The 61,812-nt window shown below is 37.8% G+C and overlaps 2 protein-coding genes across 4 annotated transcripts in view; both read left to right on the top strand.

The window, feature by feature from the left end:
* Positions 1-1,149: 1,149 nt before the first annotated feature.
* Positions 1,150-24,095, top strand: LOC110462373 (mitotic checkpoint serine/threonine-protein kinase BUB1 beta-like). Of its 2 annotated transcripts, none has more exons than XM_021516311.1 (15): positions 1,150-1,382; positions 4,038-4,097; positions 4,820-4,964; positions 8,236-8,432; positions 10,133-10,290; positions 12,319-12,509; positions 13,294-13,391; positions 15,357-15,398; positions 16,213-16,421; positions 17,755-17,911; positions 18,444-18,833; positions 20,868-21,000; positions 21,346-21,508; positions 22,669-22,776; positions 23,282-24,095. In XM_021516311.1, the coding sequence occupies exons 1-14, from the start codon at positions 1,258-1,260 to the stop codon at positions 22,761-22,763; spliced, it is 2,163 nt and encodes a 720-aa protein (XP_021371986.1). In that variant the 5' UTR covers positions 1,150-1,257; the 3' UTR covers positions 22,764-22,776; positions 23,282-24,095. The 2 variants fall into 2 exon arrangements, with proteins under 2 accessions (XP_021371986.1, XP_021371994.1); XM_021516319.1 differs by having other exon boundaries at positions 1,152-1,299.
* A 13,681-nt stretch (positions 24,096-37,776) lies between these two features.
* The window catches only part of LOC110462347 (cationic amino acid transporter 4-like), a 36,604-nt gene continuing 12,568 nt past the window's right edge, over positions 37,777-61,812 (top strand). The window contains exons 1-3 of one of the 2 annotated variants that reach the window (XM_021516293.1): positions 37,777-37,923; positions 50,708-52,341; positions 52,990-53,098. In XM_021516293.1, coding sequence (XP_021371968.1) covers positions 50,716-52,341; positions 52,990-53,098 — 1,735 coding nt within the window. In that variant the 5' untranslated portion in view covers positions 37,777-37,923; positions 50,708-50,715. Of the gene's footprint in view, positions 37,924-41,019; positions 41,265-50,707; positions 52,342-52,989; positions 53,099-61,812 lie in introns of those variants that run through there. The other variant, XM_021516289.1, reaches the window with a different exon arrangement.

Raw genomic sequence — 61,812 nt, 5'->3', positions numbered from 1 at the left:
CCCCCCAATAAAATAATGGTCAGAGCCAACAATGGCAATTTTTAGAATGAAAATTTGTTTTTAAAACCGAATATTGTTTCCATATATGCGAAACTAGATTATACTACGTGTCGAGTGACTTAACTTTTCCGGTCCCCACTTTTTAATCTGATCAAGAAATATTTTTCAAATTGCATTGACATTTTTGTGTATACAGACTATACACATAATATGTAGCTAGGCAACACACATACTTGACTGAAACAATCCTCAGAACACGGGAAATCGCTTCTAAGACGTTCTAGAAAACACTTTTTTNGCTTCTAAGACGTTCTAGAAAACCCTTTTTTTGGGGGGGGGGGGAGTTCCCCCAAACCCCCCTTACGGGAGGGGGAAGACCCCCTTCCCTACCCTCCCCCTCCGAGCGCTACGCGCTTAGGGTGATGCCTTCGGCAGCACACCGTTGACTATTGAGAAAAAATTCTCGCCCCCCCCCCCACCCCTTTTTAGGAAATCCTGGATCCGCCCCTGTCTGGTAAGTCTCATAATATATTTTACTCATAGTGTTTATTCATGTAAGGATATAATAATACCTGTGATAATATATATGTAGTCGTGTCCATCGTATTCGTATATATACACTATACAACGAATAACTAATTTAGATATCCCAGTGGGATATTGACGCCAATCGTACTTAAGAACTCTTATCTTATTATTTCATAATTACCTGTTGCATTGTAAGGCAGGCTACACTTAAACTTTTTATAAAAACTTCATACTGCTGTGTATGCCTCATGATATTGTTTTGTCAAGGTGAGGTTGTCATTAGAAGTGTTTACCAAGTAGAGTTAAAGTACTTATAATGCGTAACAAAGGGAACCTAAGTTAGCATTCGACATAAATGAGAAAGAGCTCTCAAGTACTTCTCGGAAAATTGCGATCGTGATAAACGACTGTCAATGACTAGATTAGATAGAATCTAGTTCCGTCCATTTATGATGTGTTTGTGCGTTATTTCGTGCAAAACAAAATGGGATTTTAAGTATTTTAAAATCTTGGTTGTTTTGACCACGGAATTAGATTATCTAAGTCCGTGGTTTGACAGTTTCTTGAATCGGTGGTATATTTTAAGATTCCGGAAACGCTATGCACTCTGGCTTTATTATTAGAATATCGTCATTCACTAGGCATGCGCAAGGCGGACATTTTAAAGTTATTTACACTCGGGGAGATCCTGCAGGCTTTGTGGAAGAAATTTCATTAGCATTTTTCATTATGGCTTCTGAAACTGATGATTGGGAGCTGAGCAAGGAAAATGTACAACCACTTCGGCAAGGCAGAAAATTTTCAAGTTTAATGGCTGCCTTACAGCCAGAAACTGATATACGGCAGCAAAAACAGTGAGCTCAAAACCGGACCCTCAAAACTGTTGACAAGAAACGGCGGCTAACAACAGTACACTACAGTAGCCCGATAAATACAGGGATATTCCGGGAGGGGGTTATGACCCATCAATACCGACATTGACCTCTCCATATTCCAATTTTCTTTTAATCTTGCATAGAATGGCCCTCTTAATTTTGATATTGACTATAAATTGCTGAAAATGGCCCACTGCTCTCAAATTTCAGGATTTCCCCTGTAAATACTGTTGTCCGCCAAAATTAATCACGATGCTTTGATATTACCCTTGCATAATCATCGTTTAAAACAAAGCACAAAAAGCTGCTGTATCACAGGGGGGCGTTTGTTACTTCGAAGTTAAAATAAAGAGGGGTTTAGATCGACTTTCGGTAAAAGACATCCCAATGATTAAAGTATAATTAAAAGGAGGCAGGACACAAATCGGATCACTTTTGCAAAAAAATACTTGTAAATCATTAAATGTGTCAACAGATCAGTTATAACAATGATGTAAAATTACAGTAACCTTAGAAAAGATAACCATGCACCATTTTTCGTCTACAGCTGATCAGTTTTAAGTTCAAATAGCACCAGAAAACGCATATTCAAACTCAAAAGTCGGTGTTTTGTTTACGTTTTTAGAAAATTGTGCATGCAACGACTTTGCATTCTGTTTTGGGCTTTAGGAATAAATTCACCCATAGAAATACTAGTTTTCATATAATTTCCAAAAGTCATCATAAAATGTTAAATTGCTGACAAAAAAATATCCATTTGAAGATACTGCAAAATTCAAGCCTTGATCCGATTTGGGTACTGATATTCACAAAATCCGAAACCACTGATAGGTGATGTCAAGAGTGTGCTAAAAATATTTCAGTGATTTTCACATGAGCCGCAGGTGTTAATTTCTTTTGTTTGAACAGCCATTGATATTCTTCCTTTGTTACAACCATAAATGATGGTCAGGTGGTGCAGTGGATATGAATTCATAAAATTAATGATGGTATGGTGATCCGATTTGGGAACCGTACTGTCACCTTATATATAAGAGCATAATCATTGGGGTGTCCTTTTTACTGAAAGTTTATCTAAACCCCTAAAACATATAAAATTACTCTGAACCCACAAACTTATCTTAAATGTGCCAGTCCTGTCACAGGTGAAATTGTCGCACATTGCAGAAGCATCAACCTGTTGATGGAGGCAATTATTGGAAGAACATCTTAGTTTAGGTCCAAATATAGCTGTAACAAATTATCAGGTCCCTGTGCTTCATACGTACTGTAGTGTAGACAATTTGGCCCCAATGAGCCAATCATTTTTTAGCTCACCTGATACTGCAGCATCCATCCGTCAACTTTTTCTTTAAAACGCTACTTGTCCTGAACGGCCAAGTAGATTTTGACTAAATTTGGTCTGGAGCATCCTTGGGCCAAGGCGACTCAATTTTGTATAAATGGTGGGAGGGGCAAAGGGGCCTGGCCCATTGGGGTAAGTAGAGGTTAAACCTTTAAAATCCTTCTATTACCGTACTGATTAAGTGATTTTATCCTAATTTAGTCTGGAGCATCCTTGGGCCAAGGGGACTCAATTTTGTATAAATGGTGGGTGTGATTTATATAATAGAGTTGACAGAAGAGGAAATGTAAACATTCCTATAGTCAGAATAAAATCTGACATTGATCATGTAATTAACATGAACAATTGTAAACAATTATGATATGCATGTTACTTTGTATATATTATATATATACAGTATATGTATGCACCGTTGTCCAATTCCTCTAGTATTGGTTGGAAATGAAATGTACCTGAGTACATAGCTATCTGTTGATAATCAACTCCAGATGTGAAAATGAATGATAATATCCCTTTACCCTGTGTTAATACTCTTCCTCTCACAAAACAGGGGCTTGGAACTATATGGACACTGTACATGTGATTTCAAGACGCTTCTGTATCTTAAGTAAGATAGTTTGGTAATTTTGTAGAGGTATTTTTACATTATTAAGAATGCAGGAGTTAATTTTGTTTTTTCATCATGGCCTGAATTATATTTATATATGCAAACAAACTGACTGATCGTTTAATGTATACATGGTTTTATTTATGCAGGTAAGTGTCCATATGTACAAGCCTCGGACTCTGTCCATATGTACAAGCCTCGGACTCTGTTCATATGTACAAGTCTCGGACTCTGTCCATATGTACAAGCCTCGGACTCTGTCCATGTGTACAAGCCTCAGACTCTGTCCATGTGTACAAGCCTCTGACTCTGTCCATGTGTACAAGCCTCGGACTCTGTCCATATGTACAAGCCCCGGACTCTGTCCATATGTACAAGCAGGGGTAAATCAGTGATTTTATTGTGGACTAATGCTGAGTACTCCTACTATGAAATTGTCCCCTCCTACCTGTGAAATGTGTGCTGTATATTTATACTTGTGAAGCAACACTTGCAAAGTTCCTTAAAAATAACATGATTTAATTAGAATTTGACAAGAAAAAGTGAGTTGTACATTCCACATACAAACATATATAATATTATAATGATTAGTTAACTTTTATTTTTTTTAGCAAGATTTTATAAACACGTATTGAAATATTACATTATTATATGGTACTACTTGCAATATTTCTATTTACAGAGAATTTGAAGCAGAGTTGAGGACATACAGCAGTGATGATCCTTTAGATGTATGGCACAGGTAATTAGCATAATTTACTCTGACGTGTATTGTAAAGAAAGACACTGAGACTTTCCATAAACAGAAAAAAAAACATATTCAATCTCCAAGGGTTCTCTTCTTGATACACATTTCTTCTCTACACAATTAGACAATGTCATGACAGAAAAAGAAAGATGCATGTTTAGCTATTTGATTGGTTTCAGGGAAAATACTAAGACAAATTGCTTGGCTGATATATATCTGTCCTTAAAAGATTATAGTTAAATAAGAGTGATACCTGACCTGAAAGCCGGTCAGTTTTACCATTATGCTATCATGCAATTTGTTAGCTGTACATCAAAGGATCAATCTAGACTACTTGTATCATCAAAAAGGTGGCGCCTATGTTTACAGAGCCTTCAATTTTGTCATGGCTTATTTCTTAACTAGGGGGAAGAAAGATGCATATGTCTCGAATGAAACAATTGGATGTGAAGATGGCATCCAAACTATCTTATAATACACAGTATACTTATAAATGAGGTTTGTGTTTTGATCTAGATATTGCAAAAGATGTTCCTCTTCATTAAAGTCTTTGATTCTTATTAAATCACTTAATATCTGACAAGTTGACCACATTGCTGAAAATGAAATAAAAGCTTTAATGATCAGGCCCTTGAAATCACTGAGGTAATTAATTAATTTGAAAACGTTATATTTGAATTGATTTGATTAATTTGAAAATCTGTTCACTTCACAAGGTACATGCAATGGATAGAACAAAACTACCCAAAAGGAGGAAAGGAGTGCAATCTTGCAGATCTTCTAGAGAGATGCTTGCGGACATTTTACAATGAACCTCGCTACAAAAATGACCTGCGGTTTGTCACAGCATGGATCAAATATGTAAGAAAGGGGAGATTTCCATACTGAATTGGAAGAAATTGAACACTACTGGCTTACTTCCCTTAGTTATAAGAAAATTTAACACATGTGTTGTTAGTTATAAGAGCATAGCTCTCGGGTAATGGTAACACATGCGTGCATAAACAGAGTTGCTTCCCCTTGCTACACATTGTCTTTAATTTTTTACGTCGGAAGTAGACGTCCATTGGGGAAACCGGAAGTGTATCCTCGAAGCAAAGACAATTTTGTTTCAACCCATGCATAAACATCTTTTTAACTTACATCTCTATACATCTACTTTTATAGACTTATCGTCAAATATGTAATATGCACTTTTTAAGCCGCTCTTGGCGAGAGCCGAGCGGCTTATTAATTCTGTCCAGAGAACGAAATGACGGACCCACTTCCGTTCGGAGTGCGTGCACATAATTCAGTCTTGCATGCTTCCGCTATATAGTTTCGTTATTGTAAATAGAAAGTAGAATCTCTTGACACTCACCTGTGGGTTACATAAAGTCTTCAGATACTCTTCTCCAAATAATAATCCATACTTTAAATAATTGCTGAAAACAAAATGTTTATCTCCGGTGCATTCTACCAGTGTTGTGGTGGTGAAGATCGTGCACTGGGTTTGAGCGTTTTAGCAACTCGGATTGAGGTCTGAGGAGGTTTACGCGTGTGAAACACATATGATTAGAGAAAGCACATGTGGAGACTGTCAAGCATTGACGCTGTCTGTAGAAGGAAGAAGTAAATATATATACTTATAAACTGTATGAGTGATGAAGTATAACCTTTATTTTGATGTTTCAAACGGGAACGTAATATGACATATCGTGCTTAGGTTGATAACGGTTATGGCTCGGAGACAAGATGATATGTGAACCTGTATGCTTATCAAACGTTTCTGTAACACAGCATGCTTTTTCTGGTATATTTATTTATGAAAATGTAACAATTTAAGAACATGACGCAACTGCCTCTGGTGTCTGACAAGAATTCGCGCCGTGTCAAAATATTATCCAATCTGGTGTAAGGGAAATAACTCTTACGTTGGTAAAGTAGCATTGAGAAATATAATTCAAATATATTCCAAGAACATTTGTGAGATTTTGTATATTCAATGACAGTAAATAAAGTCACTATATATCAATAATTATTATTAATATGAATAAAAATAAATAAAAATGAAAGGAGTATAATGTCTCTTTTCTGCATGCATGTTTTCCCACTACTGTTAATTATCCTTCATTTCACAAGCACAAAATTTACCTATTCTTTATTATCCATTCACCGATCGCCATTACGCACGTAAATGCTCATGTCACATCATCGGAGGATGCTAATTAATGAAAATTACAACAATGCGTCACACTTAAAGAGGGTGAAAAAAGAGGAGAGGGAGAATGTTTTTGATTGATTTTGGAAATTCCAAAGGCAACATCATCACATGACCTGATTTTCAATTAGCAGAATACAAAACACATATCTGAGGTATTATAGTAGATATTGATGCTAGACGTGTTACTGAAGCAACTAAATTTAAAGTGGTGAGCGGCTTTAATGTCACACTGACATAATTCTAGTTTTCTATAGCAATTACCAAACAGTTTTTCCCACCTTATTTCAATCAATCTATTTGTGACCTGACGGAGAGGATTTAGTTCTCAAAGTGGGAGGAAGTCAGAGTATCCAGAGAAAACCTGTGTGGTCGGGCAGGTAACCAGGATTGAATCTGACCATCATGGTGAAGACAAGCGTGCTATATCCACTGCGCCACATGACCAGTCATATACATTACGCACAAGAACAAATATCTACTTAAGCTTAACCAATCATCAACGATACAAAAAAATACATTCAGGAGATCGGGGCAAGTTCGGCCACCCCTGATATTTATGTTTTTGAGCTAATATTTACACTTCAAAGTTCTTAGCAATTTAGTTGGCTGGGCATTCACACGAAAAAATGGCAAGGACAACTGTAATGTAAAATTACTTAACAGGAGAAAATTACTTTTGAGAGGGTAGAAAGAAAATCATGATCTCGCTTCTAGTTATGCAAACTTTCTGTAAACGGAATCGCTATTTTTTTACGGTCAAACGTGTAACACACTGACAGCTTCAAATGATATACATAAAAGCAAAGCCAAGCACTCGCAACCATATTGCTGTACGATAAGAATTTATTGAAATATCAATATGGGCCCGGACAGTTTCAGCTAATGATACTGTGGCAAGTTCGGTCCATGTAACAAATAAAAAAGTCGTAAAATTGGCGGTGAAATCTTTCGTTGCATTATTTATAACGTCATGATTAAGCTGATTCCAATGAACAATAAGAAAAATAATGAATCATGAGTGCCTGTCTACCAGCCATCATTCCAAATCAGCTGGGGCAGTCAACACATCCCAGGAGGCGGTGGCCAAGTGGTTAAGGCGTCTGACATTCTACTACCACTGTCACAGGTTCGAGACCTCAGTGGGGTAGTTGCCAGGTAGTGGCCGTAAGTCTGTGTTTTTTCTCCGAGATGTCCGGCTTTCCTCCACCACCAAAAAAATGGCACGTCCTTAAATGACCTTAGCTGTTTATAGGACACAAACAAACCAAACCAAAGGCAACACACATCAACAAGTTTCTCTAGAAATACTGTTGTTATAAATTTGAGTTATTGTAATTGGAAGAACAAAATGAATAATTTCTTTAGTTGAAATTGGTCTATGTGCACTGCTTATCCTTCACTTAGTAAATGTTGCTATTCAGGTATAGTAAAGCACAGCATCAATATGAAAGATGAATATGCTGCAAAGGGAAATAACTCTAAGCTAGAAAAAAATGTTTTAGATCGCTTTATTATTCTTTCTTAAATGGACATTACCTTTTAGTAAAAGCTAATTTCAAAATTGGTAATCTTCTGCATAGTTAAAACTGGTGTTATGGGTGGGTTTTTTCTGAAATCATTTTAATCTTCTCCCCCCTAACATCCATGTCAGTGAAAGGTTTTAAACACTTGCTCGTATGACTAACTGGCAGTCAAGCATCACTTTGATTAACCTTATGTGGGAAAATCTCAGAAAAGATAACAAAATTTAAGGAGAGAAAAAACAAAAGCATGAGGACAGGAGATATCAGTCTGTCTTTTGTTTTCAGTTCTAGTTTATTACGAAACAATTTTTTCTTTTATCAATCACTCTTTTTGTTTCTATGAAATTATATGCTTGCAAAATGCAGGGGTTTTATTAATCTGTAATTCTTTGTTTTTTGTCCCTAGGCTGATTTCTGTAAGGAACCATTGGAAATTTATAACTTTATGAAGGACCAGGCTATAGGGGTGGACCTGGCCTCCTTCTACCTGGCCTGGGCATGGACAAATGAGCAGATGGGCAATAGTAAGAAGTCGGACCTCATCTTCCAGGAGGGAATCCGACGACTGGCCCAACCTCTCGATGTCCTGGAGCGTAGACATAAGTAATAAACTTTCTACTGAACTAGCTCATAAAGCTTGTCAAAAATACAAATTTTCTAGGTTGAACTGCCAAATATGCTGGAACAGACTACTGAGTTACGAAGTCTTGCATGTTTACATATAAAACTTAAACAATATAATTCTTTACATAATATACTTGGGTAAATATCATTTACAAATAGCATAAATGTGGACATATAGTTTCCATGGCAACCAACATTATTATTAAATTTTCGAATTTAACAGACATGCCTCTGTGGTGTGATGTCATTAACAAACAATGTCGATTATCATTATCGAGTTCGACTCGCGTAACGGCACTGTGTTGTATCTTTGAGCAAGATACTTTACTCTGCTTGTTCCAGTCTACTCAGCTGTAAATGAGTACGTGGTTGGGTAGTGCTAGAATTGTAGAATGCTAGCTGTGAGCGCCGAAATGGCAGAACCGGCTGTATGCTCCACATGGAGTTGAGAAAGATATTGGCTGGTTGCAAAAGGCCCTATAACCACGGATAATAATTGTGAACCGCTTTGAGACGACCTACGAACTAGGTTGTGATAAAGCAGTATATAAGAACCTCGAATTATTTTTATCATATTGATAACAATTTTGTTATATTTGAATATATTTTTTATGAGTGTAACAATAGAAAATATTACATAAAGTTAGTCTGAATTCATAAAAAATATGTTTTACAGTTGTTGCGTCAACAGACTATCTTTGAAAACTTAAGTCAGAAGAAAATGCACATTCATTCTAGTGAATCTTGGTGGGATTTTTGATACTTTTTAATGTCAATATTATTATTTTCTAAAGACAGAAAGACATGAAAATTGAAATATAAGTATTCAGCTGCTTTCAGATGCGGTTCATAGGCACTATGAATGCCCACTGCATTACAGGAAAATTTCACATGAACAACTAATAAGGTTGATGCACTGTCAGTGTTCTACTTTATTGAGGTGATTGAGGGTCTAATATTTATACAGTGAAACAAAAACTTTTGACCTGTTCATTGAAAGTTTGTGGAAATAAACACAAAATCATCAATTTGATTTCAACAATTTAATCTATATATTCAACCGTATTAAAGGATATTCACCCTTTATACAACATAACTACATAAATTGTTGCAAGTCACATTGTTGAATTGGGTTTTTAATGCGGTAGCACGGATGGGTTACCACGAGGAATGTGTATATTTATTGATGTGGTGATTTGGCCTGGAGACGAAAGGTGAATTTAGCCATTGAAATTGAAAGTGCAGCTGGAAAATGTTGCATTTGTGAAGAATCTGGGAGTTACTGTGTTTGTGGAACGAAGATTTATTTGCATTGGTGTGTTGTTTGCAAGCGTGCCATTTCCTGGCAGACAACAATTTTACACTTATTATATTGACGTCGGTCAAAACGACGTCACGAACATGTTCTTTATATCACTACACCAATGGGAATTGTGTGAGAATTATGATCTGATATCTTTCTATTTTGTTTGGTAAGGTTATATAGTGGCAATGCAAGTTGGGTAATTATAAGGTTACATAGTTGTAATGCAAGTTTGGTAAGGTTATATAGTTGCAATGCAGAACAAATGGAAATATTAATGTATAAACAGCCATTAGGAGGCTTTTACGCCATTACTGGATTGAAATGATAAACATTTTCAGTGTTGCACAACTCAATGGTCACTAATTGTTTGTAGAGAGTTCCAGATGAGGATGATGCGAGAAGGTATGATAGGGACTGCAGAAACAGAACCTGCTGGACAGGCAGAGGACCAGAGGGCAGTCCTCGGACATCTTCGGCCGCACGGACAAAAGAAAAAGGCTCCTGTACAACGCACTGGACATGCTAAGATGGGTAAGTAAGCATGTGAAATTATAGACTGTACATCACCTAGCAACTTTCATAATACAAGTGTATTTGTAGACGTGTGATCTGGTTCTAGATGATAGTATGTAGTAGCTATCTGTTTCTGACTTTCAGAAGAGATAAGTCTCTATTGATGGATTCATTGCATTTAATTTTAAGATTAAACTTTATTTTACAATCTTAATGTGGGAGGAAATTGGAGTACCCATAGGAAATCTATGTGGTTCGACTGATGAATTTATACCTTTTCATGTGTGATCATAGAATAAAACCCTTGCTGTCCAGGCGAAAGGTGCTATCCACTGTTCCCCCAACTAATCAACAGTTGAACAGATCTTATATAGTAGTTTTTGTTAGCTCTGTTTGGTGACGGCCTGTGTGTTTTTAGCCCACCATCATCTGATGGTGGGCTATTCAAATCACCCTGTGTCCGTGGTCCATCCGTGGTCCATCCGTGGTCCGTCCTTAAACAATTCTTGTTATCGGTATTTCTCAAGAAGTACCAGAGGGATCTTTCTCAAATTTTATATGTAGGTTCCCCTTGGTCCTTAGCTGTACTGGGCAACTTTTGAGAATGATCGGATAAACAACACGGCCAACAGGCAGCCATCTTGGATTTTGATATTGAAAGTTTGTTATCATTATTTCTCAAGAAGCACCAGAGGGATCTTTCTCAAATTTTATATGTAGGTTCCCCTTAGTCCATAGCTGTGCATGGCAGCTTTTGAGACTGATCGGATAAATAACACGGCCGACAGGCAGCCATCTTGGATTTTGATATTGAAAGTTTGTTATCATTATTTCTCAAGAAGCACCAGAGTGATCTTTCTCAAATTATATATGTAGGTTCCCCTTAGTCCATAGCTGTGCATGGCAGCTTTTGAGACTGGTCGGATAAACAACATGGCCGACTGGCAGCCATCTTGGATTTTGATATTGAAAATTTGTTATCGCTATTTCTCAAGAAGCACTAGAGGGATCTTTCTCAAATTTTAAATGTAGGTTCCCCTTGGTCCTTAGCTGTGCAGGGCATTTTTTGAGACTGATCAGATAAACAACATGGCCGACAGGCAGCCTTCTTGGATTTTGATATTGAAAGTTTGTTAACGCTATTTCTCAAGAAGCACCTGAGGGATCTTTCCCAAATTTTATATGTAGGTTCCCCTTTGTCCATAGCTGTGCAGGGCTATGTTTGAGACTGATCGGATAAACAACATGGCCGACAGGCAGCCATCTTGGATTTTGATATTGAAAGTTTATCGCTATTTCTCAAGAAGCACCAGATTGGAATCTTTATCAAATTTTACATGTAGGCTCCACTTAGTCCTTAGCTGTGCAGGGCATATTTTGAGACTGATCGGATAAACAACATGGCCGACAGGCAGACATCTTGGATTTTGATATTGAAAGTTTGTTAACGCTATTTCTCAAGAAGCACTAGAGGGATCTTTCTCAAATTTTATATGTAGGTTCCCCTTTGTCCATAGCTGTGCAGGGCTATTTTTGAGACTGATCGGATAAACAACATGGCCGACAGTCAGCCATCTTGGATTTTGATAGGGAAAGTTTGTTATCACTATTTCTCGGGAAGAACAGGAGGGATCTTTCTCAAATTTTAAATGTAGGTTCCCCTTGAGCCCTCGTTGTGCATGTTATATTTTGAGACTGGTCATAAAAACAAAATGGATTGAAAGAAGAACTAAAAAGATCTTTCTCATTTTGCAATGATTGATTCTATTTCTTTTACATTAAGTACTGTACTAGTAAATATGTGAAATGACAAACTCACTTTGAAGGTTGGCTTTCATAAACATCAGTATTAAGTTTAGATCAAAAGTTACCTCAAGATGCATTTACTGTTAACATGACTCGATCAAACAGATTAGAGGAAAGAAGAGAAAAGATCAAACTGACAAAGAACTAATGAAGATGGTACAAAGGTGGGCGCCAACATCCATCTGGGATCTCTTGTTTGGTATGTGAGGGTTATTAGCATATATAATGGTTGAATTTCAGCATCAAGAGGTGGACTCAAAATGTTGGGATTAGCACCACCACAGGTGCAAGGCCAGGCTTTCACAGTATTTAACGATGAGAATGCTAACCCAAGTCTGCCTGCTGAGGTTGGAGACTGGTCAGAGATGCCGACTCAGTCTGTACTCCACAAAGAAAATACAAAAAAAGCTGGGGTCTGGACCAAACAGAAGGTATGTACACAAATACAACATAACGATACAGACTAATTAATTATAACAGAATATTCATGTCATATGTTAAATATATGTCAAAGTTTCAAAAGCTATAGATGTATGTTTGGATATGAGTTGCGTGACCCAGATGACCTACAGTGAATGCCATTTATGCTCATCTGTTATGCTTTGTGCACTGTCCAAAATCAATTATATTGATGAAATTGGTGATAATCGAAAGTTGATGGTAGGCGTGAGAGTTTACTCATACAGAGACTGACCCCCCCACCCCCGGGGCTGGACTGCGTGTGTGGGTCCATAAAGGATCATCGAGTGAAAGCCTTTCAATTTTTATCTACTCTGAAACATACTGGTGGATATTGACCAACATTTCATATAATGATCCTAAGATTATGAAAATTAGAATCTATACTAAAGGAGGTAAACTCCCATTTGGGATTATAGAGGGTGCAAAAACTTTCAACAACATTTTCTCCTAAGTTAATAGTGACTTTAGAAAAAACAAGAAATCATTCTAAAGTAATGATGAGAATCAGAGGTAACACTTCTCAAGGGGCTGAACCCCCAAGAGTGCTAATAACGATGCAATTCTTCGTTATGTTTGCCCATACATGATATTTATCAATTCACAACATAACGTCCTGAAAAGTTGGGCCTACTTTACTCAAGTTCATTTATCCGATTCTATCGTAAACCCAACTCACCCTACAGAGTTGAGGAGTGGATTTTTGTTTTTCAAAACCTGAAAAATTAATATCAAAACAACTTGTATGTTGTACAGATAGGGTATAAAGGTGGTGTGGTACCTGTCCGTGCTGTAGGAGCCAACACACCGGCGTTCACCATTCACGTAGAGGAGGATGCAGACCAGTCCATGGTGTAAGTTCGAACCCCCGATATGACGATGTCAGATCTGTGTTTATTCTACTGTAAAAAAAAAGTCTGTTTTACTAATTATACGCCCGTCAAATTTTGACAGTAGTATTATGGTATGGGTTCAGCCATCTGGCGTAAACTTTTTTTTGTCCAGCAATCTCCTCCTATATTTTTCAACCGATCTCTTTGAAACTTTGAAACTTGGTATACATTATAATCATGATATTAAGTTGTGTCTCCCTTAAGAGAATTTTGATTCAATTATTTTTCCAAAAGTTATTGCCCTTTGTTCATTTCAGGATTTGATTTTTTGTCCGGATATCTCCTCCTTCATCTTTTGACGGATTTCTTTGAAACTTAGTAGGCTAAATAATCATGATATGTTTTTGTGTTTCTTTGAAAAGAATTTGCATTCAACAATTTTTGCAAAAGTTATTGCCCTTTGTTTATTTCAGTATTTGATTTTTGTCCAGCAATCTCCTCCTACATTTTTGAATGGATCTCTTTGAAACTTGGTATACATTATAATCATGATATGAAGTTGTGTCTCCCTTTAAAAGAATTTTGATTCAACAATTTTTACAAAAGTTATTGCCCTTTGTTCATTTCAGTATTTTATTTTTTGTCCGGAGATTTTCTCCTACCTTTTTTATGGCAAGTCAGCTAACCACTCTTAGAATGATGCAAATCTTATTTCAATGTAAGAAAGTATATAACACTATATGGCATTCAACGAGCGTATATTGTTCCGCCCCGCGGTACTCTTGTGTTTAGTATATTGTTGATATCTCCTGCAAAACATGTTTTCAGAAGATATCAAATTCAGCACTGTCTGTACAGGCATTAAAGTCTGTGCATGAAACTATGCATACTTACTGGGCTAGTGCTGTAATTGTCTTTTTGGCTATTTAAGAATTTTTCATTTTCAAAGTTTTCTGCTTAACATGGTCATAACTACCTGTATCTAAATAAACAAAACTCCAATGTTCCTACATTTTCTTGGGAATTACTTGAAAACACTTTTACATATCATTACGAAACATGGTCCACATATCATGATCGGTGCCCTGGTTATGCCTTTTGCTATTTTATACTCAATATCTTTCCTGCTAATATGAAAACAGCTAGACAAAACTACCAACTTTAACATTTCAGAATATTTTCTTCAGCTGTCCTTTGAACTTTAGGGTGATGGGATGATACCACACTTTGCTGTGCCTTATTTTACATGTATGACAACCTTCCACACCATTAGGCCAAATAAAATTAATTACTTTTCGGGCCAATTTTTTTCAAAAGAGATGCTGCAGGGCGGTATTTTCTTTTTCATTTTACCTGGCAAAAACGTGACGAGGGTGATTTTTTTTATTATGTAGTTTGTAAAACGTTCATTCTGGGCATTACCTTGTCTTTTTATAGTTTTGTAGAGACCCGTCATAGAGCAAGCCTCCGAAAATCCTCCCACGATGTTCCAGACAAGAATCATGACCCACCCCCCCATTCCTTATTTGTACCGAAATGAGCGCCATTTGTACACAAGACTAATAAGTCATAATCAATTTAACGCTTGCCTGTATGTCAATCCTTATCTTTATTCAAACGTGTTCGGGACTTGGGTGACTAAAGAGTAAAAACGACATGCGTACCATTTTTCCGGATTTTTATAAAGACGGCGGCTGACGCATTCACATTTTTTTTTATTACTTTCACGATAAAATCGGCAATGCGGTGCCCTAGAAAATAAAATGTGCACAGGCCTGAGAACCAAGTGATCAAATTTTTTTGGCCTTAGTTACCACATGCACCAACATGCACCCAAATTCACTTAAAAATCATTTAAAGGGCACACTTTCGTTTATATATTGTATGTGTATGTACAGGAGCATAAAGCATTGTGTTATACAGTACAGGTTAAATATTGGTGATAAAGAAATCTATGACTAACTTCTGCATTACTTTATTTTGCAGAACTCCAAGAAAAACATTGGAAGTGGGAAATCCAGTCCTCAGGTAAATGGACCTTATGCATTTATTTTCTCTACTTCATTATTAATTATTTCAAAATGTCTTTTGGACGTTACTTTAATGAAATTACCATATAACTGAAATGTAACAATGTTTTTCTTTGAAACAATGATTAACTGTAAAAATCTATCTTGGTTAGTTAATTTTAACCAACGATCCATCATAACATTTCAACCGATTCCCAACACTAAATACAGCACACTATATAGAAGTTTTCAATAATACTGTCAGACAATTAATGGTTTTACCCCTGAGAAACTCTAACCTCTTAGGAATACAATGACCACTATTGTCACCTATAAGTTACTGACCAATAAGAAATGCTGCTACACCTTCAGAAATGGTGTGACTCCTAAAAAGCAGTCTGAACCGTAAGAAAAGCTTTGATCCCCAAGAAACATCGGATAGATCAGAAAAGCTTGGATTTCTGAGAAATATAGTGATGCATCAATGAAACTGCGACACTCAGAAATACTCCTGATAACCATTGAAATCTATCAGAAAAGCTGTGACCCTGCATCCATGAATAATGCTTAGATCCTTCAGAACATTTTGACCAATTTAACATTCTAGGAAAGTTTCTGACTTCCAACGAAAATTGTTTGTGATCCCAAGGAAATGCTTTGATAAGTATAAGATCAGATATTCAAGAAGTGGTTGTGACTTATAAGCGAGAAATGCTGTTATCCCCATGACGAAATGACTTTCTTAGAGTTTTTGGATTTATTAAAAATACTTTGATGTTCGAGAAATTTTGTACTACTTAGAAATGCTATAAACCGCGATATCTGTGTTACAGTGCACGTAAGCCAGATAAGTATGTGGACCCTCTCCAACATATACGTCAGACAGAAGACTGTACTCATAGGCTAATGTACTGTAAGGACAAGATTCAGTGTGGCACAGAGGAGTACTCGTTTGAGGAGCTACGTGCCGCACGTTGGAGGGCTCGACGTAAACAGGAGGGGGAAAAGCAGAGGCGGGAAGAGCAGGAAAAACAAATGACAGGTAGATCATCACAATACTTTGGTGGTTGTTTTCCAGATTTCAGATTATTTTATTGGCTCACCTGGCCCGAAGGGCCAAGTGAGCTTATGCCATGGTGCGTCGTCCGGCGTCTGTCAACTTTTTCCTTTAAAACGCTAGTCCTTAACGGCTCAGAGGATTTTGACCAAATTTGGTCTGAAGCATCATTGATCAAAGGGTTCTCAGTTTTGTATAAACGGAGGGTATAACCCCCCTGGGGGCAGAGGGGAGGGGCCAAATAGGGGGAAAATAGGTAAATCTTTAAAAATCTTCTTCTTCTCAACCAATAGAAGGATTTTGAGCAAATTTGTCCTAGAGCATCTTTGGACAAAGGAGCCTCAAGTTTGTATAAACATAGGGTATTCTCCTACTATACAAGTGAAGGGATTTAAACCAAATGCAGACTGAAGCATGCTTAGGGACAAAAGAATCAATTTTGTATAAACTGAGGTGTGTGGGCCCCCTTCTTTGTGGCAGATGTATGGGGCCCATTAGGGGAAATAGAGGAAAACATTTAAGATCCTTCTCCTTCTGTACTGTTGAAGGGATTTTAACCAAACTTGTTCTAGAGAATCTTTGGGCAAAGGGAATTTGATATTTATAAATGGAAGATGTGCCCCGCCCTCTCCAGGGGCAGAGGAGCGGGGCCCAATAGGGGAAATAGGGAAAATATTTTTCCTTCTGTACAATTGAAGGGATTAAAACCAAAGCATGCTTAGGGGAAAAAAACTTGATTTTGTTTAATTTGTATAAAAAGGTACATGTGAGGCCCAATAGGGGAAATAGAGGAAAGTTGGGACATAGCATGGAAACTCATTTTCTTGGTGTCTTTCCCACCAAAACAGATTTATATGTAGTTCTTCTTGCAACTTTGTTTCTTGTACTCCTTTGATAAACCTGTATGGTACTCGGCAGAATTTAAATTGAAAAATAAAATACCACGTGAGCTATGAAGGCCTCTTGTTTTACATGTCTTACATACAAAAGGAATTGTTCAACAGGCAATGTCTATAAAAGCCCTTTCCTTCAGTGTGTTGTAAAAAATGTAATTGAATCCCACCCTTTGTTTCATGTTGTGTTGATATTTTACAAAGAATTTGTTATGTTTGTGTTTTACACACACACAAAAAACAGATGTGTTAATGTTTATAGAAAAAAAAGAAGAGATGGCGTGTAGATGTTTATAGAAAAGAGATATGTTGTGTTGATGTTTATAGAATAAAAAGAAGAGATGGCGTGTAGATATTTATAGAAAAGAGATATGTTGTGTTGATGTTTATAGAATACAGAGATAAGATGAGTTAATGTTTTACAGAATACAGAGAAGAGATGCAGAGAAGTCGTGACATTCTGAGAGAAGAGGCAGAGAGGATAAGACAGGAGCAGATAGCTCTTTGCCAAGAACACGAGGCCATGGTTCAACAATGTCACCAACAGATGCAGATACAGCAAGCACAGTTTAACACAGAGAGGTATTTCAATATGAATTCATTACTAATGGGTCCCTACATATTTGAAGTGGGAACTACCGTAGTTTACCACAAATAATCCCCCTCTCGCAAATAAACCCCCTCCCCACTTTGGTAAATGTCCTGGGAACAGGGTGGGTGCCTGCAATTAAGCCCCCTCCCTAATTTTGTCTCCATCGCAAAAAAAAATGTGTGTCAATTTTTGTCTCTGACATAAGCAAATTAGCTAAATGGATGCAAAACAACATATACCTAAGTTTAAATACTACAGATAACTTTGTTTCTAAATTAGGCACAATAGTAAATAGTATGTAGTGACATGTATTTTTTACAGAGTACTGTGATTCTGTATTGTTATATTTATACCCCTCACAACAAAGTTGTCTGTGTGTGGAAACGGTTTGCCCGTCAATTCCCAGCTTTATCCAGCTATGTATATTTGATTAGACATATGGTGGTAACAGTTTGATGTCCCATATAATATTGTTTGGCTGTAGGGCATTTGGCATTTCAATTATGTTTGTCTGATTCACAGACAGACACAACTTCAACGACAACAAGAGATGTTGGAACATGATATACAACAGAGAATGTCTCTCCAGCTCAACTTCAGCAGCTCCACTACCAACCAGGGACAGGTATCCAAGGGCCTATCTAGTTCATCAACTGACCACCAGGGGCTGGTATCCAGGGGCCTATCTACTTCATCCATTGACCACACTGGGTTGGCCGCCAGAAGCCTGTCTAGTTCATCAACTGACCACCTGCAGGGGCTTGCGTCAAAAGGACTATCTAGTTCGTCCACTGACCACACTGTACCAGCAGCCAGGGGCATTTCCAGTTCATTAACTGACCACACTGGGCTTGCGTCCAGGGGATTATTAAGTCAATCCAATGAACAGCCAATATCTGCGGTGAGGACGAGGTAAGAAATGTCAATCTCTGACCATAAAACAACAAATTATGTTGTCTATAATAGTATCCGACCTGCTCATTAGTTGGTAGTGTCAGACATTTATACAACCATCATTCTTTTCACTTGCAGTATTCATCATTCATGTCAGCTAACTAGTATTTTAAGTTTTTATGTGCTCCCTGAAACAGTTCATGTCGGTCTGTCCATGATTTATAGAGTTTATGCTTAGCTCATTAAGTCCAGCAGTCTGTCACATGTTGAAACATCTGGAGTAGTTCTATATCATTGTCTCTTGTGACCTATATTTTCTTTAGCTCTCTTGCCATAAAATCAGGTGCAAGGACATAATAATGTATATCGAAAACATTACAAAATGCAATTTCAAAAACAATATACCACATTGTAAATCAGACAATATCAAAAACAATATAACACATTGTAAATCAGACAATATCGAAAACAATATACCACATTGTAAATCAGTCAATATCAAAAACAATATACCACATTGTAAGTCAGACAATAGCAAAAACAATATACCACATTGTAAGTCAGACAATAGCAAAAACAATATACCACATTGTAAGTCAGATAATATCAAAAACAATATACCACATTGTAAGTCAGATAATATCAAAAACAATATACCACATTGTAAGTCAGATAATATCAAAAACAATATACCACATTGTAAATCAGTCAATATCAAAAACAATATACCACATTGAAAATCAGACAATATCAAAAACAATATAACACATTGTAAATCAGACAATATCGAAAACAATATACCACATTGTAAATCAGTCAATATCAAAAACAATATACCACATTGTAAATCAGTCAATATCAAAAACAATATACCACATTGTAAGTCAGACAATAGCAAAAACAATATACCACATTGTAAGTCAGACAATAGCAAAAACAATATACCACATTGTAAGTCAGATAATATCAAAAACAATATACCACATTGTAAGTCAGATAATATCAAAAACAATATACCACATTGTAAGTCAGATAATATCAAAAACAATATACCACATTGTATGTCAGACAATATCAAAAACAATATACCACATTGAAAATCAGACAATATCAAAAACAATATACCACATTGTAAGTCAGATAATATCAAAAACAATATACCACATTGTAAGTCAGATAATATCAAAAACAATATACCACATTGTAAGTCAGATAATATCAAAAACAATATACCACATTGTAAGTCAGATAATATCAAAAACAATATACCACATTGTAAGTCAGACAATAGCAAAAACAATATACCACATTGTAAGTCAGACAATATCAAAAACAATATACCACATTGAAAATCAGACAATATCAAAAACAATATAACACATTGTAAATCAGACAATATCGAAAACAATATACCACATTGTAAATCAGTCAATATCAAAAACAATATACCACATTGTAAGTCAGATAATATCAAAAACAATATACCACATTGTAATTCAGACAATATCAAAAACAATATACCACATTGTAAATCAGACATTATCAAAAACAATACTTTGGGTTTTGATTCACTTGACAGTCACACCAGTTTTTGCTCTCTTGGTTCTTAGAGAACGGTTGTTTCATTCACACAACTAGTCTCTCAAAAGTTGTAATTCATTTTTTATTTTTCAAACTTACAAGTTAATTCACAATCATATGTAGTTGAATACATGTGTCTATCTAGCATTCAGTTTCTTTTTTTTTGGGTCGTGTTGGCCAAGTGGTTAACGTGTATCACATCTATGATCACTAGCCCTGCACCTTGGGGTGGCAGGTTAGAGTCCTACGTGGGGAAGTTGCCAGGTACTGACCACAGGTCAGTGGTTTTTCCCAGGGTAATCTGGTTTTCCTCCACCACCAAAACCTGGCTCCTCCTTAAATGACCATAGCTGTGAATAGGTCGTAAAGGACAACCAAACTAAACACCCTTGATATTTTCAGAGAGAACTTGTATATAGATCAGCAGGGATTACAGAAACTTTTCGCCTATAGTTCTGTTTGTGTTAACAGGGATATCGGAGCTATGAAACACCTTGTATTTGGAGACACAAATTCCATAGCAGATAAAACGAAAAACTTGGGTAATTCTCCCACCTTACCATCAATGTCAGATGGCCAACCTTCACCTAGCAGTATCAGACAGGTGGGTAGTGCTGGGTCCAGCTTATTTCATAATGTTATCTTATGTTTTATACTTATTGTAAGAGTAGGTGTCTAAAATACAATAAACAATGCTTTTCTATTAAACATCACCAGCTTCTTTTTCTCAAAATTCCTGCATTAGAAATTGCCCTCATTACATTTTTGTCGGAAAAGTAAGTTTTGTATATAAATAAGATAATTCCCCGATTTAGGGAGGAAACAAAAAAGTCAACCCTTTGGGTCAAATTATTAAGTATCCAGACCTGTACAGAACTGCAGACTGGATATCGAATTGTGATTTTTCTGTCACACCCAAATAAAGAATGACTTGTTTGAAATGTTGTAGAGTGTGACGTCAGTGTCGTCTCCCACTGTGAACACACGCGAGACCATGCAGCTAGTACAGGGTTTATTCAATGCATCCCTCGACATAGAGAGGCACCTTGGCTGGTGTGACAACCTGGAGCTGACACATCGGACTGATACCACTGCAGGTCAGGGGTCAATAGGTAAGGGCTTTATAGAGCAGGGTTTAGTATATTAAGGGATGTGAAAAAAAGGATAGGATCCTGTTATGTCAGTTTCTTGGACCATGAAATGTTTTTTTATGGAACCAAAACACCACTTTGGAATGGGTAGGGTGGTTGAAATATATTTAACTGTATTTATGTAGTTTTAAATTCCTCAACAACATGTGACTGCATCTGTGTTTTGATAGATATACTAGATGTTTGACTATAAATGAAGTGTTATAGATTAGCTTTGTTCATTTAGATTTTAAGTGAAAACAAATCTTCTATAGCTTTGTTCATTTAGATTTTAAGTGAAAACAAATCTTCTATAGCTTTGTTCATTTAGATTTTAAGTGAAAACAAATCTTCTATAGAAATACTACTGGTAACTGGTTATCTCAAGTGTGACAGGTAATTGTGGATGTTCACAATTAGGTAATCCAATGAATGGCCTGGTTATATGTCATAGGGGAACCATTTGATTAAGAAATAGCAATTTCATCATACCTCTTAAAATTAAAATGATTTCTGATCCTGCAAACTAGTGATGGGCTGATGTTTGATTACGATTCAAAATTCATCAGTTTGCCCTTTCCAAATCCGATTATCGATTACAAGTTCCATAATCGATAAAAGTGTAAGGTATGCTTTGAAAGTCATATATTCTTATGATTTATACTAATATTGATATAAATGCATAAAAGTTGCTTGATATCCATTCATTATAAAAGAACGAAACCTAGTGTACTAAGTTAACAACTCTGGCTATCAATGTAAAGGTAGTGTCCTCACTTCATGTTGATATTCAGTCCCATAAAATTATAAACTGATTATGATTTGAAACCAATTTCCTATCACTGCTGCAAACATAAAGTTATATTCAGGAAGGGAAATGATAACTGATATCTATAGTAGAACTGACCTCAGCAATACAGCCATCACACTCATAGTTGGTATGAAGGCCATCTTGCTATGAATGCCGTCTGCTTTTGGGAGTTATAATAAATACATATGATTTTATTATCATTGTTTAATACATTTTATCCAGAAGGAACAGCATTGATTGCTTAGTATTGATGAGGAACAGATGGAAAACCTATTACATGTAGTGCCACTGGTTTCACTGTATTGATTCATGCTAATTGGGTAATATTTAGATACAACCGCCCAGTCCACTACATCTAAGACCAGTGGAGGTTTGCAATTTGCAATATATGATGAATCGCAAGAAACAGAAAATTCTGGAAAATGAACATAACTAACAGGTTAGTGACAACATGGATTGTACATATGTAACAGACAATTAAGGTGTTCAATACCAGAGATATAGTTATACATCCAAGGGTGTTATGATGTTCTAATTGTTTTGAACAAATAAGTAAAATCAGTTCTCAGGTAACAACTCTGGCAATACCGGTAACCCTCATGTATATGGTCTTGGAGTTGATAAATAAGTATGTACTTAACAGAGTTTTCAAATCATATTTTTAAACAATTGTCTCATAATTTTTTCTGTTTAATTTATTGTTTTAGTTCAGCTGAGATTATTTGGAACCTGTATATGAGTTATATTACTTCTGCTTTGAATCCTATCACAAAAACTTGTTTAAATATTTCAATGCCACTTTTGCTGACTTTCTGATCTTCTAACTACTGTATTACTAAACAAGCTTATTAAGCTTTACATGTATTGTACATGTACATGTCTTTATCGAGAATTTAAAAAACTGTCAATAAAATACCATGTTACTGATCTCGGTCTTGTTGTAGGAGCTGGAATCCATACTTTCGCTGACTTTCTTGTTCAATGTGATGTCAGCCTTCCTGGGGATGATGCTAACTTTTGCAGTCTAAGGTCTGATTGAGATGGGAAGCCTCCCCTAGAACTCGCCTGGCTATCAGGAGTGATTTCTCTCAATCCAAAATCAGGAACATATCACAGAACCCCTAGAGGTCGAGAAGGTCAAAACATCAAACATTGACCCGTGCTGGCCAAAGAGGAATTATCTGAGAACTTTGTGCCATGCCTAGATTGTGACGGTGCTAACGAGTGGAATGGGTAATATCTGAGAACTTTGTGCCATGCCTAGATTGTGATGGTGCTAGCGAGTGGAATGGGTAATATCTGAAAACTTTGTGCCATGCCTAGATTGTGATGGTGCTAAGAAGTTGAATGGGTAATATTTGACAATCTGAGTTTATTTTGTTAATGGACTAATTTTGATGACACATTCCACCTTTATATGACAGTAGTAGAATAACTGCCGCCACCTTTCAATAAAGCATTTAGTTTTTACTTTCATAGAGCCGGTACTAAACATGCTTAAATATTATCAAACTGCAGTACAATTCTAATGAAAGTGTGTGGAAATAATAGGGATGTAACAATACGCCAATAGTGTATCACGATACATTGTCATAGGAAGGATGTGCTCAATTTTATAATAAGTTGTTGTCAGGATGTTATCAAACTTAATCATCAATAGTATGGATTACATAGATTTAAGAGTTTTGTCAAACCAACCATTGATTACAAAATTTGAACTATTAGAAGCCTGTTTTGTGCTTATTGGCATATCTGTTAGAATTTGTAGTAATTTGCAAAGTTAAAACACCAAGCAGAATGAGATACATAAAAATATGCTTTTGAAAAATATCGCGATACAGCAATATTTCATCTCTGTATTGTGGTACGATACGATATGCCTGTGTATTGCGATATACCTGTTTTCAGATATATTGTGGCACCCTAGTAAATAAGTTTATGTTTATCTTGTTGATTGAGACTGAACTGTTGATTATGCTGTTCGTCTTGTGTATAGACTGAAGTAGAAAATTGTAAAGATATCTTTTGTGTAGCTCATTATTTTCAAGTTTTGAAATTATTCCGATTAAGTTTCCAACACTATTTAATGAAAGTTTAGTAAAAGATGTGTTTTACATACTAGAATACACATGTCTTGTTCTTATAATCTCATTGAATTTTGTTTCTTAACAAATTCAAAAGAATGATAATTAATGCTACATTAATTCTGAACTATTTTAATAGGAGGAATTTAAAGTTGATGAAAGAAATCAGAGATAATATGGAGCAATCTAGGGAAGATTATTATGATTGAATATTGAATATTTTTGCATTAATTGATATTTGTCACCAACAGATTGACGTCAATTTTTGACTTGTCAATATCAAATATCACAACTTGATATCAACTTGGCACATGACAAGAATGTGAATAAAGGGGTAATCTGGTCGGCAATCATGACTGAAGACATAAGTGCAATATTTCCTTTCATTCTAAACTTTGAATGTCACTGTAGAGACAGTATGTACAAAAATGTATAGCGGTTTCAACAAGGATTAAAGTCATGAAAGTGTGAAAACTAATAAACTACCTGCAGTATATCTGATTTAAAATTCAATATGTTACCCAAATTTTGAAAAAAAGATATTATATCTACAAAACTGATAAACATAGATTAACTTTGGACTGCTATTTAAGACTTCAGAAAGTTTATAATATATGACAGATATAATGATCACAGATGTACTGTGTTTATATCTTTGAGCTACATTATGCATTTTTGAGGTTTTGATGCTGACATGAATATTTTAGACATAGTCAGTAATCGTTTCTAACTGTATCAGAAATACTGATAACCGGGAAATTCTCACCGCTATATCAAATGTTGTATATTTTTATTTTAACTTTTGCCTGTTTTGCCCTTCGTCATGAAGCCAAATTTCTCATTGCAGCGAATATTAGTACACCACATAATATATAAAGTATGAGAATGCTAAAACTATTGTTCAGCAAATATAGATTAGACCTGTGAAGGGTGAGTACTTGACTGGGGGAAAGTTTTAGGTATGAAAGTACTATACAGCAAATATAATATAGACTGGAAAAACATCCCAACTCCTGATGTTTATGATTTATTTTCGTCAGTATTATTTACTACTATAGTATGTGGGACGTACTTTAGATTTAACTCTTGAAAGGAGTTGGACATTCCCACTAAATATTTAAAAGAATATATAGAAAACAGGTGCTCTGGGTAGTAAACTTTGATTCCGTGTTTCAGGAGGACTATTCATTAGAGTATCCACCTACAATGTATATAGATTTATGTGTGTATAACATATTGGTTACAACTATGTGTATATATATGTTACTAGTCATAGAGTAAAAAATACAAATACCTAATACACTAGCTGTTGTCATTTGTTTTACTTTGGGAATTTTAGAGGAACAGTAAAAACACATTAAAAAAAAAAAAAATTTTACTATCACCTGGTCAGAATGCCCTTGTGTGTAGTTCTAACCTGTAAGAGTTTTAGTGGAACAGTTAAAAAACATGATTTTGATCATCACCGGGCCAGAACAGCCTTATGTGTAGAAGCTGTAAGATTTGTAGACGAAAAGTAAAATTATTTCACCTGGCCAGATCTGCTGACATTTCTGGATGGTATCCTTCGTCTGGCCTCCAATAGGTACTTATTGATCAGGTAAATAAATTTAACTGTCCGGTTTTAAAAGTGGCATTATTACAATTGGGTGTTTTATAAACTTCTCAGTGATGATCTAGCTTTCAGTTATATTAGCATACAGCTAGACGCAAGAGTTATTCCGGGCTAACACTATTCCATGATCAACCTTATTCTACTTGGGGTCTCTACAGTGTAAACCTGGTTAGTGACTATGATCGACGCCTCTTGTGCTTCTACAATGTATAAAGGATTTTGTGTTGTTAACAACTACTTTTCGGCGCTAAGTTACATCACTGACTTTATTACCTGGCGACCTCACTTCAATAACCTTCTTCTAAAAAAAAATCAATATATAGAGGATTTCTAACAGTGTCGTCAGTAAAACCAAATATTTTTCACGAGTGTGGCAATTAAATATTAGCCACACGATTGAAATATATCTGGTATTACTGAAGACACTGTTACATATTCTGTTAATTAATTTTTTAGCTCACCTGCCCAAAGGGCAAGTGAGCTTATGTCATTGTGCGGCATCCGTACGTCCGTCAACTTTTCCTTTAAACAACTTCTTCTGAAGAACGGACATGCCTAGAGTCATGATATTTGGCTGAAAGCTTTGTTGGTAGGAGCCCAACAAAGTTTGAGAACTAAAATGACCTTGACCTACTTTCAAGGTCACAGGGGTCAAATATGTCAAAAACTTTAGACTTCTGAAGAAGAATTAAAAGGTATAGAATCTTAATATTTGGCTGATGGCTTCCTGGGGTGGAGCCCAACAAAGTTTGAGAAGGAAAATGACCTTGACCTACTTCCAAGGTCACAGGGGTCAGATATGTCTAATGCTTAAAACGACTTCTGAAGAACTGAAAGTTTTGGAATCTTTATATTTGGCTTGTAGCTTCCTGGGAAAGAGCCAAACAAAGTTTGGGAATGAAAATGACCTTGACCTTCTTTTAAGGTCACATTAGGCAGATATGTCAAACACTTCAAACAAGTTCTTGTGAAGAACTGGAAGGTATAGAACCTTAATATTTGGCTGGTTACTTCCTGGGAAAGAGCCCAACAAAGTTTACTAAAGAAAATGACCTTGACCTACTTTCAAGGTCACAGGAGTTGGATATGTTTAACACTTAGAACAACTTCTTCTGAAGAACTGGAAGATATAGAACCTTAATATTTGGCTGGTTATTTCCTGGGAAAGAGCCCAACAAAGTTTGAGATTGAAAATGACCTTGACTTACTTTCAAGGTCACAGCGTTCAAATATGTCAAACGGTTCAAGCTACTTCTGAAGAAGAATTAAAAGGCATAAAATTATAATATTTGGCTGGTGACTTCCTGGGATAGAGCTCACCAAAGTTTACGAATGAAAATGACCTCAACCTACTTTTTGAGGTCACAAAGGGCAACAACATTTTAAAGGATTTGTTCTTAAGAACTAAAAGAAATGGATTCATAAGATTTGGCTTGTAGCTTTTTGGAATAGAGCTAACCAATTTGAGAAGGAAAATGAAATTGACCTACTCTTACAAGGTCACAGGAAAAAATATGCCAAGAAACTTCTGAAGAAGTATCAAAAAGCATAGAATCTTATAATAATATTTTGCTGGTAGTTTCAACAGATGGAGCCAACGAAGTTTGCGAGGGAAATCTTTTTAGCGCAATATAATATTTAATGAGAATATTTTGGAGCGATTGAAAACCTACTCCGGAACGGGAAGCGACACATCAAGCTGACAATACTTGATCTGGATCATTTTTACCACTAGCATGTCTAGACAACCCTACGCGACAAAATATAATCTTATTTGCAAATATTTTGATAAAATGTAAAAACTCATCATTAAATTCCTTTGATAATATATTTTAATACAGTAGGTACATAATGGCAAAATATTGCAATAATTACTGTGGCATATCTTTTCTTTGTAAACAGGCCAAACTGTGCTTGAATATTTTTACAAGAGTTCTCAAGAATCTTGAAGTCAGGTAAATCAGTTTCCATAGACATCTTTTACACCGCCAGCTTAGAGGAAAATGTCAAGAATAGACTCAGAATAAGTTATTTCTGACAGTACACTGAATTCTCCTCCACAGGCGCACTCCCATCCTCGCTACTCCAGGGGTTACGCTCACTAACGCTCTCTGCACCCCTGGAATATGCTGTGGCACAATTCAAGGATCGGCGTGCACAACCTTGTGAATGAGACGAAACGACAAGTTTGATCCTTTGATAAACATCAAAAGAATCTCACGGTCGCGTAACGATGCATTAGACTGGCTTTGAGGACGGCTATCACTCCTTTGTAATCTTCAAAGGACATGTACCTATTCAGAATAGTGAACTTTTCCCACCCGAGTTCACAATAGAAATAGCAACACCAAAAAGGGGGCGGAGTAGTGTGCATAACTCCATCACATCATCGGAGTCGGTCAAATTCGTCACAGAATGTGAGCTAGAGTGGACTAGAATTCAGACGAGGGGAAATAAAGCCCTACTAATAGGGTGCATTTATATGCCACATCGAAACCACAAAGACATTCTAAACTTGTCGAAATCGCTCGCAAAAATCCACGAAGGAGGACCGAAACACATACTTCTTTCCGGGAATTTCAACTGCCCCAAAGTAAACAGGGAAAGTGTTACAGTTAATGATCTATCACCAGACAAGGAAATCCAGCTTAATCTCACCAAGTTGGCTTCAGATTTCTACCTTACCCAGGTTCATGAAACACCTACTATGGACAATAACATCATGGACTTAGTTTTTACAAACAACCCCTCCCTAGTAAAGAGTTCGACATCCATACCAGGTATATCAGACCACTCCAGTGAAGTAGACAGAATTAAGAAGCACGTCAAGAAGCGACTGACGCTTACAACGGTGTCGCAATCAATGAACCAATGAACCAATGATTGTTACGGATTTTGATACAGAACCAACCATGTCTGTAGAAAAATCTACAAGTTTACCAAGGCAAACTGGGATAGTATCAACCAGGAACTGTCATCTCTATCTGGTAGCCTGTGTAATGACTGCGAAATGGTAGATGTAGAGACCGTATGGATTAAGTTCAAGACGACGATACAGGATACTATTGACCGTCACGTCCCCGCTAAACTGTTCAGGGTAACGACCACCACCTTGGCTGAATCATAATCTAAAAAGAATGCTAAGGAAGAAAAGCAAACTATACAACAAGGCTTAGAAGACCAGTGACTTGAGTTTCTACCGAATTCATCAACGCGGTTGCCGTAAGAGCTTCCGGAAAGCGGAATGGACCTATGTGAATAAAACAACTCAACCCTTTTGGGGTTATATAAAGTCTAAACGGCAGGACAATGTAGGCGTCGCCCCAATAACAACGCGTGGAAACCTAGTCGGTGACAGTATAAGTAAGGTTAATCTCTCAGTAGAGCAGTACTCCGTGTTCACTAAAGATGATGATACCACGTGCACCACTCAACCGGTTAAACATACCGTCATTACACCGCTGACGTCCCTGAAAGTACCCACTAAAGGTGTGTACAACCTATTGAAAATCCCGCATATCGTGCTGAAGCAAGCATCAGACGCTATTGCACCAGGATTAATGGCCTTATTTCAAAAATACTTTGACTCTGGAAATCACTACCATTAATTAGATTAGAAGAGCGCGCATGTCAGCCCAGTGTTCAAGAAGGGCGACAGACACCTCCCGGGAAAATATCGTCCGGTGTCACTGACTTCCGTACCATGCAAGCTGCTTGAGCAGATTGTGTGCAAACACCTGCTGTATCACTTGGAGTCGAACAGGATTCTGACCTCGCTCAACCACGGTTTCAGAAAAGGTTGTTCGTGTGAAACCTAACTTCTTGCTGCCTCGAACGACCTTATGTCATCATTCGACAAAGGACAACAAATAGACGTCATAGCCTTGGATTTCTCCAAGGCTTTTGACAAAGCACCGCACAAGAAACTGTTACACAAAATATATGAATATGGGATACAAGGCCCACTAACTCGTGGTTAACATTTTTTCTGTGTGCCCGTCAGATGACTGAAAGTCGTTGTGGAAGGAAAAATCATCATCGTCTGTGCCAGTTCTATCCGGAGTCCCACAAGGCACAGTTCTTGGACCGGTCCTATTCCTGTGTCATATAAATGACTTGCCGGATGTGGTCAGATCACAAGTAAGGCTCTTTGCCGACGATTGTCTGTTATACAGAGTTCATAACTTACTACAAGAGGATCCAGGGGCGGGTCCAGGTTAGGGCGTAATGGGCGTACGCCCCCTTTTCAAAAAAAAAATATATATAAAAAAAATATCGTAATCTGCTAATATTGTATTGAATATGGCAATTTATCATATTCATTAATTAAACAAATACTCTGATAAAAAATGTCAAACCCTGACACTTTAACTATAAAATATACATGCTCCAAGTCAAGAACCGTTACATTAGTGCATTTCACAATTATTTTATGTTTTTTAGCAAAAAAAAAGGTTCAAATTGTTTTCAGACAGATTTTATTCTACGCCCCCTCTTTCAAATATCCTTGAAACGCCCCTGGGATCTCCGACAACTTGGGCGATGGGCTAAAACCTAGGGCATGCGTTTTAATGCAAACAAGTGTTTTGTGATGCGTGTGAAACCCAAGTCGTCCTGTTTCTACTCACCGGACATTCATATTCTACAGGAGGTCCATGACCTTACATATCTCGGGGAGCTGTTGTCAAACAACATGAAATGGTCAAATCATATTAACAAGGTAACTAGTAAGGCGTCATCTACTTGATGATTCCTACACAGAAATCTGAAAGCATGTTCACCTGAAACCAAGAAACTGGCATACGAAACACTCATCCGTTCCACCCTAGAATACTGTGCCGTGCTATGGGGTCCATTTCTTATCAAGGATATTGAATAAATAGCCCCAGTACAGAGGAAGGCTGCACGTTTCATAAAGGGAGACTACCGTAGTCGACATCCCGGAGGTGTCACGGACATGTTAAACGAGCTAGACCTTCCAACTCTTCAACACAGGAGGTAAATCATCAGAATGACATTCCTTTCCAAGATCGCAAACGGCTGGGTTGTGGCTATCGACCCAAATATCTGCAAGAAGCGGAAGACGAATCACACAAAAAAACATTACCAAGACCTCATTACACAAAAACAACGTATTAAAATCTTCAATCAGAAACAATACTAACTGCTTTTAAGTTCAAAGTGCCATTTCATAAGAAAAGTGATTGACTGGAACCACATGGAGGAAAGTATTGTGTCGCTAAATAAAGTGGAGGAATTTAGATCTGCTCTCCTCCATAGTGACTAGGAAGTGTGCGCTGCTCTCTCTCTACCCGGTTTATCAAGCCTGTATTGGTATCTGAACCGTATGTATCCAGATCCAGATACGTGCCTAGCGATTGTTCATCCTTACCCGAGACCAATTAAATAGCTAGACGAATGCAGTTTATAATGCATCGCCATAACAGTGAGTTTTGTTTCAATGTAACGATACGTCTAAGCACCGTGATGTCAAAGTTCCATATGTTGTCGATGAACTCGGGATCAAGGTCATATATCAAAAGGGGATTCCGGCAAATATCCAAATAATTTCTTGAAAATTAAAGAAAAAATGACATCACTTGTAAGTCCCCTGAAAAAACACCTTGAACAGTGTTTTCTATTGCTTAAAATGTCGATAAATTTCACCAAAAAGGAAACTCGCTATGTATCCTCTTAGTGCGTGAACTACAGCAATATACAGACAAGGTAACCTAAATAATTACCGTCGCTGAAGAATGCTATGAGCTTGTTTACATCGGAACGCAGAAAACTCTACACAACACAGAACACTATACCACCTGACAGTCTTTATACAGGACATTCATTTCCTGATTTACACATAACCAGTACAAATGTAGGAGGCGTGAACCTCACCAATTTCATGTTTATTTAACTACCGCAAAATATATAGGCCTCATATTTGACAAGCTTTGAAAATGATATATATAGCAACAACAAGATATTATTCAGTTTTATTTACCTATAAATATGATCAGACATGCGCTTAAATCTCGCAAAAAGATAATCATTATGCATATTATCCGCCTGATGAAGCAGGATGATAGGGCATACTTTAGGATGAACATGTGTCCGCGATAACGATCATATACTGTAGGATGAACATGACTGTGTCGGTGATAACGATCATAGTTAATGGCGACAGATGGATATCGTATCACACGACCGACTATCACTTAAACTGCTTCAGAAACTAGGGACTCTAGTAATGATATAAGACCGTCAGCGAAATGAATGGTTCTCCGTGGTAAAATACACAGACATTCTACAGGAAGTTGTAATTCACAAAAAGGAAATTATAAAAATAGATTGATTGAGAATACAGCAAAAGTTGGGTGAGGGATTTAAAGGTAATTCGTTTACTAAAAGCAGTATTTTGAGGATCTCCAATAAGATTCATTAGTTTGGAAATATGTAATATTAAAGTTTTCTTTCTATACACAAACAATGTACGAATTAAACGTGTCGCAAGGATCAAGACCGACTGGTCATTTTGTGAAGCTTCTATGTCATAGCTTGACAAAGGGACCAGGACATTTGGGCGTGATAACGAGTTAGAAAAATATATCATACTGAAGAAAAATGAACGCAACACACGAAACGTGACGGCACCTTTAAACTTTGGTAAAAGATACAGAATAACAAAAACTAATTACGCTCCATCGTACAGCTGCTTCCTCCTTCTAGGACTCATCAGCGATGCTATAGGCCAAAAACTGGAGATCAAAATTGTCTAACTACTGTAGCGTAAAACTCCTTAATTGATGAATTTCAAGAGAAATACTGGTTAATTTCAAATTAAATCAATAGAAAAGTGTGTATACTATGAACCTTGCCACTTCTCAAAGCAGACAACAGGCCATCTTGGTTACGGCAAACCTCGGGGACTAAAACCTCTACCAGCTTAGTCTACGGACCACTACTCAGAGAGATAACTGCAGGCCATCATGGTTACGGCAAACCTCGGGGACAAAGTAACCCACCAGTAGATCCATATGATGGTTGAGATACATGTAGCTGAAACCAGTACTTTGTGGACAGTTTGGGCATCAGTATTGATATGAACTGATGAAAACAACATTCCGAGATATTTTGAATAGCTATTTGTGTTTGATTATCGAAACTTCCGCTCTCTTGTTTTTGTTTTCAAACTAGGTTGAACTTATAGAAGAGCTTACCAAGACAATATATATATTTAACTGTGCCAAGTCTGTCGATTTCCCAGTCAATTTGACGATGTTTTGTTTTTGAACATCAAGAAAGTAAAAGACCATATGATGGTATCTTGAAATCAATGACATTATAATAACTATCAGGACGGCGAGTTCTAAAATAACCAATATAAATGCGAAGAAAGATGCACCAAGTTGAATTTGAGTTTGTAGACTCAGAAAGCTAAACATAGTTCCCACCAAGCACATAGCCCGATTTAAGACATTTTGACAGAAGGATGTCCGCACCAGATATTCTCTTTCATGTAAACTGTAATAGAAAACATTCCAGTTCCTAAGCTACGGCCAACGTTGGGGGACTGACAGTCAGCTACCTTGTTAGGTAACATAATCACCATAAATACGAAGAAAGAATGCATCTATTTGAACTTTTTGTTTGATGCAGAAAGCCAAAGTTTACATTTTAATGAACGTTTGACAATTGCGTCCATTTAGGACTAATCAGCGGTGCAAAATGTCAAACGAACATAAATCTATGTCTTAAGTGGTTCGAAATGTAGTATACAGCAGAAAGGGTATAAACCACTGCTTTCCCTATCTACGGTCTTTACTCCACCAGTCTGCCGTGTAGATCCACACCTGCAAAAACGAAAGACTTCCTACATGATTACATTGTGCTACAACAAACGAGTATTTAAGCATTTCCCTCATTCATGAATAGACATGCATATACTTTCATTAGCCAGCATCTCTCGAAATCGTGTGTTGGAAGTTTTACTCGAAATATATCACTGAAGTCGCTCTGGTTGGAAGCCCTCTTATTGGTGTGGAACAAAAAAAAATCCCACGATTTTGGACCTTAACGGATACTCGATGGATACAGGGCGTTGACACTTAGTTCTAAGACAACGGGTACTTATACAAGACAACAGGTACCTGAGTAATATCTTGTGTTGTATAGCTACTTATACAATCGACGGGTACGTGTGTTGTATCATTATTGATACAAGACAACGGGTACACATCACATATAACAACTAATACAAGACAACGGGGACACATCACATATAACAACTAATCCAAGACAACGGGTACACATCACATATAACAACTAACACAAGACAACGGGTACACATCCCATATCACAACTAATACAAGACAACGGGGACACATCACATATAACAACTAATATAAGACAACGGGTACACATCACATATAACAACTACTACAAGACAACGGGTACACATAACATATCACAACTAATACAAGACAACGGGTATACATCACATATCACAACTAATGCAAGACAGCGGGTACACATCACATATCACAACAAATACAAGACAACGGGTACACATAACATATCACAACTAATACAAGACAACGGGTATACATCACATATCACAACTAATACAAGACAGCGGGTACACATCACATATCACTACTAATACAAGACAACGGCAATACATCACATATCACAACTAGTACAAGACAACGGGTACACATCCCATATCACAACTAATACAAGACAGCTGGTACTTATGTTGTATCGCTACTGATACAACACAGCGGGTACTTGTGTTGTATCGCTACTGATACAAGACGACGGGTACTTGTGTTACATCACTACTGATACAAGACAGCGGGTACTTGTTCCAGTCTACTCAGATGTAAATGAGTACGTGGTTGGGCAGTGCTAGAATTGTAGGATGCTAGCTGTGAGTGCCGAAATGGCAGTTGAGAAAGATATTGGCTAGTTGCAAAGGCCCTATAACCACGGATAATAATTTGTGAGCTGCTTTGAGACGACCTACGAACTAGGTAGTAATAAAGCGGTATATAAGACCTCGAATTATTATCATTATTTTTATACTGTAAACACTATTTCAAGCCACGTTTATAGTACGTTCAGTGGAACATTCGGATTGCGAGCTCGACAAGGTTTTAGTAAATCTAGATGTAAATCTTTAGATATAATAACAAACAGACATGCGTGTACCTTCATCCGACAAAGAAATAAATCATTCTCCTTTGAAATTAACAGAGGTTTTTAGAAGAGTGTTGAACGTGCATGGTCTGTTGGGAAATGATACATGCACGCGCATGGTCTATCGTCCAATAGAACATGCTTTTTAGCCAATGAAAGATGTCGTTATATCGCAAAGGTGGTAGAATTGTCAATACATAATTACAGAAATATTATCGGAAGATAATTAAATCGATTTTTTTGTGTTTAATTTCACATAGTGACCTTATTTCTAGATAATTCAAGTCAGCTGAACTGATAAGCAGTTTTGTCCTACTCCTTGATGATAATGATAATAGACATTTATATAGCGCCATATCCTGCTAAAGTTAACAGCTCTAGAGCGCTAAATATGATATAAAAGGCATAGATAGTAAAAAAAAGTATATATATACATAATGCAATTACAACAGCATATTTTCTGTAAGTAACATATGTTTGTTTATGTATTGTATTAATGTTTCACGGTGACTGTTTTTCTGTTTTATGTTGTGATATGTAAATGTTCATGTTCCCGTCGTAATAAAGGGGCAGATTGCCCTGAAAATTTGACATTTATTTGTCTGCACTGTCACTGTCGTTATTACTCCTTTGCCCATATACATAATTGTGTCGCCTGCGATAAGCTGGTGACACATAGATATTGCTATGTCGGAGTCGGCGACGTCGTCTGAACAGAAGTTTTCGTGCGATAACTTGAGTTTCTTTGGGCCGATCAAACTCAAACTTCATGCAGTGCTTCCTTACCAAAAGTGCTTGCTTTGGATTGCTTTTCAGGTCCGAAGGTCAAGGTCATTGTTACTATAAATAGAAAATCTGTTTTCGTGCGATAATTTGAGTTTCCTTGGGCCGATCAAACTCAAACTTCATGCAGTGCTTCCTTACCAAAAGTGTTTGCTTGGGATTGCTTTTCAGGTCCGAAGATCAAAGGTTAAGGTCACTATTACTATAAATAGAAACTTCACTAAAACTGTATACTGGACGTCTTCGATCTACCACTTGACTCACCGTGTATACCTCTGAAATGCCGTCTTACTCCAAATGTTATTGACAACACTAGCTGTTTAACATCATAATCCACAAGTTTATTCATTTATTTATGGGAAACCATCCGAAAATCATACAAATTAAACTTGGAATTGTGACAATGAGTATCCATAGCAAGTTCCTTAAAACTCAAAATGATGCCACCCAAAAACATAATCTATGATTACTGCTTACTTTTAACATTATTTCTTGAAATGAAAAGTGTATCTATTTCTTCGTAATCTCCCAGCTTCCTGCGCAGGCGACACATCCACTTCCGTGGAATTCTTGTATATATTTATATATTATAAACAATTGATATGGAATATTAATATGAATATTAATTGTAATTAATTTGTCATAATATTTGTTTCGCCTCGCTAAGTTTTGGAATAAAATACCAAAAAAGCACTAATGGAACCAGTTATTTTGTTTGAAATATGTATACAAATGGCTACTGTTTTTGTAAAACATATTGGGACACGACTATTTTGACAATTTGACTAAAGCACGTCCGCGATTATCCGGGGATTACGCTCACTTACACTTTGAGAGTGGAAATAATTGTTGCAATTAAGTATAATGCAAAGGTTGTATCTATAAACTGTATCAGTTTACGATCAATAAAGAATTACGAATTACGAGAGTGTTATTACAGTGAGGGTATTCCCTGGAGTTCGAGAGTGTAATTACAGTGAGGGTATTCCCTGAAGTTCGAGAGTGTATTTACAGTGAGGGTATTCCCTGAAGTTCGAGAGTGTAATTACAGTGAGGGTATTCCCTGAAGTTCGAGAGTGTAATTGCAGTGAGGGTATTCCCTGAAGTTCGAGAGTGTAATTACAGTGAGGGTATTCCCTGGAGTTCGAGAGTGACTCACAATAAGCCTAGCACAGTCACGAACAATATAAGAATGTTATGACTAAGCATCTGAAAAATATTAGTTCATGTAATTTTTAACTTGGGACCTGATCGTTTATGCGGAACAACCGGTTTGTCTGTTTTTAAATGTAACATTTTCGGCTATAAGTCCTTGCGGACCTGCAAATGTTTATGCAGGCTTTGCAAGGCTTTGCAAGGATCGCCTGAAAGCTGCTTCAGATTACTGAGTCCGACTTTATTTCATAAACGATAACCGAAAACGGCCCATATCACATGCAGTGTCTAATATAAAATAATATATTAGTTTCTGTTGGTGATGTCGTGTTTCTCTTATTACGCACACCAGGTATATCACATCAAAATAGGAGTGGGGGAGGGGGTTTACCTGTAGTTATAGGTTTGTTAACTTATTTTTTCCCAAGCAGACTACCGATTGATTTTATAATACACATACATTGAATCGACTGTTAGTTTTAAAATTTCGTCGAACAGAAAAACACCCCACCAGTAAGCGAGGAGTTCCCTCTCAAGTCATAATAGCATAGCTAGTTTATTTATTAATCCGTGACTGAGGCTATTTTTGGAGCTGAACAAAATAAGTTTGTACTCGATACGGTTGACCAGTCATTGTAGACGTGGATCGATCTCGCCATGACGTTGTAAACAAACAAGCACCAAGATGTCGAACACAAGGATTTAGGGGGGCGTGTGTATTTTACACGTGTGGAGGATCAGCCCAGGACAGGTAAGGCTCACACGGTCATTGTTACGCTAAATGATGTTCAAGGCTTAGGTATCCATATCCGGAAGTCAGACATCAAGAAATAGGGCTGGGGTAGACATACATACATGAATGAGGATAGATTTGGACAATTCGACTCTGTTAGATAAAAAACATCTTCGATCCTGATAAAAGGTTAATAGTTTAGTTACAGAATAACCATATCATTTATTTTTCTTTAACGAAGTCATCATCATTACTCTTATTTCCCCAGGACTATAATAGACTGGAACCATCTTCAGGACGAACAAGTCCTTGTAAAATCTGTGGAGATTTTTAAATCTCGTCTCCACTCGGACTAAAAACCTCCATGCGCTCTCCCCTTCCGTTGACGTACCTATACAGATACAGAGATACAGATTGTATAAAAGTTATACACAACACGTACAATAAAAGGGTTTATAAATAGTAATCAACAGCGAAATCGGTCTACACAAATGTATATATACTAGGTATATTTAGCAGAAGAGGTCAGGTCTATAATATACCAAGGCAAGACCTATATATCATAGAGGTAAAACATGCATAAGATAGCATACTATACTTACATACGACAACAAGCTAGGTCAATAATCTAAGAATAGCTGGCTAGATTTATAACCAGGCATTACTTGAGTTTAGTGTAATTCCTCGCGTTTCGTAGATGTAAATCGAATGACAACCTAGGCTTAAAAAGCGGACTATGCTGTCATTAAAAAGTAGGGTTTGTCTATATAAATACATTGTAGCAAGCTTAATCTATAAAACATACATTGTAGCAAGCTTAATCTATAAAACATACATTGTAGCAAGCTTAATCTATAAAACATACATTGCAGCATGTTTTGTCTATTTAACATACACTGTAGCATGCTTTGTCTATATCACACACATTGTATCAGGATTTGCCTATATAACATACACTGTAGCAGGTTTTGTCTGTATAGGTCTATGTAAGACAGCAGGCTAGTTTCATGTTAGATAGCTGGCTATGCCTATGCAAGATAACAGGCTAGGTCTATGTCAGATAACAGGCTAGGCTTATGTAGGATAGCAGGCTATGTCTATGAAAGATAGTAGGCTAGACCTATGTAAGATAACAGACTAGGTCTATGTAAGATAACAGACTAGGTCTATGTAAGATTTAAGCTAGGCCTGTTTAAGATAGCAGGCTAGTTAGCCACTTAGAGCTAGAGACATGATCTTCATATTAGAGACCACGTGACTGAGTGACTTCGCTCATCGACCAAGCGATACATTATGTTAATATAACTAGCTCCTAATGGTTGTAATAATACCATAAAGATGTGGAAAGTTACAAATGTGTATCACGGCACAAAACACAAATAGTACGGCTGGTGGTGACTAATGCCACTATATAGCCCTACCAAATTCAGCTGGCATTCATAAAGGCTGTGCATGTCATGGATCAATTGTTGACGTCATCATTATTATGACATCATAATTGATATGTTGGATACCACTGACCCTCCTTGGGCGATGGCTGTTCTTTTCATAGAACAAGCAAACACGATACATACATTATTTGAACTAAATGCTGAATAATAATAGATGAAATTGAATTTACTATCATAAAGAATTTTATGATAAAAGTGCTAAATTTGAACTTTGATTTAATATTATCATTATATTCGTTTTTTGGCGTATTTTAACCTATAAACTTTCATTCAATCTATACCATCGTGTGACATAAATATAATTAATATCCTGGAACTATATGTGTAAATTGTTTCTCCTGAACTTGTGTCAATTTAGATAAGTTCCATTTAGGAAGCTTTTCCTTTAAAGTCGACATGTGTCATTGTTGTCAGATTAACTCATGCATTTACTTTGTCCATCTTATACCATATATCTTTCAACTTAATTATATTACGTAAGAGGATTAACTTGTCATACCAGATCGGACACTGCATTCAGTCTCCGACAAAGGACAGCTAATTTGGCTTACCTGGTCGGGTACGGCCGAAGTCTGAAAGGCCGATTGCTATGAATGACAGATGTCACTCAAACTAATTACTTAATTGCTTTTGTGTAAATGTAAATTTGTAACAGCAGTTAGGAGCTAGGCATCGGACTGTACGGGTGTGTTTTTGGATACTCCAGAAATCACCCACCGACCTAGAGAAAGTTATTTTAATAAATTTATATTTGGACCATACAACATCTCCAGAACTTTTTCTTTTCAAATTGTATAACAATACCCCACAAAAGTGTTGTTACATTACTATGAGGTGAACGGATTCCAAAAATGGTAAAAATAAGTATTGAACTGCTTTTTGATGGCATTCATAGGCAATATGAATGCCAACTGAAAGCAGTTCAATGCTTAACAGATTGGAAACTTGAATGTAAAATGGTAGACCAAGCTTTCAAAATCTTCATCTAGAGAACTGTAGATGCAAGAGTTTTGTCCTTCTATAAACAAGATGAAAAATAAAAGAGTTGATATTATGGAGTCATTATGAGGTGTTGTAGATATGTTAGGGATATATTCTCTTTAGCTCATTCAGTAGAGCGTCAGACTAGTGAACCAGAGGTTTTGGGTTCGATTCCAACAGGAGGTTATGGAAAAACATAATGACCTCTGTTCAATCTATTACGCCGAACAAAATAAATTGCCAATACAAATCGGAATCTAGAAAGATTCGCAAAACTTATATAAAATTGTTTCCATATCATGATTACAGTTTTATTTCAGTTCTTATTGACTAACGTAGTCCTCAGAATAATAGTTAACAAATACAAAATATATTCCTCGGCAAATCCATGTCAGGACAACCCGCATTTAGGGTACTTTAATACAGTTAAGCACTTTTGCAAGACTTTGCAACTTCATGATGGTGGCTATAAATACTTAATATCATAAATAGCGTTTGTCATGCCCGACTGCGCTGGATGTTATATAGTAACGAAGTAAGTTGTACTGTTGCTAAAGGATATTACCCTTTGTTTCACAAAAACGTTTGACCTAAATTGTATCATTGCTGCCGTAGAAAAGGTCAACTGTTGCTGTCAGAAATTCCGCTTCGGTCGCAGTGTAGCTACCACTGTCACCGAAATCTGACCGAGATTGAGTTGAAATCATGTGGCACTCTTGTCTTGTCGAACGGAAGTTGGATCCAATCGAGCAAACAGCATGTGTACAGACGCTGGAGTCGGTCAATAGTGGAGCACGCGGCATAATTTATTCCTGATTGTCCCTGTAACGGAGGCAGGCCCACGCTCTATGGCTCGCTGCATGACAAACGCCACTGACAGTCAATTTTAGGGATTTAGCAGGTCTCCAAATTTCTCTGGAATGGCGGGTAAGTGTGAGGGAGACTTTATCATGGAGTTTTGGCTAGCCTGGTTCAATAACATCCTTGTTTGCATGCCAACATATGGTGGGGGAGTACCTATGGCGGGCTCCTTCACACGCGTGTGGGTGTCAACAGAGCTATTGATCAGGCGCTGTAATTAAACAATCGACTGAGGTACGAATGCAGTCGTATGTAATTGTTTAAATATTATCCTGCAGATTTATATGTATATGAAAGACTGTCGGTACTTATAATATTATAGTTGATGAGATATCACGACTTTTGCTTACACCATATGGTGCACAGTATTGCTATAATTACCTTCATATACGTTAATAGAAATACATTAATCCATAAAATGGTACCTAAACTGTTTCTCTTAAACTGTATAGTTATTGGCAATTTGAATGTGGATAAATTGAATGATGCATAATTAATGAACTACATAGCCTTATGATATAATTACTGTTAATTGGTTGTAATTATTATTTATAACTAACAATGTTTAGTATTATGACAAATGACGAACTGTGTGCAATACGGAGACAAGTTAGAGCAATTGGCTAACCCTCGCCATATGGTACACATGCACGACAATGTCCAGTCCTGGTCCAGTGCCGACAGCTCTGACCACGGAAGTACGAACAGAACCAATCTCTCATGAACAGTATTTTTTGGTTTGCCACGGTTTTACGCAGAAAATAACAAATGTCTGGATCTCTGCATGTGCACACAATCATAATCAGTGTTCGTTGAAAATAAGATTCAATCTGTTTAAACATGAATTATTTCTTCTACTGTTGCCCGAGGTCTGCGTTCGAATCCTACTTACAATGTAACTGGTTCTAACGAGGAGTTTTATCGGCTAGGAACTGTCTCGTTAACTGAATCCGGCTGGATATCGCTTTCGAATATGAAGTTTAAAAGATAGTGAAAGGATAATTTCAATATATCTGAGAAAGAATTGTGTATTTATCATGTTTGTAACCTGTCACGAAAATAAACGATTGACTCTTAGTAAGAAGTGTAAGTTCACCAGCTCCTGTCGGCCGTGAGATGTATATGGAGCGTAAATAGCGTTTTAACCCCGATGTGACGACCGGTAGGCGTGGGTTCGACTCCCGACGTCGACGTTTCGTGGACCTCTAAACAGTCTTATATGGTTGCCATGGTTATCGGTATTTCCACTGAATATTTAAAACTGTATACCACTTGTTGGAAAGAGAGCAATTTGACAAAATACTCTTTTATAAATACATAGATCCAGAAATTCCACCCCTAGGGGGCGACTGGGAGGGAGAGCATTGGCAGCTGTTTAAGGTGTCTGACCGTCTACGGTCCCTAGCCCTTACCACTTGGTCGTGGGTTCTAAGTGCTGCAGGTCGAAGGTTTTTTTTCTGGGTACACCTCTTGTACCTTGAAATTAAGATCTTGAAAATTTAAAGAAATTTTATTACATAATATAGGAATTTATCTTAAAACGAAGAAACCGATAAATGAAGAATATTTGTATGCCATTAAAGAATCCCGTATATGAGGTAGTATTATATGTACACATATGTTGATAAAGTGTAACTATGTATCAACACACCTGTGTGGATTTAATGTTAAATAAAGATCTTAAAAATCTTTAAACAAAACTACAGGTATCACAACATAATCACTCAGATGGTATTTCTTCGTCTTCCACATAGACATGCACACTAATAGAAAGTTTCAAATGTGTCATTGCAAAACGCGGTTATTTAAGCATTTAACTACTTTCAGTTGGCATTCATAGGCAATATGATTGCCAACTGGACAAAGTCAAATTCAATGAAATGCGCTAGCGCTTCATGTTGGATTTTTGTATTTGTCTAGTTGGAATTCATTCATCCATACGATAGTAAATATTGTGTAATAACTAGACTAAGTAATCCGACGGGCGCATACTACAGCGTATAATGGGACGATATATCTGTAAACAAAATCGCAAGTAAACTCATCAACGGTTTCCTGAAGCGAATAATAAAAATACTTTTCTGCATGTGATGCAAAGTGCATTCATTAACATTTACTGATATAACTAACTGATGATGTAACATAGCGTCATGGTGACTACACCTTATACGTGTATAACGATGCTGATACACCTGTACCGTGTAAGACAGTCATATAATCTTGTATCACGGTGAAATAAGCTGGTGTCACAGTGATATAACCTGGTGTCACGGTGAAATAACCAAGTGTCACAGTGATATACCCGGGCGTCACGGTGAAATAAGCTGGTGTCACGGTAATATAACCTGGTGTCATGGTGATATAACCTGGTGTCATGGTGATATAACATAGTGTCACGGTAATAAAACCTGGTGTCACGGCAATATAACCTGGTGTCACGGTGATATAACCTGGTGTCATGGTGATATAACCTGGTGTCATGGTGATATAACCTGGCGTCATGGTGATATAACCTGGTGTCATAGTGATATAACCTACTGTCACTGTGATATAACCTGGTATCACGTTGATGTAACCTAGTGTGACGGTAATAAAACCTAGTATCACGGTAATATAACCTGTTGTCACGGTGAAATAACGTAGTGTCACGGTAATATAACCTAGTGTCACGGCAATATAACCTGGTGTCACGGTGATATAACCTGGTGTCATGGTGATATAACCTATTGTCACGGTGATGTAATCTAGTGTCACGGTAATAAAACCTGGTGTCACGGTGATATAACCTGGTGTCACGGTGATATAACCTGGTGTCATGGTGATATAACCTGGCGTCATGGTGATATAACCTACTGTCACGGTAATATAACCTGGTATCACGTTGATGTAACCTAGTGTCACGGTAATAAAACCTATTGTCACGGTAATAAAACCTAGTGTCACGGCAATATAACCTGGTGTCACGGTGATATAACCTGGTGTCATGGTGATATAACCTAGTGTCATGATGATATAACCTGGTGTCATAGTGATATAACCTAGTGCCATGGTGATATAACCTGGTGTCATAGTGATATAACCTAGTGTCATGGTGATATAACCTAGCGTCATGGTGATATAACCTGGTGTCATGGTGATATAACCTAGTGTCATGGTGATATAACCTGGTGTCATGGTGATATAACCTGGTGTCATAGTGATATAAAATAGTGTCATGGTGATATAACCTGGTGTCACGGTGATATAACCTGGTGTCATGGTGATATAACCTAGTGTCATGGTGATATAACCTGGCGTCATGGTGATATAACCTGGTGTCATGGTGATATAACCTACTGTCACTGTGATGTAACCTGGTATCATGTTGATGTAACCTAGTGTCACGGTGATGTAACATATTGTTTCGGTGATATAACCTACTGTCACGGTAATAAAACCTAGTGTCACGGTAATATAACCTGGTGTCACGGTGAAATAACCTTGTGTCATGGTAATATAACCTATTGTCACGGTGATATAACCAAGTGCCAAAGTGACGATGCCATTGGGACGTCCTGGTAATCGTGTTTTAATGAGATATAATGTCATTGGTATTGGTACTTGGTAAGTCCCGTTTATATATACCACCGGGAGGAAACATTGTATGTCATTTTCCTCAAGAGTTAATACTGGTAGTAGTCGCCATACCGGTGCTTGGTCGGTACGCATTTAGGTATAGTGTTTCTATCAAGATGTTTCTTTAGAATTATGTATGTTTACTTATGGGAGGAATTATTTACCATTTTCTTAACAAATAAATGTTGTCAAGAAATATCGTATACACAATTACACATTAGCCGATGCACCGTGTCCTGCCTCTGTAAACTGATAATGGTACCGTATTCCTTTGATAACAAACCCATCTATTCCTTTCAATATAGATACATGAGAAACGATACCACTATGATTGAGCGTTGAGAAATTGTCAGATATTATTAGTTAGAAATATTAAAGGACTACTAACACAATAGAAAATAGGACGCCCATGTACCAGAGGTCTAAAACTAGTAAAATAGTATGTACTATAGGTACCGATTGTACACACGCATCCCCAAATCGCTGGTGTTAAAAGATAATACTTTACTTTCTAGTGAGATAAAGTGGTATTACTTGTCAACACCGCGCGTTAGTACCAAGTATGTATCAGAGGAACGTGCCTCCTCGCCTGACTCGCCACGAACTGTAGCTGTAGATAAACTCTAATTGTTAAAATGGTATTGTGACTCCACAATGATACGACGGATAGGGAAATAGACGAGTTTCCAATAGAGGTAATTCTAGTATCGATCAATTGTTCGTTATATTATCCGCAGGCGTCTATGTTATTTATTATCTGTGTCTCTATGTACCTTAGATTTGATTGGACATTTATAACTATCCTACGCGTGCTGCACTTACGTTCATCTCTTGAGGAGTCTAACGTCACTACAGAATTTGTAATTTGTGGTGACTCATTGTGTTTGATCTGAAGAGATAGGTAGCATTGTAGTATTGTCAGCGATATTTGTCTGGATTAAGGTTTGTCATCAATGAAGAGCCACACAATAGCCGGCCAGATACATGTATACTGCTATTTCGATAATGCTATACCGATCGATTTGTATTAGACCAAGTTAACATAGATCAAGTGTCGCCCTCTATCGACAGCGCGTGGTGTTATCACGGTTGACGGAGAAGTGTTGTCAACTATTGACAACACGCGCCAAGGTGACAGTTCTCGGGGAATTGATGCCCTCTATTGACAGCGCGTACGAAGGTCACAGTTAATGGTAAAGTTTTGTCCAATTGGAAGCGGCGTAGGTCACAATTTTCGAGGGTAGTGATATTCTATTGACAGCGCACGCGAAGGTCAGTCACAGTATGCGGGAAAGTGTTGTTTGCCATTGCCAGCGCGCGCGAAGATCACAGTTATCGGGAAAGTGTTGTCGACATGAAAGCGCGCGCGAAGGTCACAGTTCTCTGGGAAAGCTTTATATTGCTAGCGCGTGCGAACGTCACAGTTCTACACGAAGTGTTGTCTGCTTGCGAACGTCACAGTTCCCGTGAAAGTGTTCTCTGCCATTGATAACTTATATTGAATAGCGCGGTGAGGGTAAGTCTGTATATCAAGGAAGAAATTTGACTGTTAACCGACCGTAAAGGCATAAGACAACTGTTTCGTTACCTGATAAACGAAAGGGGTTCTTATCTGACATTATCCGCATCAAAAGTTTCCCGAAACCCGTACCTGTTGGGCGCCGCTCTCAGCCAATCAAAATTGGACAGGCAACTGTCAAAACTACGTGTTGGGTAAATCTGACTGGTTGTTGTGCGCTGCTATCAACGAAAAAATTTTCAAGTGAACAGTCAGATATTTGGTCGGGCAATATTTTTTACTGTTGATCGACTTGCTATATTTTTTCTTGAAAGTTTGTTTGGGGAACAGTTCAAACGGTTAAATGTGTATGTATGCACAGTAATGTAGCATTAATTTGCAATTGACAAGAATTACAACACATGATACACTTGTACATGGTGAAAGGCACTTTAATGGTAAACATCACAGTTGTCGATACATACAAAATCACAATTTTATCAACTTACATCTATATATTTTGTATACAGTCGTTCTGGTTTAAAGTGTTAATCCGTTCTCCTATGAATCAGACAAATTTGGCAAGTGATATTAGTTCATAATTAGTTACATAGTTTAAACAGTTTCTTGTTCAATAATCAGACAATGTTATTATGTACATATAATTTCAGTGGTATTTGAAAATAAGCTAAGAGCTTGAATAAGTTGCATGGTTGAATACAGTATTTAATTTAATACTACTGGTTTTTGTCTCGCCGCCACGAAGTAACGGAAGCGAGACTTAGGTGTTGCTTTTCCGACAACGGCGGCGGCGGCGGCAACATTGAGTTGTTTGCCTTTAACTTAGTTTCTCTGAAAGTATAAGTGCTACACCAACCAAACTTGGACCATAGATGCATCTTAGGCAGTACATCTCAACCCATGCATCAAATACTGGATGTGGCTTACCTTTCATTGGACCATTTACTCTGTCATCATCTCCATCAACATTACGTTTTTGCGTTTAAGTTAGTTTCTCTGAAAGTATAAGTGCTAGAGCAACCAAACTTGACATGTGCATCGATGGTAAAAGTTGGGCACAGGTGAGACATATCAATCCGAATGGCTTGTTAACAAAGTGGGGCAGAGGTGAGACATATTAATCCGAATGGCTTGTTTAATACCTTGATATACATTTCCAGTTTCTTCTATTATTGACAGAAAGTGTTATTTGACGGTCGCTACAACTAAACAAAGAGTGTTATTGTACAATTTCATTAAGTTCACAGAGATTGCAGATTTAATTTTCTCTAGGTATGGTGTTCCATCTGCTATGTTCACTTGGTATACAGTGGGACTTAGCTTATCTTGATCTGTATAGAATAGTGATTTGTGTGTGTGATAGAAGATTATCGTGAGAAATTGATTTTACCCCATGGATATTATTTTTACCTCCTGAATGAATCGTCAAGGTCGTGGTACAACACCTGAAGGTTGAATGGACGAGCACGAGCACGTATGATACATACACTATCGATTAAATATACGCGATGCAATCGTGAGTATGTATTTGAAGAAAAGGCACTGAGGTTGCGTGTCTTTCAGTGAAAGGTTAGAGCAAATAAATATAAAAAGAAGGTTGACATTGAAGCCGAAAGAGTTGTTATTTATTACCTAAGAAAAGCGGATGTTTGATCGTGAAAAAGGAATTGGTATCTATTGGCGAAAAATATTTTGGTATGTGTTGAAGAAAGGACACTGAGTGTTACATACATGGTATATATTGCATTATATTTACATTTGCATGGCATTGTCACTATATAGCCTCTTTGAAAGCTGTGTCGTTGATGGGACTTTAATTACCATGCCGCACGAGACAAAAATCTTAGCGTATTAATACAACACTGACCGGAACTACAATATCCAATATAAATAAACGTGACGGCTGCTGAAATATCGCTGGGCATTGTGAGATTTGACAATGTCATTGTAAATTTATGTGCAAAAAATAAAATAATAAACACTTTTATTACAACGAAAACAAGACCAAGGTCTGCAATATCGTACAAAATGCACATCGGTTGAAATCACCAATGCCGGCAATGGAAACAATTTTAACGCTCATGCAATTTATCAGAAATATCGTCTGTTACACTGCACTGCTCAACAGGGGTTCGTTACAAATGTCTGAAATACACATATTCTATAGACCTACTGACACATATGTTACAGACCTACTGATATGAGTCACAGCACACATAAACATTTCAGACATTTGTAACGAACCTGTGCTCTATCGCAAGATCACTCACTTCAAACGCTATCAGTTTCACCCGTCTCGCATCCACGGACGGTTCCTCAGTTTCTAATGACATGTCAAATAACGAGTATGTTATAGAATCTACCGACTGTTGTCAGGTTCCCATACAATCAACAAATAAATTCACGCCTGAATTTTTCACAAAATGAGCAAAGAGAAAAGTTCGAATTAATTTCCAAAAAAACCTCCCTCGTGGAGGGCAAGGTCGGATTTTACGGTGTTCACTGTATTTGTCCATGCGCGAAATTTGTTCCGGGGAAAAATTGAAACAATTTCAAATCTAACTTTCAGCTCAGAGTTCTATTGATAAACTTAAATCACCCTATATACATACCATACGCAATTGTATTGATACTGAATTGTGGAATAAAATTGAAGTGTTTGTTACTTTGTTCGCCAATCAGCACGCGACAATACGCTGTTCAAACTATTGAACGAAATTGTGTGGACTGTCGATAAGGCGGGCATTTTTAATTTCAAATATAAATTATAAGTTAAAAAAGAACATAAGAGGCAGAGAAAACGTAAATATAAATATAGAACTGTTTTTGTATGGTATTTATGATCTATTTGAATGACACAGCTTTGCAATCAAACACCATAAGGCGCGCTCGCCCATAATGAGTTGTTTGCTTGCAAAGCTGTGTCATTCAAATAGATCATAAATACCATGTAAAAGCAGTTCAATGCTTAAATAACCATCAATAGAATATCCAGAATTAACCGCTTTTGTGTATTATGGTATTCCGTCTCCGTGTCTTGTTTCTATGTTTTATTGTTTACTTCCTGTTTCCGGGAATAAAATGAAAAGTTGAATAGTGAAGCTGTTTCGATTCATCTCTTAATAATCCTCTCGCAGGTATTATTTCGTTTGGGGACTTATTGTTTTTACTCCGATTTTTTTTTTATTATTATTCTTTCTTCTCCTTCTGCTTTCCGCCGTAAAGGTTTCCGACATTTTTCTCAGACACTATAAGTCGAATCTTCACCAAACTTTGAGTGATCATTACTGATAGCCTCTAGATGTGCAAACACCTTTTTGTTTTTCCGATTACCATTCAAGATGGCCACCACAGCCTCTGATTGCCCGAAACATTTTGAGCCATAACTTTTGTCATATTTGGCGCATCAAAATAAAATGTTGAGGAAAGTATCGGTATAGGATGTGCGCTAAAGTGGAATAAAAAAATGACATTGTCACAACAAAATGGCCACCACGATTTTTTGTATTTTTTTTGTAATCTAAAATTTCTAAAGGTGTTCGCTAAAGATAGCCAATGTCACCTATCCTATTTTACATGTTTTATAGATATTTTCAATGTATATGGTACCGCGAACTCAACCATGACATCCGTTTTCTAATTAGACACAATGGCTGCCATATACTGGTCACTGATTGGTCGAAACTCTGTTATTGTTCGATTTCGTTCAAATTTAGTATGTATGTGTAATATGGCATTGCAAACTCAACTGTGACATTTGTTTTCTAATTTGACAAAACGCCTGCCTGCTTCTGATTGGTCGAAATTTAGATATTGTTTGATTTTTATGAAACATGGTATATAGGGGTATTGGGGGACTGCAAATTCAATTGCATAGTTTCGTTGCCATACCAACAATATGGAGGCTTCAGATTGGTCGAAATTCAGATATTGTTCGATTTCACTCAAATTTAGTATGAAGGTGTTTTATGCCATTGTGATCCTTTTCTGATGCATCATTGCGACTATGGGGGCAGTTTGGGGGACTTCTGTAATGGTCCCCCATTACAATTAGTACGTGTTAAGATAGGCTTGGTATGCATTTTTGTCAGTTAAGAAAGCTTGCGTTTCAGTAAAGAGGTTGGATCGACGTGGATGACCCGACTCCTTCTATTTTTTATGTAAACAGTTTCTGAAGATTTTGAAGTTAACATACAAACTACTTCACGTATATACACGTATATGCATTTATTGTATAATGAAATTAAAAAAAAAAATATAAGCCAAAAAATGTATTCTTGTTTAGCTGATCAGCTTTTCCACAACACTTGTCTAAATACACATGTAGTTCATATTATTACATAATACCAATGTAAGCCATGCTTGTATATTGCAGACGGCACAATGCGTGAACGAATGCGAGAGGGCATGACCTCGCTATGGCTGGCCATCAACCGGAAGAAGACGGTTACTGACGACTTTCATGACACGCCCCTCAAACGATGCCTCAACACCTTCGATATTACCCTTCTAGGGATTGGTCACATGATCGGGGCTGGTATCTATGTTCTCTCCGGCACCGTCGTCAAGGATCTCGCTGGACCTTCCGCGGTCCTGTCCTTTCTTTTTGCTGGATTTGCAGCCATTTTGTCGGCGCTTTGTTACGCCGAGTTTGGCGCCAGAGTGCCCAAGGCAGGTTCCGCCTACTCTTACACCTATGTCACTCTTGGCGAGTTATGGGGCTTCATTATAGGATGGAACATCGTCCTGGAACATCTCCTCGGCGCGTCGGCCGTCGCGCGAGCCTTCAGTGGCAGTCTCGACTCTATTTTCAACGGTGCCATTCGGAACAGTACTATTACAAACATTGGTTACCTGAGTAAGGAAAGCGAATGGCTTTCGGATTACCCAGACTTTATAGCGTTTTCTGTTACTATTATAGTCTTCATAGTTGTTGGAACTGGAGCGAAATTTACGATGAACTTCAATAACGTTTTTACCGTGCTGAACATGATTGTCATAGTATTTCTGATCTGCGTTGGATTTTATTTTGCCGACATTCATAATTGGGAAAATACAAAAAATGGTGGATTTTTCCCAAATGGATTTGGTGGATGTCTTTCTGGCGCGGCCACCTGCTTTTTCGCATATATAGGGTTCGAAGGAATAGCCACGGCAGGGGAAGAGGCAAAGAACCCCGAACGCTCCATTCCCATCTCAACAGTGACGTCATTAGGGATTGTCACGTTTCTTTACATCATGGTTACGGCGGCATTAACCCTTATGATTCCTTACAATGATGTCGATCCGAATGCTGCGTATCCGATGGCGTTTGCTATGAGAAGTGCGGAATGGGCAAAATATATCGTTGCTATAGGAACTTTATTTGGAATCACTACGTCTCTGCTTGGGTCAGCGTTCTCTTTACCTCGTACAATTTACGCAATGTCTTCTGATGGTCTTCTTTTTAGTATATTTGCCTACATTTATCCTAGAACACAGACCCCCGTCTGGGGAATATTTACCTTCGGAATGGTGTCCGCAGTAATGGCGCTATTGTTTGAGATTGAAACTCTCGTCGAGTTTATGTCGATTGGTACTCTTATGGCTTACACCATTGTTGGGGCTTCTGTAATTATTTTAAGATATCTTCCGGTTTACAAATGTCAATTCAAACTAAAACCGGAAGTGGAGGCCGAAGATGTGAGACCTGGACCGATTATGGAAAATGAAGAAAGTTCTATACTTAAGAAATCAAAGAGCCATGACGACTTTGGACGCCTGAAAGAAAAATTAAAAGCAATACCTTTGTTGCGGTCATTCCAGCCCGGAAACGCTTCCCTGCTGGCCACTTTCCTTATCCTGGTCTGCATTGTCTGTTTCTGTGCAACCCTGATTTTTGGCTTCAGTTATATAGAAGCGGGCGCATGGTGGGCCATCCTCCTCGTGATCCTGTTCGGTATCGCCATCATTGGCTGCTTCCTCGTCATGGTCGCTCACGAGAAGAATGACGCCTTCACCACATTTTCGGTAGGTACTTCCGGTATGGTTAAACAGGAATATTGCACGGACTGCGTTGTATGGAAACTTATTTTTTCATCAATATTTAATTCCCAACACTAATTCATAAATAGGTGATGTGCTAATCACCGGATATTAATTGATCAATAGCTCATACGTAATTATCGATGTTGTCCTGTCTCCGTTAAACATAATTCGGTATCCTATTTCCATTTAAAATCGCTTTCATTATTTTTTACTTTTTAATTCGTTGTCAAAAGTCTTTGACAGTTTTAACAAACTTTCTTGCAGACGGGGATGTAATGCAATATTCGTTTGAAATTATTAAAAATTATTTAATCTGTAAAGTTCCCCAAAACAGTAAATACCTTAGTCTGCATAGCTCATTTTATATAGCTTGCATATATGATTGAAATTGGACCAAACTGGATCAGAAGTGTTTATCATGTCCAATTTCCAATTCCCGTTCGTGGATCACTAATCCGGATTTTGTTCCGTCCTGTTAACTAATCTTATTAGTGCCAGCTATATTTTATGTGTTCTGGTTCGTCCCGTTTTCATATCCCGTTCGTGCCTCACTATTCCGAGTGCGTGTCCCGGTCCTGTATTTATGCTATGGTCCCTCTCTACATCTGATGTGTCTTGTCACCTTTTCAGATCCCCTTCGTGCCCCTGATACCGATCCTGAGTATGTTCTGTAACATTGCCCTAATGCTGAACCTGAACTACCTGACCTGGATTCGACTCGGCATCTGGATGGTCGTCGGTGAGTAACACTCACCACACAGTTTAATATCGAAAATCCTAGGTAACAGCTGAACTTGAAGTCGCCTGTTGCTGTCTCAGCAATTTATCACTGGGGTTAATCCTTTAGTCACTTCTTCATCTGAGCGTTATCTACTTTATATAGTTCTTACTTGATAATAAAGACATTGGTGTCGCCTCCATATCATAGAAACATCTCATTTAATATACAGATTTGTGTAATAGCTTTGGATATCATTATTATCTATGCACTGGTAAAATAACATGTTACATTTATTGCCCATATTGTAGGGAAACACGATTCATTCTTTCCCCGGGAATAATCTCGTTTCCCCGAAAATGATTATCCTCCGGGAAACAAGGAATTGTGTTTGCCTTACAACAAGAACAATAAATATTTTATCATACCATAATAAAACAAAACCTCAGCATTAAGAATGGTCAGAAAGACGCGCCATTTTTATCGTCTGCTTCATTCAATCGGAACTCGTGTGTCAAGAATAGGGGGAATATGACCACGGGAATTCAGTGCGTGAGAGCGACACGAGGTTGTATTTCCCCGCCAGGTGATCAATATGTTAAAAGTCATGTATTTATACGCCGTGCGCGTGCATGTATTATTTTCTAACAATCATGCACGTGCAACTTCCAAAATCCACCCTCCCATTTTAAGCGTAAGAACTTGGGGTGTGTGAATGTCTTTGCAAATTTTGCTGTCAAGTGAAAATACCCACGTGCATATTCATATTTCAAAGTTTCATTTGGCAAATTAGCTTTGCTAAGTTAGGGTGAGCATGTGCATATACGTATTTTATCATTTCAACATACATCCACATAAAAAAGTTCAACAATACCATCGGCTACAGTGTCCAGATACACCATACCAGCTGGGAGATCGACTTATGAATCGTTGACAAAATGATAACGAGGCTTTTATGACGTTGACGCGTGCAAAAAAACCAGCCTGCTTTGCATAACAGATTATCTATGTCACTTACATTATGGGCAGTATGGAAGACGTAACAGATTATCTATGTCACTTACATTATGGGCAGTATGGAAGACGTAACAGATAAGCTATGTCACTTACATAATGGGAAGTATGGAAGACGTAACATATTATCTATGTCACTTACATTATGGGCAGTATGGAAGACGTAACAGATTAGCTATGTCACTTACATTAAGGGCAGTATGGAAGACGTAACAGATTATCTATGTCACTTGCATTATGGGCAGTATGGAAGACGTAACAGATAAGCTATGTCACTTACATAACGGGAAGTATGGAAGACGTAACATATTATCTATGTCACTTACATTATGGGCAGTATGGAAGGCGTAACAGATTATCTATGTCACTTACATTATGGGCAGGATGGAAGACGTAACAGATTATCTATGTCACTTACATAATGGGCAGTATGGAAGACGGAACAGATTATCTATGTCACTTACATTATGGGCAGGATGGAAGACGTAACAGATTATCTATGTCACTTACATAATGGGCAGTATGGAAGACGTAACATATTATCTATGTCACTTGCATTATGGGCAGTATGGAAGACGTAACAGATTACCTATGTCACTTACATTAAGGGCAGTATGGAAGACGTAACAGATTATCTATGTCAGTTACATTATGGGCAGTATGGAAGACGTAACAGAGTATCTATGTCACTTACATTATGGGCAGTATGGAAGGCGTAACAGATTATCTATGTCACTTACATAATGGGCAGTATGGAAGACGTAACAGATTATTATGTCACTTACATTATTGGCAGTATGGAAGACGTAACAGATTATCTATGTCTCTTACATTATGGGCAGTATGGAAGACGTAACAGAGTATCTATGTCACTTACATTATGGGCAGTATGGAAGGCGTAACAGATTATCTATGTCACTTACATTATGGCAGTATGGAAGACGTAACAGATTAACTATGTCACTTACATTATGGGCAGTATGGAAGACGTAACAGATTAACTATGTCACTTACATTATGGGCGGTATGGAAGACGTAACAGATTATCTATGTCACTTACATAATGGGTAGTATGGAAGACGTAACAGAATAGCTATGTCACTTACATTATGGGAAGTATGGAAGACGTAACAGATTACCTATGTCACTTACATTATGGACAGTATGGAAGACGTAACAGAACATTATTTTTAGTCAACCCTGGGAGAACCCCAGCGAGGACTATTAATTTCGGTTTCTGTCGCCTATCACTCTGAAGAGCTTTCGTGTGTTTGCGCTAATAACAAGCTCTTGGATAACTCGGATATAGATTTCCATTTCAAACAGGAAAAACATACAACCTTAAGGCGTTCCAAATTTCTCAAGGAAATTACGTATAACCAGTCACCTTTGAGCTTCCCGAAGGGGTAGACTGTTTTGATTATGGATTGTTATTGAGTGATTTAGATATTTTATGTCTCACCATCGACTACCGTAAATATTCGCGTAAAGTGTGCACTTTTTTAAGGAAAAATGAAAGTGTCAATAAAGGGGTGCGCGGATACTCAAGAACGATCCAAAACCAGTCCTTGGAGGCGACCATTTCATTTATCGGGAATTTTTCGGAAATTTTCGGAAATGTTTTGAAATATGCTCGCAGCAATAAACTGTTAAATTTCGTTGAGTAACTCCTGATTGCATTGTCTATTTAACCATTACGAAAAATTGCAAGTTTAAGTCATATTATACGATCGAATCGGACAAAAAAACCTCAAGTAAAGTAGGCCTAGGCCCAACTTGCAGGTACGATCCCACGTATGGGGAAACATAATGAAGAATGGCATCATAATAAGCACTCTGGGGTTAAAATGCCGTCCTTGGGTAAAATCATGCTGAACTATTTAATCTTGACAGTAGGAATGTGTCAAAACGAGATGGGGAAAGTGGCGAAGTTTGCCAGTTAGTGTCTTGCAAAGAGTCAAGGTCGCGTGATAATATTTACCGCAGGAACTCACAAATCACATACATGTGAATTGAACCGATAATAATAAAAGTTAGAGTTTGAAAAATAAATATTAACGGGCTCAAAACAGCCAAATACATTCCTATCTTTTCTTTTTGTAGAAGAATTGCTAAAATCACAATTGTTTTGTGTTTTTCATGTCTCGTGAATTTGGCTGTTGGCAGTCCTCGTCGGACCTGTTTGAGTGACTGCCTTTATTAAGCGTACACACCCTGTCCGATTCAGTCAGATTTGCCGACGATCAGAAAACTACTTTGAATCGTGTTTTAAAAAAAAAATGAAGGATTTATCCGTATATAAGATTGAATCTTTTCTGAAAGTTATTGTTGTGAAAATAACATCGTTTTATTCCAATTACCTTTTCTGCCCATGCCAGGTGACAACAGATGTTTGCCACATGCTTTCTTATTAATTCCATGTGTTGACATAGTTACCTTAATAGCGTGTATGAGTATACACCGGTCATTATTAGACCATTTTGATTGACAGGTGGAAATATGTCAGTTGTAGCTTGGTCTATGATTTATTATACTGAAAATGATCATTTACAAATGTAGGAGATACCCTGGGGTGACTTTCATGTCATTTTAGCATATTTCTATAGTTTCATATATTTTATTTTCATTTATAAGTGAAGGTATAATCAATACATGCTGGTATGTTATGAGTGGTCTTCGTTATTTTTCTTTTCAATACAATTCTCATCTTCGTTACAGTTTTTAACATGACGCACGCACAAGTGTTGATTATTTTTTTAGATATAATAATAATAATATAATAATAATATACAACATTTGATATAGCGCACTATCTAGCTAAGATAAGCCACTCTAAAGCGCTTTATAGTACATAGATATACAATTTATACAATAAACACAATTAGCATATACATTAATCAGTACATTTTTGAGGAATTCGCAGGAGCTGCCTTATCAGTCCTTATTCTAGTCCTATGCCACATGGCTGATATCGATACCTGAGTGTAATTAAGCTGTTTTGGTTTGTTTCTGTTTTGTTTAACATCCTATTAACATATTTAAGTCTCGCAAGAATAGCACAGTAACACTTTGTCGCAATAATAGCATTACAGTGCTATTGTTAAATGTTTTAAATATATGACGTTAAATATAAATTCTTGTATATAGTAAAGGTGTGCCCCAATGTGTGTAATGTATGTGTGCTGGTGTGTATGTGTGCTGGTGTGTATGTGTGCTGGTGTGTATGTGTGCTGGTGTGTATGTGTGCTGGTGTATATGTGTGCTGGTGTGTATGTGTGCTGGTGTGTATGTGTGCTGTGTGTATGTGTGCTATGTGTATGTGTGCTGTGTATGTGTGCTGGTATGTATGTGTGCTGGTGTGTATGTGTACTGGTGTGTATGTGTGCTGGTGTGTATGTGTGCTGGTGTGTATGTGTACTGGTGTGTATGTGTACTGGTGTGTATGTGTGCTGTGTGTATGTGTGCTGTGTGTATGTGTGCTGTGTGTATGTGTTCTGGTGTGTATGTGTGCTGTGTGTATGTGTGCTGGTGTGTATGTGTGCTGGTGTGTATGTGTGCTGGTGTGTATGTGTGCTGGTGTGTGTGTGTATGTGTGCTGGTGTGTGTGTGTATGTGTGCTGGTGTGTGTGTATGTGTGCTGGTGTGTGTGTGTGCTGGTGTGTGTGTGTGCTGGTGTGTATGTGTGCTGGTGTGTGTGTGTATGTGTGCGTTGGTGTGTATTTGTGTGTAATGTATGTGTGCTGTGTGTATGTGTGCTGTGTGTATGTGTGCTGGTGTGTGTGTGTGTGTGTTGTGTATGTGTGCTGGTGTGTGTGTGTGTGTGTTGTGTATGTGTGCTGGTGTGTGTGTGTGTGTGTGCTGGTGTGTGTGTATGTGTGCTGGGGTGTGTGTATGTGTGTGTAATGTATGTGCGCTGTTGTGTATGTGTGCTGGTTGCAGGCTATGTTGAGGTAATTGCCTCCTTGCGATAGTGCAGATCTGATGTGCTGACTTTGGAGTGCTACCTCGCTGAAATTTCATGCCGAACGCACCCAGCACAGCACTCCACTAAGTCACATTACACTGACAACGTGTGAACCAGTTGTTGCCATTACCCTTAAGGATGCCGAACGTTTAGCAGGGAATCACAGGTGTATATGTGTGCTGGTGTGTATGTGTGCTGGTGCGTGTGTATGTGTGCTGGTGTGTGTGTGTGCTGGTGTGTGTGTGTGTTGGTGTGTATGTGTGCTGGTGTGTGTGTGTGTGTGTGCTGGTGTGTGTGTGCTGGTGTGTATGTGTGCTGGTATGTATGTGTGCTGGCGTGTATGTGTGCTGGTGTGTGTGTGTATGTGTGCGTTTGTGTGTATTTGTGTGTAATGTATGTGTGCTGTGTGTATGTGTTCTGGTGGGTATGTGTGCTGTGTGTATGTGTGCTGTGGGTATGTGTGCTGTGTGTTTTTGTGCTGTGTGTATGTGTTCTCGTGTGTATGTGTGCTGTGTGTATGTGTTTTGGTGTGTATGTGTGCTGTGTGTATGTGTGCTATGTGTGCGTTGGTGTGTATTTGTGTGTAATGTATGTGTGCTGTGTGTATGTGTGCTGGGGTGTATGTGTGCTGTGTGTATGGGTGCTGTGTGTTTTTGTGCTGTGTGTATGTGTTCTGGTGGGTATGTGTGCTGTGTGTATGTGTGCTGGGGTGTATGGGTGCTGGTGTGTATGTGTGCTGGTGGGTGTGTATGTGTGTGTAATGTATGTGTGCTGTGTGTATGTGTGCTGGGGTGTATGTGTGCTGGGTGTATGTGTGCTGGTGTGTATGTGTGTTGGTGTGTATGTGTGCTGGTGTGTGTGTGTGTGTGTTGTGTATGTGTGCTGGTGTGTGTGTGTGCTGGTGTGTGTGTGTGCTGGTGTGTGTGTGCTGGTGTGTATGTGTGCTGTGTGTATGGGTGCTGTGTGTTTTTGTGCTGTGTGTATGTGTTCTGGTGGGTATGTGTGCTGTGTGTATGTGTGCTGGTGTGTGTGTGTATGTGTTGTGTATGTGTGCTGGTGTGTGTGTGTGTGTGTTGTGTATGTGTGCTGGTGTGTGTGTGTGTGTGTTGTGTATGTGTGCTGGTGTGTGTGTGTGCTGGTGTGTGTGTGTGCTGGTGTGTGTGTGTATGTGTGCTTGTGTGTGTGTATGTGTGCGCTGGTGTGTATGTGTGTGTAATGTATGTGCGCTGGTGTGTATGTGTGCTGGTTGCAGGCTATGTTGATGTAATTGCCTCCTTGCGATAGTGCAGATCTGATGTGCTGACTTTGGAGTGCTACCTCGCTGAAATTTCATGCCGAACGCACCCAGCACAGCACTCCACTAAGTCACATTACACTGACAACGTGTGAACCAGTTGTTGCCATTACCCTTAAGGATGCCGAACGTTTAGCAGGGAATCACAACTACGAATTTTATGGACTTTGGTATTTCCCGGCCTGGGGACAGAAACCATTGCCTATCCCACTTTGGTATGTCCCGGCCTTGGGACAGAAACCATTGCGTATCCAACTTTGGTATGTCCCGGCCTGGGGACAGAAACCATTGCCTATCCCACCTTGGTATGTCCCGGCCTGGGGATAGAAAACATTGCCTATCTCACTTTGGTATGCCCCGGCCTTGGGACAGAAACCATTGCCTATCGCACTTTGGTATGTCCCGGCCTTGGGACAGAAACCATTGCCTATCCCACTTTGGTATGTCCCGGCCTGGGGACAGAAACAATTGCCTATCCCACTTTGGTATGTCCTGGCCTTGGGACAGAAACCATTGCCTATCCCACTTTGGGATGTCCCGGCCTGGGGACAGAAACCATTGCCTATCCCACCTTGGTATGTCCCGGCCTGGGGATAGAAAACATTGCCTATCTCACTTTGGTATGCCCCGGCCTGGGGACAGAAACCATTGCCTATCCCATCTTGGTATGTCCCGGCCTGGGGATAGAAAACATTGCCTATCTCACTTTGGTATGCCCCGGCCTGGGGACAGAAACCATTGCCTATCCCACCTTGGTATGTCCCGGCCTGGGGACAGAAACCATTGTCTATCCCACTTTGGTATGGCCCGGCCTTGGGACAGAAACCATTGCGTATCCGACTTTGGTATGTCCCGGCCTGGGGACAGAAACCATTGTCTATCCCACTTTGGTATGGCCCGGCCTTGGGACAGAAACCATTGCGTATCCGACTTTGGTATGTCCCGGCCTGGGGACAGAAACCATTGCCTATCCCACTTTGGGCAAACGCACGGTTTAGTCTCACCTAGCATACATTTCTAAAATACCTAGTCTCACCTAGCATACATTTCAATTTTCACACCTGATAGCAATTTGGTTATAGTCTGTTTCAAAATGATGTAGATGGTAGTGTAATACAAATTATTATTAAAAACTTATATCAGAGAAATATTCAAATTTCTTGGTACAGAATTATAATGACACGTGGAAGTAGATGAAAAACAAATATCAAAAAATAAATAAAAAGGATACATTTATTTTACCTTAAAATAATAACGATTTTACATTTATTATAAAAGGTACAGTACTAGCCTGCATGGAACTAAAATCTTAAATTGTTGTTGATCAAGTAAAGCCTCATCAACTTATATTAATATCAAAGATTGTTTAAAATTCTGTAATGCATCATCTATAAATTTTAACTGATAAAATAGCAGTTGACTGAATGCTGTTTTATCTTTTCCTGATTTCCAAATCTCACCTAGCATACACCCAACACCTTACCTGTATATAGGAAATACCAAATGTATGCTACGTAAATCGCCTTTAACGACATGCATGGGATACAACAGGCCTATTTTTTCCCCGAACCTGCATGAGCGGTAATAAGGCCGATACAAATATTATATGATAATCTAACTCTAAGAGTGTTACTATATATAGATCTGACATGCTGATTCAAGTGATAGCTACTATGAACAGGAAGTCTGTAATAGGTTTTCAGAGGAGATACACGTCAGCCTAATGAAGAGTAATTGGTAGCTGATTGGATCTCGCTGGACAGGACGATGTGTTGTCTCCCGGGAGTCACTGATAGTATCTGTCTGTATGTAGAATCGATAGGTATCCGATCCCGTTACCTTGGCGATCGACAATGCCTTCTTACTGACGAGCATTGTGTTTGGACATTGAACGCTTATTGAATGGAAATATAGTATTTTCGTTTTGAATCAGTATGGGTTCTGATCTGTCAATGATATAAATATTAATGGATAAATTATATACTTTATTTTCCACTGTTTTTACAAGGCTGCAGGCTTTGAAACTGTTATTTTGAAAATATTCAAAGAACATAAATCCTCCATTAAAATTACAGTTAAAAAAAAAGGATTTTATTTCAATGGATTTACGAGCAATTGCATAGCTTTGCTTAGGGCACATTTTAAAAGTTGGACAATCTAGTTAGGTAAACTTTACAAGCAGTGTGCTTTCCGTTTTTTTCCAAACCTATAGCTTCTGTGGGTTTGAAATATGGTTGTAATATTCAACTATTTTCTGCCGTTATTTGGCAGCCGTTTGCAGATACTAAATTTGTAAGAGCAAAGAAGTGGTGCTGATTGATCACGGAGATACATTATCAACAACCCCCTCCATTTTCATTGAGGTCTGAAGGGAAGTGGATTGATATTTCATTTCTAGAAAATACCTCAAACGGTGAAAAAATATTACTTCTTGGGTCGAAGGTGGGATCAGCTGGATGGGGC

Source organism: Mizuhopecten yessoensis, unplaced genomic scaffold (genome assembly GCF_002113885.1).
Source record: "Mizuhopecten yessoensis strain PY_sf001 unplaced genomic scaffold, ASM211388v2 scaffold1453, whole genome shotgun sequence".
NCBI lineage: Eukaryota > Metazoa > Mollusca > Bivalvia > Pectinida > Pectinidae > Mizuhopecten > Mizuhopecten yessoensis.
Note: the sequence above shows the minus strand (reverse complement) of the source record. Positions and strands in the feature narration are given on the sequence as shown.

Bases quoted from the DNA above. Each gene is read 5' to 3' on its own strand.
- LOC110462373 (XM_021516311.1), top strand. From the start codon at position 1,258: ATGGCTTCTGAAACTGATGATTGGGAGCTGAGCAAGGAAAATGTACAA. The intron at 1,383-4,037 runs GTGAGCTCAAAA...TTCTATTTACAG, and splicing joins GATATACGGCAGCAAAAACA to AGAATTTGAAGCAGAGTTGA. The intron at 15,399-16,212 runs GTAAATGGACCT...TCTGTGTTACAG, and splicing joins GTGGGAAATCCAGTCCTCAG to TGCACGTAAGCCAGATAAGT.